General features: G+C 30.0%; 5 protein-coding genes and 3 pseudogenes across 6 annotated transcripts; 6 read left to right on the forward strand and 2 right to left on the reverse strand.

The window, feature by feature from the left end:
• The first annotated feature begins 10,484 nt into the window (after positions 1-10,484).
• LOC111298347 (cationic peroxidase 2-like) lies at positions 10,485-11,999 on the forward strand. Its single transcript, XM_022893098.2, has 3 exons — positions 10,485-11,042; positions 11,143-11,305; positions 11,391-11,999. The coding sequence occupies exons 1-3, from the start codon at positions 10,641-10,643 to the stop codon at positions 11,816-11,818; spliced, it is 993 nt and encodes a 330-aa protein (XP_022748833.2). The 5' UTR covers positions 10,485-10,640; the 3' UTR covers positions 11,819-11,999.
• A 935-nt stretch (positions 12,000-12,934) lies between these two features.
• LOC111298348 (pollen receptor-like kinase 5) lies at positions 12,935-13,764 on the forward strand (annotated as a pseudogene).
• LOC149514422 (putative inactive receptor kinase At2g26730) lies at positions 13,757-14,651 on the forward strand (annotated as a pseudogene).
• An 81-nt stretch (positions 14,652-14,732) lies between these two features.
• On the reverse strand, positions 14,733-17,043 carry LOC111298646 (uncharacterized). The gene is made up of 6 exons (XM_022893371.2): positions 16,913-17,043; positions 16,726-16,788; positions 16,593-16,640; positions 16,404-16,457; positions 15,254-15,311; positions 14,733-15,133 (listed from the first exon to the last, which is right to left on the reverse strand). The coding sequence occupies exons 1-5, from the start codon at positions 17,003-17,005 to the stop codon at positions 15,258-15,260; spliced, it is 312 nt and encodes a 103-aa protein (XP_022749106.1). The 5' UTR covers positions 17,006-17,043; the 3' UTR covers positions 14,733-15,133; positions 15,254-15,257.
• A 67-nt stretch (positions 17,044-17,110) lies between these two features.
• LOC111298349 (uncharacterized) lies at positions 17,111-25,594 on the reverse strand. The gene is made up of 11 exons (XM_089745357.1): positions 25,296-25,594; positions 24,357-24,440; positions 24,138-24,217; positions 22,564-22,648; positions 21,617-21,709; positions 21,244-21,423; positions 21,037-21,104; positions 20,852-20,903; positions 20,449-20,502; positions 20,129-20,221; positions 17,111-17,180 (listed from the first exon to the last, which is right to left on the reverse strand). Exons 3-11 carry the CDS (start codon positions 24,155-24,157, stop codon positions 17,121-17,123), a joined length of 705 nt encoding a protein of 234 aa, XP_089601483.1. The 5' UTR covers positions 24,158-24,217; positions 24,357-24,440; positions 25,296-25,594; the 3' UTR covers positions 17,111-17,120.
• Positions 25,595-44,121: 18,527 nt separating this feature from the next.
• Positions 44,122-47,824, forward strand: LOC111298351 (GDSL esterase/lipase 1-like; annotated as a pseudogene).
• A 10,926-nt stretch (positions 47,825-58,750) lies between these two features.
• LOC111298647 (GDSL esterase/lipase 3-like) lies at positions 58,751-60,880 on the forward strand. The gene is made up of 5 exons (XM_089745014.1): positions 58,751-59,030; positions 59,130-59,251; positions 59,581-59,808; positions 59,903-60,158; positions 60,247-60,880. Exons 2-5 carry the CDS (start codon positions 59,189-59,191, stop codon positions 60,483-60,485), a joined length of 786 nt encoding a protein of 261 aa, XP_089601140.1. The 5' UTR covers positions 58,751-59,030; positions 59,130-59,188; the 3' UTR covers positions 60,486-60,880.
• Positions 60,881-65,380: 4,500 nt separating this feature from the next.
• Positions 65,381-67,575, forward strand: LOC111298648 (GDSL esterase/lipase 1-like). Of its 2 annotated transcripts, XM_022893373.2 has the most exons (5): positions 65,384-65,757; positions 65,854-65,975; positions 66,300-66,530; positions 66,625-66,880; positions 66,969-67,575. In XM_022893373.2, the coding sequence occupies exons 1-5, from the start codon at positions 65,505-65,507 to the stop codon at positions 67,205-67,207; spliced, it is 1,101 nt and encodes a 366-aa protein (XP_022749108.1). In that variant the 5' UTR covers positions 65,384-65,504; the 3' UTR covers positions 67,208-67,575. The 2 variants fall into 2 exon arrangements, with proteins under 2 accessions (XP_022749109.1, XP_022749108.1); XM_022893374.2 differs by lacking the exon at positions 66,300-66,530 and having other exon boundaries at positions 65,381-65,757; positions 66,969-67,335.
• Positions 67,576-72,089: the final 4,514 nt, after the last annotated feature.

The raw sequence follows: 72,089 nt of genomic DNA on the forward strand, positions 1-72,089 counted from the left end.
GAATCTTTTAGAAGTTTTTGGATGTGTAAATCCAAAAGCTTTTAAAAGCACAAAATTTTTAGTGTTTTAATGGTTTATTTGTCACTCCTCATCTCGACCATTGTTTTTATATTCTAGGTATGTATTTTCATGATTTACAAGATAATAACAATAGTTTTAAGGTTAAATGCTCAATTAAATCTAACGTTTGCGTATTTTTTCAATTAAGGATATTATCTTTAATTTGGCTCAATTTAGGATTAAAAGTTTTTGAATGTGTTCAAATAAAGACTTAATTACAGTTGTGGACTGAACGGTATGGCTTACACACATTGTTAAGTCCACTTTCCATTTACATTTATCGTTAAATCCATTAAATATAATAAAAAATGAAATATCCAAATCAAATAAAAAACAAGAAAAAAAAACTCCACACCAAATATGTTGATAGCAAAAAACTCAACAAAAAACTGTTGATAACAAAAAGCTATTAATAACAAAGAATAAAACACAAAATACCCAAAATCAAATTTATTGATAACAAAAAACTAAAAACAAAATGAATTCTTCAAGCATTCTCTTTTCAAGGTTATAAGATTTTTTTCAATTATTTAGTTTAGAATTTAAGATTTCTTTCTTTTTTCTTTTTTTTTTTCTGTCATAGCCTATATATCCATGAACTTGTTGCTAAACATGGTTAAAAGAATCGTCACCAATCTTTTTAATTAAAGATGTGATTAGCTACCTAATGAATCTATTTTTTTAAAAATGCATTAAGCTTGACTAAGGATCCTAAAAAAACAAGTTTTGATTTTTATTTCAAAATTAGATTCAAGAGTTCGATTACATCGAGGAAGATTATAATACCCCCACTACCCATCCTAAGATGGTATCATTTAACCTTAAATTATCCTAAAAAATCTTAGTTTAAATGGTATTTTGTTTTGTTAAATTATGATATTTAAAAATTGGAAACAACTTTTAGAGTGTGTTTGGTTCAGGGAATCCATAAATTTTCCCTTGTAATCTTGATGGTGGATATTTGATTTTCTTGTTTGGTTCAAGATAATTTAATTACGGAGGAAAATGTCAAATTTCCAACGGTATCCAAAGTTTTAGAATTATAAGCCCACCTTTCCTTGTGGTGTTCTAGGATTCCAGAGAAAAAAGTTGCCTTATTTTCAAATTTAACCTAAATAAAAAAAATTAATCACATAGTCGTTTCTTTTTTGAAAAGTAAGTCTAGAAGTGACTGGAATTTAGTTGCAAGGTTTTTTATAAACAATATATTTTTTTTTATTTTATGGAACAATTAAGGCATTTTAAGAAAGAAACGTCGCCTTAATTGATCACCAATTAATATGTTTCAAAGAAAAAATGCCTTAATTGATAATTTATTAAATTTTTTATCTCGAAGACCGTGTTATGACATGAATAATTTTCGGTGAAGTTTGATAAAGATTAAAGTGTTTATCATTTAAGGTGTTTTAATGGTAAAATGCCTTAATTGGTTATTAATTAAAGTGTTTTTTTTCCTACAAACGCCTTAATTGCAGCTTATTAAAATTTTATTTTTCTTTTTGAAGATCATGTTCTGACAATATGAACATTGTAATGTCTAATTGTGAAGTAGAAGAACTTATATTTTATACATTAAATAAGGTGTTTTTATATATAAACGCCTTATTTGATGTCTTTATCATGTTTCAATAACTAATACATTTTTTACTTGTATTTCAACATATCTCAGCTTAAAGCAAATACTTTTCTCTTTAAACCAACTTTAGCTTCAACATCTATCATTTAATATTTGTCTTGTTAAGTTTATCTTCATTTTTTACAAAAAATGGTGTGTATACTTTCTAGTACCTATTTATCTTATTTGCATTATTAGTTGCATTCCGATTTTTTTTTTTCATATTTTTAGATGTCGTTTAGATCTAGATTTTTATTTTTGATATATCAAACTTGTTTTATGGTTTATTTGTTTTAGCTCTTTCATCCAGAAATATTTTGTTGCTAATTTATATTTTCTTTAATGATACTTGATAGATTTTATGTACCATATGCCAAGATTTACTTTCCATTTATGTTTTCAACTTTAACGAGATTTTGTCTTTTAAACAGTTATAACTAGTTTATCACTAAGAACAAAGATACAATTGGTTACAATGCTTATGATGCATTTGAACCAGATCAAGCTTTGCTGCATGTGTTATATTTTATTACTATAACTTTATTACATATGAACGTTAAAAAATAGCATAGTCTATCTTATGATGGAATATCTTATAATATGCTACATATTAGATAGTTAAACTTAAATGCAATAGTTTTTAAGAGCGATAAATAGTGTATAGATAATACTAGAATAAATAGGAAAGCTTTTAAAAAATTATGTCATTTGCTTAAAACATATATGAGATTACAGTTATCTAAACATATGTTAATAGAAGAACTAATTATTAGCTTCCTCTATATCATAGTCCCTCATACAAAAAATAGGGTTATAAAGCATTAAGTGGCATGATCTTGAGAGATAATTAATAAAAAATTTTATTCTATATTGAATTTTGTTTTAAGATTGCATAAGCTGTTGTTTAAAAAACCCGAGCCGATATCAAAAAATTCAACAGATAATAGATGAAAATAATTCAAGGGTTATTTAGGTGCTTTAGATTGGATATAAATCAAAGTCAATGTAAACACAATTGATAAGCCTAGATATAGGGTTAGGAACAATAAAATTGCTACCAATATCATTGGTGTTTACACTTAAAATATGCAATTTATATATGTTTTACTAGGATATAAAGGTTTTGCAACAGATGACAGAGTGCTAAAGGATGTCATTACACGCATGAATGGGTTGAGGATCCCATAAGGTATTATTTTATTATGTTTGTGTTATGTTTATAATGAAACACTTTTTTTCCATATTATTAATATTGTTACACTATAATGATAATTACTGTTTGTGTGATGCCAGATATATAAATGAAAATATTTCTTGGCATCTTATAGAGCTCAATGATACCATTTTAGTGATTGAAAGGCAAAAATCCAATCGACAAGCTTGCAGGAATACTTAAATATGAATCACTCTCAAATAAGAAATTGTATTGAGAGATGTTTTTGATATATTGAAAGCTAGACGAGTAATTTTAAGGGAAAAGTTATTTTATTCAATAAAGATATAGTGTAGAATCATTTATGCTTATTGTTTTCTCTATAATTTTATTAGATCTAAGATGATTTTTGATCCTATTGAAGGTGATGTTATTGAAGGAAGTATTAGCCAACTAGATGAATCTGAACATCAATATTTGATTACGCATATTGAGCTATTTGATTCTTGGACTTATTTTAGAAATAATTTAGCTAATAAGATGTTCATCCATTGGTTGGATAAGAACATTATAAAGATATTTTGTATGTTATAACGTTTGCTTAATTTATTTGATTTATGTGCCATATGGTTGAATGTAGAATTTGCTTTATATCCATGTTAAATATATGTTTAAATGATTTTTTTTTATTCTTGAGTGTCTAATGTATATTATAATTTTGACTACATACCTCTTTATTTTCTTTCCATGTATATTTGTTTCATTCATTTCCTTAAAGGGTTTTTATTTACTATATTGATATTGTTACATAATATCTAACTATGAGATTAGGGATTGAATATTTCTTTAACCAAACAACAAAGAAAATACCATGCATGCAATGCAGGAAAGGTGTGCGACGTTGGTGACGGTGGTAAATACTTATACAAATAAAAATAAAAATATATATAGTAAGAAAGAAAAAAATTACATAAATAGACGAATAAACATTATGCAAAAAGGATTAAATTCGCACATACCAGGTAAAAAAATTATGTGCGATGGCGTTGAGTGGTTCACGATCAGCGGCGATAAGGGAAATGAAAAAACCAAAATGCCAAGTGCATAGTTTGATGTGTTTAGGGAAATACATGCATTACAGCTTTTATCATTCAACTATATTAGCCATTTGATTTTTCAAGGTTCAAGAATGAGGAATCAGTATTTTAAAATCATCAATTAAGATGTATGTAAACAAAAACACCTTAATTGATCAATCATTATAATTTTTAAAATGGATCAATTAATGAGTTTCAGATTACAAAAGAACTTGTTTTATAATATAAAATTATTCAATTAAGGCATTTATGTATAAAAATGCTTTAATTGATCTAAATTATAATTTTTAAAATGTAAGACATTTGTATACAGAAACCCTTAATTGATCTAAAAATAATTTTTTTGATATTAAGAAGTCAAATATCATAACAAATTGAATTTGTTCAAACCATCAATTATAACTATTAAAAAGGATTAATTAAGGTATTTGGTACTTTGAACGCCTTAATTGATTTGTTTTAAATAAAATTTACCCTATCAATTAAGGTGTTCAAAGTACCAAACACCTAAATTGATCCTTTTTCTAAATAAAATTTATCCTATCAATTAAAGCATTCATGTTTATTAACGCTTTAATTGATAATATTTTATAAATTAAAAAAGCAATCAATTAAAATATTTGTTTTTTTTTTTGTTGCTAAAGGCATCATTTGTCATTTGGATATTTATTATTAATAAAACAAAATAAAAAATTACCATCATATATGTCAAGGAGATCATAGTAATTATACAAGAATTAATATACGTAAATTCTCCCCAACCAAACTAGTGAATCTAAATATGGGATTCTCCATAAGTTTTCTCCAACAATCTGATAAAATTTTTAAAAATATTTTCTCACCTTAAAAGTATTCAAGAATCTTATTTATTTTTTTTGAAGAGTCTTCATTATTGGAAAAAAATTTAATCACTTTTTTTTATTATATCTTACTTTATTGAAAATATATCTAAATTTTTCGCCATTCAAATCAAATTTCAAAATATTTTTTCACTTAAAATTTTTTTAGATAATCATTCATTTGCAATTACTAAGAATTTATCTTTGGAATTTATTCTTTATTTTGGTAAGTTTTATTTCTAATTTTGTTGAAAATTTTATCTAAATTCTCCACCATTCTTAAGAAACTTTTTATTAAAAAAATTATAGAAATTCAACCATTATTGATTTTTAAAATTTCATCATTTGGATAATTTTCATTTATTTTAAAAAAAATTCTAAGGTTGTTAATTTTTATTATTAATAAAAAACAAATGACAATTATTATTTTTAAATTTTCATTTATATTAATTTTCACCATTCTGGAAACATTTAAGAGAGAAGTTTTTACTAAAAAATTTCTAAAAATCAACGATTCTTGATTTTTAAACTTTCATCTATTTACTTACTATACTTTTGATTTTTTTAAGTAATACAAAAAAGAATTATACAAAAAAGAATTAAATTTACATTTTAGTTTAATTGACTTGTTTGACAAAACTAACTAGGAATAGTTAATCATATATCTAATTTAAAGAAATATAAACATGAATGTAATAGGTTAAACAAAACCATAAAAGAGATATACCTTGGGCCTTGAATTTTAACCCACCAAGGAAAGATGAAAGACAAAAATGTGGAGTGGGCCTGTAAATATGAGTTGGACTAATAACTGGGTCGGGTCATGGATTTTAAACTAGGTCAAATGACTCGACTAACTTTGCTCCAAAAATAACGTAGTTTTGGTTTTCTATAAAAGTCCCTTTTTTTGCTTTTTTTTTTTTTTCATTTTTATACTTTGCTTCCTCTTTCTAAGAAAAATCAATCCCTTTCTTTCTCTCTTTAGATGATTTTTTGGCAATCATTGTTGTCAAACAGCCCAAAAATCGACAAAACTCCACCACCACCTTAAATTGCCCATTGACGGCCTTCATTAACGCCCAAATTTCACCACGAGCTTCCTCTTGGCCTTTTATTTTTTGTGGTGTCGTTAGTTTTCCATGAAAACATCTTAAACTCCTTAGATCGAGTTTTGAAAACCATGAATCCTAACTCAAGGATATTCTTTCTTGCTACTTTTATTGCCGTTGCTCCAAGGTATGTTGTTTTCCTTCTTGTTAGCTATCTCTTCACTAAATTCAAGGATTCGAAAGCTTTTATAAAAAGGCCTAACTAAAATCCTTGAGACTCTTTTCTTTTTTTTTTTTTTTTTCTTGTTTTTAATTTTTTTTTGTTTTTGACTTGGTTTGTTTTTTTGCTTGGATTTTGTTAATGTACCTTACTGGCAATGGGTATAATTTTTGACAAAAAGTGGATGATAATGGCAATGTGATGTGTGCTTTATGGTCATGGTTTTTACTTGTAGCTATGTTTTGGTTTGGTGGGTTTTGTCTGTATGTGCTTGTTGTGCACTATCTTTGTTTTAAGATGGTAGGTTTGCAAGTGATGTCGGGTTTGGAGAAGGATTCAGTTGCTTTCTATGTGTAGCTATGTGTTTTTGTTGAGTTTGATTTGGTTTTGGGTGTTGGTTGGACAATGGTAATGGCAATAGTGATTTAAGAAAGTAATTTTAGGGCTTTAGTTGTTGGTGATGGCAATGGTGATATGTGGTGTTGTGGTAAAGGTGATAAGTGGTGAAGAGGGTGATCGAGAAATTTGGTGGTGACTTGATTACTTGTTGTAATTGTTTTTCCTTTACACATGTGTAATTAGGGTTCAAGAGGAATCCAAGTGATGTTGGTTCAGTTGATGAGCTCTGATAGTGAAATAGTAGTTGTTGAAAAATTTAGAGATGGCTTAATTGCTATTTATTAAGGTGGTGATGGTTTTCGGCAAATGGTGAAGAAAGTGGTTTTGGTTGATTGTTTTTTTAGGTTCATTCTATTTTTTGTGTAATTTCTTGACTTTTTTTTTTTTTTTTTTGTGTTTTACTATGATTGCTGTGTGTTTATCTTTGTGAATTTAGGTCTATTTATAGTACAAGCTTAAGGAATTTCATATCAACTCAAAGTTAGGATTATCAACTTTAAATTTTCTTGGCTTATAAACAAGCCAACTTTCAATTTTTTTTCATTTTTTTATTTTGAAATAATCAACTATTTTAAGAAGATAATTAAAATTAAAGATTAAAGATAAGATGACAAACCAAATAAAATAAATAAACATAAAATAAAATAAAATAATAAAAATAAAAATAAGTAGAACAAAATAATAAATAAGATAAATACAAATAAAAGATAAATCATGAAATAAAAAAAAAAAATAAATAATAAAAGTAAATAAAAAATTATTGGACTTGAACCAAATTCATCTCGGTTTGGATCTTTGGGCCGAAAAATTAAATTGGGCTCAATTAACTTAAACTTCGGACTAAACGAGGTGCCAACGTTTTCTGGTAACTCTGTTTTTTAGTGTTGCTTTTGAGTTTTCGTTTCTTACATTTCAGTTCGTCAATAGGTGAGTCGAGCCATAAGTATTCGGATTTGAGATCTTATAAGCTTATTACAACTAGTTATCCATTCAAGACACCACCTTCACTGTCGCAACCTCCATTGCTGCCTGAAAATGGCCACCATCGAACCGTCGTTACCAGTAATTTAGTTTGAAAATCACCAAACGGCTCACACTACCATTGTCAAAATAAAAAACACAAACTAGCAGCACAACATAACCCAAAATCAACATCCACAATTGGCAAAGAAAAAAAAAAAGATCTCCAACAACCACCCTCTATTCGTCACACCTATACTCCATTTACACACTGCCGGTATTCCATTATTTTCAATACCTCACCACTGTCACAACCACTTCACCACCATCATATCACCACCACTTCACCACCATCATATCACCACCACCTCTTTAGCAAAAAAAAAAAAAAAACTACAGGAAAACAAATATCCTCATTCCCCATAGGGAAGCCACTCATACAGTAACAAAAATCCACACAAATAATAAAATAAAAAATTAAAAAAACAGAGGTGAGAGAAGCTCTCTCTTTTGGATTTCAGATCAAAGGTGTCTTAGGGAGATTTGGGAACTCAAATTTGGAGAGGAGGGAGACCGAAGGTCACAGCTGAACATATTAGGAGTTGAGGTTGGCATGGGCAACGGAGTTCGAGATTTCTTGGTGCTTTGGCCATTGCTTTAATTGTAGATCTAAGGTTTTAGAGGCAGAGTGAAGAAATTCTGAGTTTGGATCTGAAATGAAGAGGTTGATATGAGTCTTTGGTGAAAATTTGGATGGACACCGACATCGATAAGCCACGACCGATGACGAGGGTGTGGTGGATGGTGTAGCAAGGATACTAGGGTTCTAGGAAGGCTTGTAGCTTCCAGTCGGCCTTTAAAATTGATCTAGATAAAGGGGAGAGGAAATGGGTGCTAAAAGGAGAAACAAATATGTGAAAATTGAAAAAAAAAAGTTTGATTTTTTTTTTTTTTTATGGTAGCATGAGACGTTGTGTTTTGATTAGGAAGGAAAGATTGGCTCTTCATTCCACTTTCGACCCGCGATCTGTCTCTGGGACTTGACTTTGACTCAATAAAAGAGTACTTTAATTGTTTAGATGTATGTAGAACTAATCACTCACGTTATTTTTTTACGTGTGTGTGTCACAACCGCAACCAAACCTTTATTTGAACATATTTAAAAATTTTTAAATTTAAATTGAATTAAATTAAAAATAATATTTTTAATTGAAAAAAAATGTAAACGTTAGATCTTTAAGGTTTTAGCCTAATTTTAATGGTCTAGGGTTTACGATGGAGACGAAAAAGAGAAGAAAAGAAGATAAAAAAAAAAGTTATATGGAAGAATTAAAATATAATTTAATAAAAATTAATTAAATAATTTTATTTAAATATATTTTATAATTAAAAAATTGGACGTATAGAGTAATTTTATGAGTACAAATAGAGGTTCCTGTCAGATAGGAATTCTAGCATCATGGAAGATTACTAAACTGAGGCCCGACGAATTTCACAATATATACTCACGTGATTGTGGAAGAGCGCCAACAATTCAAACACCAAGCGTCTTCCAACACTTTTGTCTTGCATGTGCCCGGCTCAATGAAAGATTAACATTTATGGACCGAAAAGATTGCTATATATATATAACACATAAATTGCAAGAGCAACATTAAAACAAAAGTATAGATATTAGGTGTTCGAATGTAATTAGATGTGTGAAATGCATAGTTTCTATTTTAGCAATAATGAAATTTAAATATAGGTTTTTTTTATGAAATTATAAATAAAATAAAAGTTATAATTATAATTAAGTATCATATCTAAATATAAAAAATTATTAAATAATCAAATAAACAAATCAACTAATAAATTAAAAAAATTTAACATAAAATTAAATTAAACTCGTATATATAACAAGACTTGAACTTAATACCTAAATATTCTAAAACTTTTTTACCACCAAGATCAAGATGATACTTAAAAACTTTGAATAGTTACAATTGTAACATCAGTAATATTAAAGTTCACCTTTAGGCCTTCAACCTTGGCGTTCTGTCGTACTAGAAGAGGGTAAGGGGTAATGGATAGGGTCAAAATTTGTGTGGATTGTTAGTAGGATATTAAAATTTAATTTTAATGAATAGATTCAAATTTCTGATAATTGTAAATAGAAAAAAAATAGGCAATGTCAAGCCTTGACTGAAGAAGTCTTCAACTGTTCTATTCTACTCTATGCCATAGTACTTATACTACTCTAAGCCTCACTCATGGGTGGAGCCGGCATCAATGAGCGGCAGGCGTCTCCATGACCCAACTCCTCAATGTTGACTCCATAATTCCTGTCAGTGGACCCATGGCCCGAGCTATCTATCAAGGGACAAATTGATTTTTTTTTTTTTTCCTAAAGTGCATTTTCACCTTCAAACTTATAATATATAATATAAATGGACATATATATATATATATATATATAGCCAAAAATTTAAAATTAATTAGCAATACAATAAATTCTATTGTAATAACAAATAATTGCTTAAAACGCTTAACTTGAGCTATTTCAACTTCCTGTAACAAAAGAAAATTGTAAATTTTAAAATATGGTTGGATGATAAAAAGTGAAAAAAATTAAAATTAAAACCACACATTTTTACCTTTAAAGTTGAAAAATGAAAACGAGCCATTCAAGATGAAAATCTCAAGTTGGGACCCTCCATTTAATTTATCTCAATTTTACCATAAAGAAAATGAGAAATAAATAAAATTCAAGAAGAGAAAAATTAAAAGCAGACTTTGATACTCAAATTGAGCTAAAATTTAAAACACAAAGAGGAAATTAGATTCAACCTAAACTTGCAAGACTGTCGTTTAATTTGATCAAATTTGCATTTATGAACCCACCCACTTTTGTTATCCCAATAATTTTGGTCAAGAAACATAAAGGAGAATGAGATCATGTGTGCTTATATTCATTAAACAGTGAACATCAAAATTTTTTTTTTTAAATTTGAATGGTTAATCAAATAAATCATTCATTTTGGCTGCAACAGCTTTTCTTCTTGTTTATCTAGCCTTCTCATAAATTTGTACTTCTATCATTCAGCTTTTGATTTTCTGACCCTATATATAAATGCATCACATTGGCCAACCTCACCAAGACCACAAGCTAGCCAAAGCAACAAACATAAGTGTTTCTTATCGAAAGCAAATTTCAAAGTATATATACTGCATTTCTCTTTTCTTTGTTTTTGTTCTTTCTTACAGGGATGGAGGGTAGTTACTCCAAACAGAAGTTTTTGTTAGTGTTTGTTTTGTTGAACATGGCTGCCACATTGGTAAAAGGTCAAGGCACCCGTGTTGGGTTCTATTCAAGCTCATGTCCTTTAGCTGAATCCATTATTAGTTCTACAGTTGAATCTCATTTGCAATCTGATCCTTCAGTTGGTCCTGCCATACTGAGGATGCACTTCCATGACTGCTTTGTCCATGGCTGCGATGCTTCTATCCTCCTTGACGGCCCTGACTCTGAGAAACAAGCTCCTCCGAACCTTGGAGTGAGAGGATATGAAGTTATTGATGATGCCAAGGCACAACTTGAAGCGACTTGTCCTGGAGTTGTCTCATGTGCTGATATCCTTGCCCTTGCCGCCCGTGATGCTGTTGTTCTGGTAATCAACTAATCAATCAACGAGCTCGATCGGCATTGAAACAAATCTTCTGTTTTTTGTTGTTGAAGTCTCTAAGCATTTTTCCTGACATCTAATGCAGGCAAAAGGACCCAAGTGGGATGTGCCAACGGGACGCAGAGATGGAAGGGTTTCCTTGGCATCAGATGTTGACAACTTACCTGGCTTCTCTGAGTCAATAGAAGAACAAAAGAGAAAGTTTGCTGCATTTGGTCTAAACACTCAGGATCTTGTCACCCTTGTTGGTAAGCCTGGTTTCTCCATTTTCCTATTGATGGACTGACTTGAATTGCCCGGCCTACCTTTGTTGAATTGCTTCTCTGTTAACAGGGGCACACACCATAGGAACCACAGGGTGCCAATTTTTCAGTTACAGATTATTCAACTTCACTGATACCGGCAATCGCGCTGACCCATCAATCAACCATGCATTTGTATCTCAACTACAAAACCTCTGTCCACCAACTAGCGACGGCACGGGACGAGTTGCATTAGACATGGATAGTGTTGATACATTCGATACATCGTTCTTTGAAAATTTGAGGAATGGCCGAGGAATACTAGAGTCTGATCAAATGTTGTGGGCCGATGCTTCTACAAAATCCATTGTTCAAAGCTATTTGGGTGTTAGAAACCTGCAATCATTGAAATTCAACGTAGAATTTGGCAGGTCAATGGTAAAGATGAGCAACATTTACGTGAAAACAGGAACTAACGGTGAAATACGCAAAATTTGTTCTGCAATAAACTCAAATTAATTTCACATTGGAGTTGAATAATACTATATTGTATTAATTCTTATAAATATAGTCATTTAGCGTAAGCTGGTTAAATGTAAACATCTTGTTACGTTTGACTATTTCGAATTAATTATTCAAAGTTTAAATCTTTTTCCAATTTAAATGAAGGTTTTGATTTTGTTTTATTACATGTTATTTGGGAACGATCCACTAGCTAAAAATTTCTTAAATTTGTGTTTTTTATTTTTTTTCATAAATGAATTGAATCCACATTATGTATTGATAGTACCCTTCGTGTTGTTAAATTGTGTGAAGCATAATTACTGTAGGAATTTTATATATAATTATATTAAGCAAAGGTATTTTGTATTTTTTGCATATATTATGTTGGAAGCAGGATTTATTCAAAGCGACAAAAGATATTACTCTACCCCCGAAAAATGTGTTTTGCTCTTGCAGTAATAGTGGTAATGTTCATAAACCTTTCCCTGTGCTTTCAGCATTGTTTATTTCAGTTTCCTTATATCAATATTTTTTTTTCTTTATCTGCAACAAAAAAGAGTTACATATAAGGAAGGGAGGAAATGTATTTCATTTAGATAGTATTTGATGAGAGATGATCTCTCTAAAAAATATAATAATTTGAACATGGTAAACTTGTCTGGTATGAGTCGGATACAACAAGGATAGCATTGTGGCAAACTTGGGAAAGGATTGAAAGAAAATTGAACACAGAAACAGGTTGGTTATCTTGGAAAATCCGATAGCTGGTGGTGGAAATAAGGCAATTAAACCCCATTTGGGGAGCTGAGGGATGTTAAAGTTAGGAAATATGTAGGGCTTGTTCCTTTAGTTGAATTAAGAAAGATCTACAATTTCAAAAGTCTAGAAGTACATAGAATTCATCTCTCTCTCTCTCTCTCTCTATATATATATATATATATATCTTTTCATTTGTTTATAGTCTACCATTTTAAACATTTGCATTTAGCAGTTTTGATATGTACTCACTTAGAATATAAGATAACAACAAATCTAATAATAACACCATTTTAATATTTATGTTATGTGTATGTCCAAGCAGGAAATATGTAATTAGATTTCAGGGTGTGAGTTCCGGGGATTGGACCGCTGATGTGTGATGCTTCATACTCTAGCAATGGCCCCAATATGTGTGATGCATCAAATTCTGGTACCTGCTATTTTAATGAAAATGACACATGAGGAGATTCCAGAAAGAAATCCGTTGCAACTATATTATTTGTTTTCGATATTATTGGTCTACTTACTGTGATCTTGCTCCTAATTCTTTGCTATAAGAAATCTAGGAAGTTTAAAAGGATGATGACCAGATACAATCTTGAAGACAAAGATGGTGAGCATTTAGAGTTGAAGGAGGGGGGCAATTATTACAAGGAAAGTAAAGATGAAAGCATTATTCATGCAGAACCGAAGCGAGTCATTGAAAACGAAGAGAAGGGGAATCTCGTATTCATAGTGGATGAAGCAGGTTTTGACATAAAAGATCTGAGAAGGGCTTCTGCAGAAGGGTTAGGTTGTGGGCTTTGGGCATTAGTTTTAAAGCAAAATTGGAAGGCATGCCAGCTGTTGTTGTAAAACGTCCGATATGTTTGAAATCATTAAGCAAAGAAGAATTCACGAAGCTGCTACAAGTAATTGCAGATCAAAAGCATCCAAATTTGCTTTCGTTACTTGGTTACTACTATTCCAAGGATGAGAAGTAATTCTTCTACAGATATGCCATGAATGGAAACCTCTTCAACTGCCTTCATGCTCAGATGGTTACCAATTACATCTTCCATTTTTCTTTTTCAAATATTTTAAAATTTGAAGGTTGTAGTTATCTCCATTTGTTCAAAATTCTGAAAAAAAAAAAAAAAAAAAACCATACTAATGAATATGGATCAAGGAGTGTATTTCTCTCCCTGGCCCTCTTGAACTAATGGTATTGTGAATCGATGGATATCGCAGGAGGGAGAGGTACCATGGAACCGATTCGTTTCAGATGGAGCTCTAGATTATTTGTTGCTCGAGGCGTGGCACGAGCCCTGGAATATCTTCACCAAAATCCCAACTCTTCCCAATGCCTAATTCCCCACGGCAACCTGAAATTGTCAAACATTCTCCTTGACGAGAATGACACGGTTCTCGTTTCCGATTATAGTCTCACTTCCCTCATTCCCCTGCCCATCACAGCTCAACGTATGGTCTCATTCAAGTCACCAGAATACCAGAACTCGAAAAGGGTTTCAAGGAAGTCCGACGTCTGGAGCTACAGTAGCATTCTTCTGGAACTATTAACAGGAAGATTCTCAGTTCACTCTGCTCCTACAGGCATCAATGGGGTGGATCTTTGTAGCTGGGCTAACCGAGCAGTTAGAGAAGAAAGGACAGCTGAGATATTTGATATGGAGATACCTGAAGCTGCTACAGATTGCTATCCGTTGCTGTGATAAGTCCCCGGATAAACGGCCTGAAATAACGGAAATTGTAAGGGAGATAGATAGCATAAACGCTGTTGAATCAGATGATGAAGATGAAGTGTCTGTAGATGGCTCATTAACAGACAAGTCTTTCTCCACAAATGCTTAGTCACTAATAGAAGCTGGCGATGGAAGAAGTTAGTGAGTCTAAGAAATAGTGGATTTTCAATCCGTTTTAATCTGGAAAAAAAAAAATGGGTCGAACATCGACTGCGGATTCCAATCATTCAATTAGAATCGAGCTTGGAAATCTTTATTGCAATTTTTGACATTCCACTTTGTACTTATTCGGCCTTTTGGCTAACCTCAAGAATTAGTTGTTGGAACGGGAAAAGTGTATCTTATATGCCTGGTGATCTTTGTGTCCATTGTCCATTTTCAATGAACTTTAAGTTGTTCGAAACTGGCGAGTGGGTAAATTCAAAGTATTACTGGGAAAATATTGTACCTTTCAATTACCATGTAAACATGAAATAACTGGAACAATGAAGCAAATCCAACACATAGAAGAAAGCAATGAGAATAAACAGGGAAAATTCGTTTTACAAGTGGTTTTACGAAGAATAATGTTCCACATCAGAAAAACCTTGGAACAATAGTCATTTTCAGTTCCCACGATTCTCAACTGCATCTGCATAAATGTTGTAACTTGTCGAATTTAACTAATACCGAAACATCTTCACCAAGTTTATTCACGGGAAGAATTGAAAATTACTCATTACCTATCTAGGTATTAGAATAATAATCAATAGTCCCCACAAGATCAGAAGATTAAGGGCAGTTTCTCATTCATTGGCAGTCCCATCTTCTGGTTGAGCACTCCCTCCATCTACATAATGGCATGATGAATGGAATTGATTAAGCACCATTTTCCCACCAAAAAAGAGAATGTCAATGCGAAAAAGAACATTTATTGCTACGAGTTTGCTATGTCAATAACTAGGCATACCTTCTCAATCTGATGGGGCATAGGGGGACTTCCTATATCGTGTTTGTTGTTGTGTGGGCTGAAAACAAAGAGTAAAAGTAACAAAATCATAAGCATCATAAGACTACTAAATACACGTGTGAAAAGTGACTAACTCACAGAAAACAAAAATAGGAAGTAAGAACTATATGATTCATCACTATGATCCTAGCATCTAGACCATGTCGATGCGATGCTGATTCTGAGCTTTATCAAAATCAGAAAAAGCTCATGATATATTAATAAACAGATCGGAAAAATATGGGAGCTGGATGAACAGATCATTCTCAAACCCTTTTTCTCTATTTTATGAAAGTAAAGGGTTTGAAATTAAAACACAAACTGAATAAAAATTTCACTACAAGATTCTTGACACAGCTTGTATCAAAAGCCATACATTTTGCTCTCCATAGAAACCCTCAGACAGACGCTCAGCAAGTCATACAAGTCAAATTAATCATGTAGAAACATCCAAAAGCATCATGTCAATACAATACCAAAATAAAATATGTACTTAAGGTAGTTGCTGTATGTTAAAATTTAGGTATTCGTAATGCAAATGCCAGATTACAAGAGTTTTTTCACGTTGTCTTCCCTTTCCCAACATAAAGATAAAGCAAGTAAATCCAATAGCACAATTGTTTGTGAACTTTTTATCAACATGATGTTTGAAGACCTAGCCCATGCAAAACCTTGACTAAAGTAGGCCATTTTGCTCCACTAGTTAAAACGACTTAGAGGATCTACATGTTGCAATCCCTTTTGCTCCTACTGACAGGTAAAAGTTCTAGTAAAGCCTGTTCACTACCCTTTGAACCAATTAAGAGGCCAATGTATGACCAAATTAAAGAGTCTGAATAAAGTAGACCAGATTGATTTGAACCAATTATGAGGCCTATGTGTGACCAAGTTAAAGAGTCTGAATAAAGTAGACTAGATTGATTTAAACTTTTGACTATAAGCAACAGACTAGCTACTCTGTTGCTATGACTAATCAGAGGAATTTACTAGTATTCTTAAAATACATAGTCACAGACAAATTTCTCACATGTTATCCAACAGATCTGCTTAAATCTCATTATGCAAGAAGGGAGCATTAAAGAAAATAATTTTACAAGCATTGAAGTAATACCTGCAATTTGGGCCGAAGGGCTTCAAGTGGTCCTTTGGGCTTCTCAACACCTTGCTGTTAGTATCCAAGAAAAGATATTGGAAAACTTCAGCTTAATCTTGATTCATTAGCATTACCAAGCTAAAATAACAAAAACATAAAAAATTAAGATTGGTTGGGTGGTGGGGGTGAGGGGAATCTTTAAAGTACCTTTCCAAGTGCCCAATCAGCAGAGTCAAAGTAGGCACGTACATGGTCCTGACATCAAAATGTAAAACTTAATTAGATGAGAATCAGCACCATGCCGGAAACCAAACATTTACAATTTTCCCACAGAAATTACCTTCGAAATCAGTGGTGGTTTCTTGGGCATAATCCCTCCATATTTTTTCTTTATAGCTGCCTCCTAAAAATAGACATAAAATGATTAAGTCACCACAACTGTAGAACTCCTGAGAAAAACTTTTAATCCAATACACAAGATCTTTAATCAATCAACATTCCACAATGAAACAAGATAAGAACACAACCTCCTCTTGAGATGACAGCATGGATTTTTCAGACTCCTGTGCTACATTTCCATCTACTTGTTCTTGCTCTTTGACACCCTCCATGCCTGACATTAGTTCGTTGCAACCGCCCGACTAAAAGGAGTTAGGATAGCACACAAGTGATATGCATAAAACTTCAGAAATGCTACAATTTTACAGATCATAGGAACCATAAAAAAAACTTCACTTACTCCCATATAAAAATGAGATTGGCGATGCAGAATAAAAATATAAAATCTTGGTAAACCTGCGGGAAAATATCAGCCAAAAGGCTATGACGCAAGTACATCTCTCATTAAATGCATACTCTACCCAATACCAATTGTTAGCATAGCCAAAAAAGTATCAGGCAACTCTTAGTGAACGAGCACTTGATGAAGATTAAAGGAGTTCATTAAACAATTCATATTAAAAAAAAGATTCAAATTCAAGAAAAAAAGAAGAGAACAACTGTATTCATTCAGCATATTACTAACTTTCCAGGCTCAAAAACCAAGTATCCCTAAATATTACTTCTTGATGCATATGTGTTAGACATCAAAACCAATTATATAGTTGCAATAATAATGAAAAAACCCAAATGCCACAGATTTTACAATTCATAATACATGCCAAAAATTCGCAGTGAAAAAAGAATTAAATTGAAATCCATATATATATATATATATATGTATACTCTGATATAAAAAAACTAACCATTCAATTTAATTAATATGACACAAAAGAAATGAGATCCTCACTTAAGCTAGAAAATTGAGTTAAAACCTATGCAGATACTGCCACTCAAACCAAAATTTATTTTCGAACTAATATAAAAGGCTACATCAAAAGCCAAAACCCTAGTGCTAGTAATTTGTTTACAAATTTAAAAGTAAATAAATGAGCATGTAATGGAGTTAAATTTAAAGATCAGGGAAAAAAATAGGAAATGAGGAAGATCGTTGTCATTTTGAATTTTATAAAATTACACCATGTCATTTGAATCGTTGTCCTTTTAATTTTTTTTTTTTTCATATTTCACTTTATTTAATATGTTTCATTTTTATTTTTTCTATTTCTTTTTAATTAGCTAATGTGTTGGAATAATTTTTTTTTTTTAGTATTTATTATTATGTTGTTGTTAATTTTTTTTTTATTATATCATGAAGGTAAAGTCTTATTACAAGTAAAAAGAAAGAGAGAGACTTGACTTGAAATTAGACCTTTGATGTTCTCTCAAACACCTTTAACTATTAGACTAAAGGTTCGAAGTCGTTGTTGTTAACTTATTCCTTATGTTAAAATTTTTGAACTCTTTAAACATAAAAAAATTAAAGTATTTTGTATCTAAAAATTTGTGTGGAATTTATTATTATTATAATTATTATTTGTGTTTATTGATTTTGTAGCTAGTGGTTTGTTTTTCTTAAACAAATAAAAATTTTAAATTTGAAACTTGTGACATTAAAAAAAAAGTCCAAATCTCTATTTTTTTTTATTGATGTTTTTTTATTTTCTTATTTTTTAAAGTTATTTTTATCCATTTTTTAATTTATATTTTTTGTTTTTATTTTATTTTTCATTTGATTTTCATTTTTATTAATTTTAATTTTACAAATAGTGCACACTCTTGCCAAACTAACTTAAAGAAACAAAATAAATCAAACCAAATCAAAACTATCAAAAATATCAAAATTATAATTGGATCTTGAAACTGAATTCAGGTTAAAGTGTGAATCTTTAAAATTCAAAACGATGCTATTTTGTTTTAATATAAAAGGGTCCCTTCTTTACATTTATCATTTTATTTTCTTTATCTAGTCTCTCTTTAACTTAATCTTTCCATCCCCTCTCTTCAAGAACACCACGGTCGAAAATCCAAAATCCCAAAAATATATCATTTTTTATCGCCATCGTTGTCGTCCACCACCGCTGGCCTTTGTTCACCTTCATCGAAAAAATCTTTAAAAAATCTTAAAAATTCCTTCTGACCTTTCCAATTTTTTCTATTCACTTAAAATTTTCAAAAACTTTACCAAATCAAGTAGATCTATCATTATAGGTCACAACTTCAAAACAAAAAAATAAAAATAAAAAATAAAAACAAATAAAATAAAAAATCTAATAAATTTATCATCGTAGGTCGCGGCTTCAAATCAAAAAAATAAAAAATAAAACAAATAAAAAATAAACAAACGGAATGAAAATAACCGAGGCTTGATTATTAATATTTTGCATTAAGATAGAGAAAAGAAATAAAAAAAAAAAACAATTTACAGTAACATGAAAATATCCACACATATATATATGTATGCATGTTAATAATTAGGGTGATTTGTTAAAAAAAAAAAAGTTTAGGATGATTATTTCCTTTAAACTTTAAAATATGTCTTGATAGTTTAAAGGATAAAAGAAATCTTTGAATAAAAATTCAATAATCATTAAAATTTTTATCATTTTATTACCATCAATTATGTTTTTAAATATTTATTTTCATCAATTAAGATTTTATTAGATAAAAATTGATTAGTCATCAACATCGATTTTTGTTTAGTCAAAAATTCAATTGAGATGAAAATAAATATTTAAGGGTTGAACTTATTTGAAATAAAAAATTCAGAGTTTACTCGATTGCAATAAAATGTTAAACATTTAAATAATTATTAAATTTTTATTCAAAAACTTTTTTACCTTTTTTACCGTAACTAAATAATAATAAGTCTTAATTTTGAAACTAGAAATGGATTTAATTTTTTATATCAATCACGCATGAAAACACTTACTAACAATGAGGTCTAAAAAGAAGAATGCATGGTTTATTTACATTTTTTTTGAAGTTTTATACAAGTTTTGATTTGGGGTAAATATTATAAATGATAGTCTGCATAAGAATCACATTCCTAGGCTTTGCTTTGAGTTCCTGGGAGAATTTCCAAATTCAAACATTTACAGACTTAGAATAAACTAGATCCAATTAATTCCTCTTTTTTTTTTTACAAATAACAATTCAAATATAATAAACTCATTAACAATGAATAAGAAATAAAAACTACTTATAACAAACCAAACATCCAACAGGGAGAGAAATGCAAAGCAATACGGGAAACAAAAAAAAGAAAGGGTTCTACTGAGAGCAGAAGTACCTATATTATCATGACACTACAAAAAAAAAAAAAATCTGATAAGATTGGAAGATTGTGCATAAAAGGGACCCACCTTGATTGGAGAAAAGTCATAGAAGAAGAAAACTCCAGGATGAGAATTAGGGTGAATGAACTCCAAATTCTTGAAATGCTGCGTCACAGAATACTGTGCAATAGAAATGCTGGCAAATTTTAGAACATGGTCCAATAAATATGATAAAACAATGTGATTCTTAGGCTTTGCTAAATAGGAAGGATGAAAAACTTGATAATCCAATGATTAAAATTTATAACCACTTTCTAACATTATAACTTAACCATTAAATTAACAAATTTTCTCTCGTTTTTACAAAGCAAAGCCTTATCCTCAATATGTCAACTGTCAAGCAATACCTGATTAGAGTGAACAGTGTGGCCTCTGATGTCAGTATATATTGTGGGGACCACCTGTAAAATTAAACAAGATATCTGTTCAGAAGTCCACATAGGCGGTTAGGCACTCATGCAAAACTCAAACCACATGGCTTTAGCTGTGTACTCAGAGAGAGAGAGAGAGAGAGAGAGAGAGAGAGGGTGGTCCACATAATCCATCTATTTTTTTTCTTTTTCAAAGAAAAAAATGAGAGCAGTTAAAATATGTTCTAGGTAGAGTCCACCATTTTTTGTGCACATCAAAATAAACTATCCCAACCCACCACCACAGCTAAGAAAAAAGCTAAAACCACAGGAACATTTATCTGTCACTTAAAAGAGTTCAAAGACAAGGAACATTGGTAGATACTTATACAATACCAACCTTGATGAAATACTGGTACATACCATTTGAGGTTTCATGTATCCGCTGTGCCCTGAAAATAGCAATATGAAACAACCATAAAAATTTTCAGTACTTGGATCCTGTTTCACTTCCAGTTTGAAAATAAACAAGAGCCTTTAAAAGGTGTGAGTAATCATGTCGAAGAAAAAGACGGAACAAATTACCCATCAAGAGGATTTGCCACACCAGGGAAGTATTCACCAAAAGCTAACCTATTAATTCTGTGACTTATCTGTACCGAACACCAGAAATATAAACCATCATTATCATTTGAAATTCAAATCAAAAGTAAAGCACAAAAAAATATATACAAATATTAACATATAATAGTTTAATCACAGAAAGAACTTGGATACAATGATATGCCTCACGTTATAACTGTCCTTCTGGAAAGCTAGCAAGTCATCAAGAAAGATATTTGAATGATGAAAGCTTTTCCCTGGTGCAAAATGAAAATTTCCAGCAACCCTATTAACTTCAAGAGATCCATGAATATTGCATCCTTCACCATCCTCATCTTTTATCCTTTGGATAAAGCCTTCTCTTTTGCACTGGAAAACTAAAAAAGAATGTAAAAAGAGCAGAGACAATATAAAGCAAAAAAGTAGGATTTGCCTTCCAAGTTAGGCAGCAAGGGATGAAAATTTTACAGAATATAAAGATCCCATTAAATCTCAGCACATGCAGCATATAAATATCCAGCAGTGCCAAGAAAATACTTGAGAAAAGAACATGCAAAGAAACCTGGTCAATCAAGTCTGTATTAGTCATTGCCCACCCTTTTCGCCGATATGCCTCACAAACCTCTTCACATGAGTTACAACAGTCATTATCTGACTGCAACATAGAGAGGGAAAAGAGAAAACCTTTCATAAGTGGCATACACAAACAATCAAATAATTAGCTAAGATGCTACATATAAGATAAGCATTCCAATTAAGTTTGCATACCATCATTGACATTATTTAATCAGTCAATTCCACAATAAACCAATGGTAAAATTTTCAAATTGCTTAGTCACATAACTAGAATTTATTTCTTTATCAATTTTGTTGAGAGCACTAATATGTCTTCAAGCATCATACTTTCTTAAGGCATAAGCAATCTATTGGAGCAATTTTGGTTGCAATTCAAATTTCTTTAAGAGGATTGAGCCACTCTCTACTGCCAACATTTTAAATTCCAATGCTGCCAAGCTAAAAATTTAGAACCAAGATCTTATAATTTAATCAAGTAATCTAGATCATTTGGAGCATTCACCAACTAGAGCCCATTAATCACTACTACACATGACAACTCTGACCTGGGAACTTGCTTTGCTTTACTATTAGCCACTTGCATATTGCAGGACAGAAGATTAACTCAGGAGGCATTCAAGCACCGCAAAGGGCGAAAAAACCCGTATCCTGAGTACACTTTTCCTTGCTATGGTCTGTTGTATTCACCCACTTTGTTAGCAAAACACTAGTTTGTTCCCAGAAAGAGTCAAGGTCATATTTGACATAGAATGTTGTAGTTTTTCCAAGATTTTTAATTTAGAAATATATTGTTTCTCAAATATTTCAGGAAAAATTTCCCAGCCATTTACTAGTCAACAACTTTAACATCCTTGCTAGCACCTAAAAGATGTTATAACATGCATCAAAAATCAAATTAAAAACATATTGAAAAAAGGGTTCCAGATATCAAACATGCTTGTTCTGCACCAAAACACGAACCGCAATATGTCTCATTGTGTTCCAGCCTGCCACCATGCCTCTGTAGAGGTTTCTCAATCTAGGGAAAAGAAAGAAAGAAAATTAAGGCAAAAACGAACTAAATAGGGGTAGCAACATAGGCAAGTAAAAAAAACATGATTGAAGACTATTTACTCAAGCATTGATACCATCTATCAAATACCAATATGTCAAGGACTTATTGTAAAAAGAGGTTACAACATATCAATAATCAGACAATACTGCTATTGGACATCTGTACCAGGATCCTTGATGAAAAAGTACAGCCATGACAAGTTGCAACTCCAGTTATTACCAATTAAACACTCAATTATGGTTATGGAGCCTAGAGGCTGAGCTATCTTCCCCAACTGGTTAAACTGATTAACCCACAGAATTAGTCTTGAAACCTTTTTATTTTCCTCGCAGTGTTTACTTTCATTTCTTTTATCCACTTTTACCTTTAACCTTAAGGAAAACCAAAAGTTCTGAACACCATCTTCTTAATTGGAAACTGTGTACCATTATTTTCAAATTTGCACTCACCAAAGAAACAGCTGTTGGTACAACTTCACTAAAGCTGCCCTCCACAAGAGATGCGTTAGGTTTTAAAAACTTATTAAACAATAACCACTGATGATACCATTAACAAATCCTCTCGTATCACAAGTAGAAATATAATAGAACTAAAATAATATCGACAATAGAGGATTTTTTTCCCCTTTCACATCTTATCATCTCTAATAAAGTTGAATGGCACCAAAGATTAACAGATGCCCTTTCATGGGGGAATGTAGGTGCTAATCAACATGAATCATACTTTCATGAGGATAAAATATGAAATTAGTTGAAAAGGAAATAAAAAAGATAAGGAGAAAAAAATTCGTATGGTATTCAACTGAAAAGGTTACTAATCCAAAAAAAAAAAAAAAGAGAATGTAAAGTTGCTAATTACTGTATCTTCTTTAAAGTAAGACTTCATCAACTCAGAAAAAGCCAACACGGCTCTAGGAAGATTATCAAGTCTAGAATTTTTTGACATCTCCAACTTTCCTTATAAGCTATATAGCCTATAGGTGCACTATGTTCAGCAAAAGTCAATTATGTTTGCCCTGCCGAAGAATTTCATATCATTTGCATCATATGGCTTACCTACAATTTTATTAGTAAGCATGACATCTTTCCTTCACCTACATCCTTAGATCTTTCTTATCCTCATTAATAACAGATTAAATCTAGGGATACTTTCTTCCTCATTCCGGCTAAATTTTCCTTACCCTTCTCACCTTCATTCTCAATTGCAGAAAAGATGATTCAAAATTGGCCCTACTCTCTTGACTTCCCTTCTAAATACTTTATCTCTTTTAACTGTTCTTATCCAGCATAATGCCAACCTTAACGTCCTAATAAATTACATATGCCATTTCTTAAGTGCATAGTTTGTATAGGCCTCATTAAAACAGTTTATGAAAGGGAGATCATCTTGCGAAACCAAGAAGTGCAAAAAATGCAGGTGAACAACAAGGGATAGAAAACTATCTTTCAACTACCTTCGGTGCTCCAATACCATCCTGCCGAGATTCTATCACATAACCATGAGCATTGATTCTTTTCTTAATTATATCTGTTTCTGCACAAAAAAAGTTGTGAGGTTACAAATACAAGCACACACCATTTGTGAAAAGCTGACTGAAGGTATGAAATTAATAAAAGTGAACAGTAAAAAGAGTGAGCAATGTTCATCCAAGCATCTGCTGCACTGAACATACTATGTCAAGATGTTGCTCTCCACTGATAACCATAGCATCGACACTGAGTAGAGTACATGGAATAGCAGGAAAAGTGACATCAAACTGCAAATCCAAACAGAAATGGGTGTCAACAAATAAAGCTTGACTGATTATTTTATTAATAGTGTAAAGCAACAACAAAAACAACAACCACCATACAGGTTTTTTTTATTTTTTATATTTTATTTTAACATAAATGGCTCTAGCACTTGTTCAAAGCTTGAGCTTTAACGTTATGCATCAGTAGAAGAACAAGAAGAAAGTTACTTTAAAAATATTAACAAAACCTGAACACAAGTCGCAACCTTGAAGCACTGCATAGCACTAATATTTAAAGGTCAACAACTTTGGAATATGAGTCTAGGTAACTCCTTTAACAATAAGAGGAAAGAGAGATCATTACGTTTATGCGTAGGGTTTCTCCCCTTGAAGTATCCACCAATAGCCTTGTCTCAGTAACAGTATGCAGGTATAATCCCGCAAAAAAAAGCACACATCATAATAATAACAATAACAATGATTCAAGAATTAAACATTACCAGGTTCCAACAACAAAATTATATTAAAAGGCAAAAAAATATAGTCCTAATATCATTATAGCCTAAGTTGCTTAACTACCAGCCAGCTACTTATAGCATTAACACCTTCCCTCCACTTTTGGTTCTCTTGTAAGTGAAAGGCCAAAATAAAATCCAACGCAATGTAGTTTCTAAAAATATCTCTATCTACCAAAGTACAACAATGGCTACCATATTAGAAGAACGTGATCATCCAATACTCAAACTTTTCCTCAAAGATTTTACCTTTCAAGCGGATTATATATTGGGTTCATAATTTACAAAAAAGCCAATTCTCTAAAATTAATATACATACAAAAATCCGCAGAAATAAACAAAAAAGGGTCGAGAGAGGAATAACTGAATTTGGAGAAGAAGAGGAAGAGTGCGGCAAGAGAGGAGACGAGAGTGATAATGCCACCGGAGAATGTGCGGCTGTAGAAATCTTCATTCACTTTTGGGTATACGTCCAAATTCCGTAGCTTGCTAAATATTTTCTCCATAGCCATCCACTTTCACCGGCGCAATAAAAATTAACATAAACAAGAAAAAAAAAAGCAGCAAGTTCTTAAAACCCACTGAACAAAACAAAAAAAGGAAAAACCTTCCTTGGGTTATCTTTGTTTTTAAATATAAATGTTCATTTACAAAGAAAGGTGTATTTTTTAAAGACGGCGATTACGAGGAGAAAAGGAGAAGACAGAGAAGAAGAATGCCGGAGAATGAGGGCAATAAAAGCTACCCTCTGGTCTCTCTCAATTTACATAAATGGACGTGATGTTCTGTTCAATGCATGACATGGGTCTAAGTCAAACATACTGTCTTAAAATGTCATACTCGCACATTTAATTCTCTTTCTTTCTTTTCACTTTCTTACCTCTTGCGCTTGTGGATTTTTCTTACCCTTTTTCTTTTCACATTTTTGTACGTCAAAATCATAGGAATTACGTTGTTTAAGAAACCGATCATAGCATAAGCTTGAAGTGCACAATCAACTTCTTAAAATAGGAGGTTCTGAATTCGTAGAACGAGAAATTAAAGGTGCAAAACAGAGTAAAAAAGGAGATAAAGTGTTGCAGTTCAAAATTTAAGAAGAGAAATTGAAGCAATTTTTAGAAGAGTTACAAAGTAAGAAGAGGGAGAGGAGAGAAAATTCACAGAGAAAAGAACGATATATTTCGCATAACAGAATACCTTACAATAACACATCATAGCTCCTATTTTGTATATAGACTAACAACCCTCCAGCTGCAATCTAAGATTCTTGGATAGCAGCAATTCATCTGTCTTCCCCTGAATGATACTAACAGATGCTAACAAAAGAATTAAGGGCCCCCGAAACACATAGGGCTTAACAAGCAAAACAAAATAACAAGTCCAAAAGAAACAACATCCGATCCAGTTAATCAATTAGTACTCAAATAATTGAGCCCATAACAATACCCCCTCCTTGAAATGATCCTTGTTCTCAAGGATCAATTGCAGAAAACTATTGCTGCAGATCAGACAATTTCTCTAAGTCGAACCTTCTACCTTACACTCCTGGCTAACCACTCCAGAGGCTTCAATTGCTTGGTTTATCAGGGTAATCACAATTATTGAACCTCTTAGCAAGGAAGTTGCAGTATTTGCAATTGCTGCAGTCTCCAACGTAATATCCAGTTGGTTTGCTACCAATAAGAACATCACCCATGTTGAACTGCCAGTAGTCTTTTTGTGTTATAGGAAGGCATGTTTGCTTGCTCTTGTAGCGGTTTGAATCAAACCCATCAAACACAATTCCGTCACCATATTTCACCTGCTCATAGAAGACATATAGAGGCTTTTCATCTAATCTTGAATTTTCAACCGTGACCACATCAACATCCATTTTTATAATTGAATGAATGATGTCATTTGCGAAACCAAGTGCCCGCAACATCAATCCTACTTCATAAGTAGGGATAGCAACGAGTTGAGTTAAGGTGAGTTTTTACTTTTTTCGAATTCGACCCGATTTTATATCCATAATATCCGAACTTGATCCAAATCGATGAGACAAATTTTTTTTTTTTTTAATATTTGAATCCGACTTGAATAGAAATTAATAAAATATTATTTTTTAATATAAATATAAAATTTAATAAATATATAATTAAATATGTAATTAAAAAATAATTATATATATATATATATATATATCGGGTTAAGTAGGATTTGTTTAAAACCCAACCTCTCAACTTTTTTTACCTTATTATCAGACCCAATTTGACTCAAAACTTAATTTAAAAAAAAAAATCTACTTTAAAAGGTCGAATCAAATCGAAACGAGTCAGTTTAGGCTGCCATCTCTATTCATAAGCAGTAAGTGGACATTTACCTCGCCTGTTTTCTCCATCAGCATCCCACTGTAGCACTGTCTCTCAAAGATTTTGTATCTCCCCAAGCTCATACCTCTCATTGTTCTCAACTATCTCATTAAACACCTCAGTGCACTTATTCACAAAGTTCTTCCTAATCACCATTAAAATCTTATTCGGTTGTAGCATCTCGCGAAAGAAGTTGCGAGGCAAGTCATTAGAGTCAACAACACCTTTCACAAATCCTAGGCACCCAAAAATAAGCTCCTTACAATGGTCCATAGTGAATACCCTCTTAACATAGAGCATGAAGTTCAACTTCTTCCTGGTGTCAAAAAGATCAAATTGAGCACTTTTTGGCAAATATAAAATAGCCTTTAACTCAAGCTGTTCTTTAATAGAGAAGTTCCTATCAGGGAATTGCTCCCTACGGGTTTCATTCTTACCAAGGTTCTTCTATTTCAATGTACCTTTTCTGATCAAACCATCAATTTGAGACTTAATAGGCATTAGATCAATGTTGTTCTGAAACCAATCGGCAACAAAGGTTGTACATGCATTTCCACTAGCTGGTTGCTTGCTCCATTGATCACTAAAACAAAGAAGACCTGCGCTTGAAGCTTCATGTGACCCTCACTGCTTACCACTTTTTTTTGTTCCCTACTATCAATAGCAAAATTATCATCTCCAAATTCAGAAACTGATGAACAATTTGCAAATTAATCTTCATTTGTCTTATGCCACCCAAGCTCATACGTTTCATCAGAGCTAAACTGACGATGGTCAAAATTAATGTCATCCCTATCTTCTTCATAGGATCTTTTCAACAATGATTCTTTTTTCGCTTTAGAAGACCTGAAGCTTGGCTTTCTTTTTTTCCATGACAAAATGTTGCGCCTCGAATTGTGGCAGGGATGGTTCTGACATTGGTGCAACAGAATCCTCAACATTTGAACAGCGAACATTTGATTTATGATTGCAGTAGTATACCCAATCCTCACCTTTCCCATTGATCCACATGCTATAGTAAAATGCTCTTCCAACATTGTCATGGAAAAGTGGCTTCAATCTAGGTTCCCATTACTTTCTTTCAAGGCTCTCCAAAAATGCTATTTCTTCACCACAACTATAAACACCAGCACCACAATGGTTGTGAGCATAAAAATTATAACCAAAACCATATGCAACCTTGCCTAGCAGTCCAACTTCAGTCTTCCCAATACCATCCAAGTTGTTTGTCCAAAGCTCCATATAATTAACACATACAAGAAACACTTGGAATGCATTCTTTGTTGAATCTTCCACAGGCCAATGTAAGAATGTTTTCAGTAAAGACCTATACAGTGACCTTTGTATCCATGAGTTCCAAAAGCCAATAGAACACGCATAAAAAAAAACAACATTTCCCAATTGCTCACTATCAGAACTATCGAAATACACATCCTTCTCATATGTTGTCTTAATTAAATCAAGAGCACAAATATCAAGGACAAACACTGCCACATCACCGTCACTCATCCTTCCCATTCCCAAAAGTCGAAATTTATAAGGATCACATAGAATAACACGTCTACTCCCAATCACTACTATTATTGAATAAGCCTTCTCACTCACATCAACAGCCTTCAAAAAGAAAAGCTTAGCCACATTTCTGGTGTGTACAACCCAAATAGACCTAAAACTATTCCATTCAACCAAATGTTGCACGGTCTGTAACATAAAAGAGCCGTCAATTGAAGATCTAGCATGCTTAATACCCCATTTGCTACATATTTCATCAACCTTAGACTTATTGAAAATTTTAGGGACTATCATGTCTAAGATAGGTTTTTGTGGCAGTGGATGTAAAGGAAAAGAAAGATTTATAGAGGTTACTTTAGAAGTGTAGTATTCAGCTTGTTGGTTCGCATGCACGATCATGTCTGAGTCATTAGCTTTTTCATCATCAATTCCTTCATTGATTATTGCATTCATTCGGTCGATTGCTTCAATAAATTTAATGTCAACACTTTTCATGTCAAATCGAATCCTTTCCTTAAGCCGTTCGAAGGCGTGGTCCAAACGCTCCATTATTTCCCGCAGCAGAGTCTTGTCGTCTTGAAATCTGGTCTTCACCCCCTCATCCATGGCCAAGATCGAAGCTCTGATACCAATGTTGCAGTTCAAAATTTAAAGAAAGAAATTGAAGTAATTTTAAGAAGAGTTAGAGAGTAAAAGAAGAAGAGAAGTGAGAAAATTCGGAAAGAGAAAAGACAAATTATATTTTGCATAACAGAATGCCTTACAATACACTATAGCTCCCCTTTTGTACTGGACTAACCACCCTTCAGCTACAATCCGAGATTCTTGGACTGCAGCAGCAATTCATCTGTCTTCCTCTGTAATGATATTAACAAAGGTTAACAAAGGAATCAAAGAGCCTTGGAACATACAGGCCTTAACAAGCAAAATAAGAGAAAGAGCCGAATAATAAGGAAATAGCATCCGGTCCAATTAATCAATTAGTACTTAAATAATTGAGCCCATAATAGAAGGTTAATGATATGGGGATGGCATCGGTATCGCCTGGTTATTATTTAACTTTTCCTAGTAGAGATCATCAGCCTTTTAATAATATTTTCAGAAAAGTAAATGCACTTCAACTATTTCTCTTTATATTTTAGCTTTTTTAAAAAAAAAAAATTTATAAGTAAAATTACTTAATTTTCCTCATACTTTTAACACCTAATTTTTTACTCAATACACCCTATACCCAAAACACAAATTTACCAAAAAACCCAAACATCCAATCTCTTTTTGTCTTACACCTCATCTTTTTTCTTTCTTTCTAACTGAAAATTTTTAAGGATTTTAAACCCAATCAAGCCAAATTCAAAAGAAATTTCACCCATTTAAAGTAAAAAAAAAAAGCATAAAATCAAAGATAAATCATTTGTTCTTTCTTTCTTTTTTATTTGATTTTATATTTAATTTTGTAAGATTTTATGTTGAAATATTTTAGTGCAATTCAAAACTTTTGAAAATAAATTTTCAAAAAATCTTAAAGGTTTCCAAAAATAGATGTTTAGAAACCTTTAAGAACTTTCGAAAATTCAAGATTTCTAGAAATGGATGTTCAAATCTAAAAGTTCTTAAAGACTTTCAAAATTTTATTTTTAAAAAGTTATATGATGTTTTGAAAATCCATTTTTAGAAAGGTTTATGACCTTTCAGAAATAAAAAGTAATTAAGTAATTTTATTTATTAAAAAATTTTGAAAAATAAAAAGTTGGGGTGTGAAGATAAAAAGCTGGAGTGCATTTAGCAGCATTTTTTTTTTTTAGAATTATGATGCCAAAGATGTAGCATACACGTGGGAAGACTAAGAGCGCTAATGCGAAGCAAAGGTTTTTGCATGGATGAAGCAACCAAGCTAGCACAATTGCAAAATAAAACACTACTCAACGCCGGCCAGAATCCGAAAAACCAATTTAGGAAGCGTTCAAATATTAATGTCACGACTTTTACAAATTTGTTAGTAAACAAATGGACAAACCTTCAAATTTTGGTACGTATAGCAATCTTCTTACCATTGTTATTGGCATAAGTATCAGATTATATTTAATAGTTTTATTACTTCGTGCCTCATGATGTGAAGGTTTCAAGGAAGGTAAGATTGTGTGTTGTAGTTGTTGTAACAGTTTTGGAGATCGCTAAACGAATTTGAAATAAAAAAGAATCATCACTAATCTATTTTAATTATGTATGATTGGTCACTTATTAAAATTTATCTTTTTAATAAAATCTTAAAATTAATTAATATTTATTAAAAAAAAATTTTGAGTTTACGAAAATAATTTACGCATGAAAATGATTGACACCTCAATAATGCTTGTAAAAAAAAGTACCAATTAATTATGTGGCATCTTTTAACTTGGACAAAAATGTTTTAATTTTGGTATTTAAAATTTAATTTTCTTATCTTTCTTTATTGTAAAAAAACATAATTTTATTTTTAGTTGTTTGCTTGAGAAATAAATAAGAACTTTGCATATTGAAAAATTCTTAAAAATATTTTATTACTCTCGTAATATTAAGAAAAACTTTTTTAGCTAAGAAATTTTTAAGAATCACTACTTGGAATTTAAAAAAATCCTATCATTGGTAGTTCATATTTATCTTTAATATTTATATTTAGCAAGAAAATTATAAAATATGATATCTAATTGAAATTCAAATAATATTATCTAAAAATTCATTTCTTATTTTATTTAAAAAATAAGAAAATTTTATTGAAAATTATTCTAAATGTTTTGGTACATTGGTGGTATTTTAGATAAATTTTTTCACATAAAAATTCCTAAAGAATCATACTAAAAATTCTTTAAGGCTTCATTCTCAAAAATTTTGTTTATTTTTATAATATGATGCATATTGATTAATTCGTGATACTATTGCATGAAAGTTCGTTTTTAGAAACAAGAATTTTTTGTATTGGGAATCATTCTAAATATTTCAATACTTTAACAATATTTTAAAAAAAAATTCTTTCACCCAAGGAATTTTGAGAATTACTACTCGAATTTTTTGGAATCCCATTATCGAAAACTCGTATTATTTTCATGATTATTTAATGTTAATGACAAGTGCAATATGGGTGCAAAAGGTTCTTTTATTATTATTATTATTATTATTATTATTATTATTATTATTATTATTATTACTACTACTACTACATATTATATATATTTTAAAAGACATATTGCTTTTTTTTTCTTATGTTATATTTTTTCATTATTCATTTAATTTTGTTTTAATCACCTAATTTTTTCATAATCATTATTATTAAAATTTTTGAAGGAAACATGGCAAAGAAAATCTTTTTATTGAAAATTTTTCTAGATACCCCAATTTTTAGCAATATTTTTAGAAAAATTTTTTCACTTAAGGATTTCTTAGGAATCTTTACTCGACTTTCTTAAAATCATATTCTTTAAAAAAATTTTCTTTAATTCATTTTTTTTTTCACATTTAACAGTACAAGTTTTCACACAAAAATAAAAATAAAAATAAAAATAAACAAATAAATACTAATAATAGTTTTTTAAATATTTATTTTCATTGCATGCATGTGTTATAAAAATTAATAATGTAAGACATGCAAATAAAGAGTAAAAAATGTCTAGAAATTGTACTCAAATAGAGATTTTGTGTTTAAGCCTAAAGCTTTATATATACCAAGCCCAAGAATTTAAAGTCCAACAAAAACTGAAAATGGGCCTAGGAGGATTGGGTTATTGAAGTAGGTTAACTAACGGGCGAGTCGAGTCACAAGCGTGGATCAGGTCAGATCAAGTTGGTTTGATCTTTTTTTTTTACCTATAAATGCTAAACATTTTTTTCATTCATTTCAAACTTTTTTTCTAAAATAAAAAACTTTTAAAGGCTCTCAAAAGCTAATGATGCCAGTCACCCAAAAACTGGCTAATCACCTCAATCAGTAGTCGTTCATCACCGGTTACTGGTGAAAAAAATTTCCTAAAATCACCCAAAAGATCTTTTTGACCACCTTTTCCTTGTTTTAGCTTTAGTTTTTCTAGAAAATCCACCAAAATCCCTGAATCCAAGTCAAAAGTCATAGGTTCAATACCTTAAAAAATCTTTTTTGCCACTTAGTTTGCCATCAATTTTTCCTAGGTTTCCCTCATTTTCGTACTTGTCGTTCCCACTAAAAATCCTAGTTTGAATCTTCTTGGAATCCTAAAACCCAAATGGCACAATTTCAACGTTTGTGATTTTTTTGTATGTTATTGCTAGGTCCTTTACTAAGCGAGGACTATGGTTTTTTTTTTTTTTTATCTTTATGTGTGATTTTGGTTGCTTATTTTTTATTTTAGGAAAGGCGTCTGGTAACAAGATAGTGGCCTGTTAGTTGGTAGGCAGTTTGAATAGGCGGTGGGGCTTGGGAAATGGGTTATGGAAGGGATGTTTTTGGTTTTTCTAGTGGCTGCTCGTGGGGGTTTTTTTAGGGGTGGTACAAAAGCCATTCTTGATGTGGTCACAGTAGAAGGTGACTGTGGTTTTTTAGGTTATTTCTGATGAGTGGAATGAAAAAGTCATTGGGGTGGTGAGGATGGGGATAGGTGCATGTAAGGGTTAGTGCGTATAAGGGTTAGTGTAGGTTGGAGATAATGCTAGCTATTTGGTGTTATGGATAACAGTTGTGGAGGGGGGCACAGGCTTAGTACTAGTTCTAAGAAGGGTCAAAGTTGGGTGTAAATGATGCAGCTAGTTGTGGTGAAATCTTAACCTTTGATAGTGCTAAGGTGGTTGATTGTATGGATTCGAGAGGTTGTAAATAGGGGTTTGTTAATGAATGATCTTTTTTGGTTTTGGATAATTTTTTGGTTAGGGTGAGTATTTGATGGTTTTGTAGAAGCTGGGAAAAGCTGATGAGGCTTAGGTGTGGTACGAGTAAAGACGATGATGAGGTGGTTTTGGTAAAGGTCATTTTTTAGTGTGGTATGCAAGGACTAGAGCTGAGTTTAGTGATGGGCATAGGCGAAGGTGGCTTGGTGGTCATGTGTAGAGGCTAAAGCTCGTAGTCTTAGTTCAGGGCTTAGGAAATGATGTTAAGGTTTTTAGAATTTTTCCTTCCTTCCCTCTCTTTGGTCTTTTTATCTAGCCATTTGTAAAATCGTCCAATTTTTTTCAGTATAATAGGGTAGTGGAACTAAAGCTCTTGAGAATATTTTTTGGCTTATTATGAATTGCTCCCCTTTGGTATGGTAGTGGCTGTTGGCCATTCCAATTTTCTTAAAGCTTTTTTTTAATTAATTTGATTAATTCTAAATGAAAATAAAAATTAGATTGGGCTTTTAGAAAATGAATGTAGGCTCATTGGGTTTTGGGTTTCTAGGCCTATATCATGATTTAATCAAAGGCTGAATTGGACTGGGTTTTGATCCATGCAAAATGAAAAATAAAATGAAATAAAAAATAATAGCAATAAAATAAAATAAAATAAAAAAGACTAATCCGAAACAAGCTCGAACGAATCTAATTCGATTTAACATTTAAGTTAGCTCAAATAAGAATTTGCAAATTAAGTGTAAAAATTTAACAAATTCAAATTGACTCAAACAAAATTGGGTGTCTATAGCTACCCCTCTTTGCACATTATTGAAAATTAGGAATAAGGTAAAGACATAGATAATAATTTTGTCCAAAGTTAACAGTTCAAAATTTTTCAAAATTTTTTTTTTTTTAGTTTTTAGGTTTTTTCTTGATTTTTTTTTTACTTTTTTAATTAATAAGTTTGACCATTTGAAAACAAATTTGAAAACTCTATTAAACAAAAACTCAATAACTTTTGAAAATAAAACAAGAGATGATGCTTGGAAGTCTTATAAATTTCGAAACTAAAATAAATTTAGCTCGAAAGACTTACAAATCCTACCCAAAGGATTAAGAGATTATGCTTGGAGGTCTTACAAATCTCGATATTTTTGAATATTTCTCTAATAAAAGGTATTGAAACTTTGAAAATTTAAAATGTTTTGCCAAATGTTTTAGAGATTATACCCAGAGGTCTTCGAGATTGTGCTCGAAAGTTTTAGAGATTATGTTCGAAGGTCTTATAAACTTATCATTTACGAAAGCCCCTCTAATTAGAGGCACTAATGCTCCTCTAATTAGAGGCATTAAAACTTAAAAAAATAAAATAAAATGTTTTATCCAAAAGTCTTAGAGATTATGCTTGAAAGTTTTAAAGATTATGCCCGAAAGTCTTAGAAATTATGCTTGAAGGTCATATAAATCTTATCATTTACGAAAAATCCTCTAATCTAAGGCATTGAAACTTTAAAATTTAAACATTTTGCCTGAAGGTTTTACGAATAGTTCAAATCTTTGCCCAAAGGTCTTAGAAATCATGTAAAAGATCTGAGGTTTTGCTTGGAGGTATTTGAAAATCATTCAAAAATTTAAGATTTAGCCCATAAGTTTTGGAAATCATTCAAAGATTTAAGATTTTAACCAAAGGTCTTGCCAATCATGTGTTCATTCTTCTTTAAAGTTTAAAATCTTTTCACTTGAAAATTTTCACTTTGTGCTTCAAAAGTTTTTTGTTTTTTGTTTTAAAATATCTTATCTTTTAGATTTAAAAATACCAAATATTTCAATTTTGTCTTTTCGAAGTGTTCCACATTATTTCTTAAGTGTTTTTAAATTTTAAAAGAACAAATTTTTTTTCTTGCTTTATTACCCAAAATTTGACAAACATAATTATGATACAAAAAGATTAATCATGCAGATGCAAACTTTATTTCATAGAGATATGCAGATGAATGCTCTATGTGAATATATAAATGTCTCATTTCAAATGCAAATGCAAATGTCATTTCCCTGATGCAATGTTCCATACAAATGCAAATGTTTGTCCTAGTTATGCAAATGTATTGCAATAATGCGAGTGTGAAGACTGTTTTCATGGTGCAAATATAAGGATGCAGATGTTAAACTCACCATGATGGAAATATGTATTCTTTTTTCATAATGCGTGTGTCTACATAAAAATATAAATGCCAAAGTTTTTTCATTTTTTTTAATTCCATTTTTGCTGATTTCTTTTAAGCACTTTAATTTCCACTAAAAGAGGTGTCTTTTTCTGTTTTCTCATGTCTTTTTCTTTGTTCCTCCAACCATCTTTCTCATGATCTCTTTACCAATTTCTACTTCATTATTTTTCCAACATGTTTTTCTTGATTTTCCTTTCATTTTCAGCAAGCTTTCATATAATTATGTAGCATTCAATATGCCACATGTGTTTGCACTTAACAAAAAGACACAACATCATTATAAAACATTTTTCTTCCTTTCTTCTCTTTTTTTCCTTTTCAACAACATCAATTATTCCATGGCAAAATATTTTTCTTTCTTGAATACAAACTGGTCTAAAAATTCTCACATTTCAATAATTTTTTCAAATGCGATTTTCTTGTTTTCACAAAGAAAGTGACTAGTTATTCAAAATTTTCTAAAAAATGATTAACATAATTTGCCCCACATAATTAATTTTTTTTGTCAAAAAAGATAAAATATCTAAACAAATGTGACTTTGGGAGTCTTTTAGAATTGGCGTTGCTTGTTAGAAATGAAAAAAGTGACAATTTTCTTTTTAAATGGATTGAAAAGTCTGAACATATGGAGATTTTAGTTCACTCAAAAAGATTTCACTACTTGAAGAAAGTAAAAAAGGGTGTATACTTTTTCACGTAGGCTCACAAATGAGACATAAATTTGTCTTAAACATAAATCACTTGAAAATTCAACATATTATGGCATTTCAATATATGGTAAAGCTAGTTGTGAGAGGTTAAAAATTTTGGAAAGGTCATTTAGTGATGAGGAAAGAAGGCTCAAATTTTCAAAATCAATTCTTTTTTATGCATTTCAAGCTTTTGAGGTTTTGATATTTTTGGATCTTTTGAAGGGTATGGGTTATCTTTGGTTGGCAACTAATCTTAACATTAGAAGTGACTTTAAGACATTCCAAGTTTGCTTTAGATTATCCCTAGATTATTCTGTTGTAAGGTTTTCACCCTAGAGCCACATTCATATTTTCTTTTCTATCTTTTTTTTTTTTAATTTCTGCATCATGTACTCAAAAATTTAAACTTATCTAAAATGAGATAATGGTCTAAACGAGTAATTAAGTAATAATGAAAGACAAACAAGGATGTTGAATTTTATGGTCATTCCATAAAGAGAAGTTTCTCAATTTTAAGCAACCATGTTTGATCCAATATAGACTTTTATTGAAACATAACACAGGCTAAGGTTTTGGGTTATAAAAAAAGAGGATAGATATGCCTAAAATAACTGTTTAAAGAGAATTTAAACTAAGGATCATTTTTTGAATAATTCATTTTAGGGCATTTATCTTTTTGTTTTCACATGCTTTCCACTCAATCATTATTTTCTTTCCCCTTTTCCTTTTTCTTTTCTTTTGTTCTTCCTCTTTTTTTTTCTTTATTCCTCTTCTTTTTTTTTCTTTCTTTGTTTTTTTTCTTTTATCAAGATTATGCAATATTAATGACAAATGCAATATGGATGCGAAAGGTTCTTTTATTATTATTATTATTATTATTATTATTATTATTATTATTATTACATATTATATATATATATTTTAAAAGACATATTACTTATTTCTCTTATGTTATATTTTTTTCATTATTCATTTTAATTTTATCTTAATTATCTAATTATTTTATAATCATTATGATTAAAATTTTTTAAGGAAACATGGCAAAGAAAATCTTTTTATTGAAGAATTTTCTCACCTAAGAATTTATTAGAAATCTCTACTTTGACTTTTTTAAAATCTTATCCTTGAAAAAATTTTCATCATTTCATTTTTTTTTTTTTTTTGCATTTAATAGTAAAAGTTTCCACACAAAATAAAAATAAAAATAAAAATAAATACTAATAAAAATAATCTTTTTAGGAATATTTAGTTCTATAAGCATCATAATTTATTTCAATTGCATGCATGTGTTATGAAAATTAATAATGTAAGACATGCAAATAAAGAGTCCAAAATGTGTAAAAATTATACCCAAATAGAGTTTTGGTGTTGAAGCCCGAAGCTTTATATCTACCAAGCCCAAGAATTTGAAGTCTAACAATAACCGAAAATGGGCCTAGTGGATTGGGCTATTGAAGCAAGTCAGGTAACGAGTGGGTCAAGTCACAGGCACGGACCGGGCTAGATCGAGTTGGTTTGGTCTTTTTTTCTTTTTACCTATAAATGCTGAACATTTTTTTCATTCATTTCAAACCTTTCTTCTAAAAAAAAAAAAAACCTTCAAAGGCTCTAAAAAACCAAGAACATAGATCATTCAGAAACAAGCCAATCACCTAAATCGGTCACTGTTTGTCGTCATTCATTGCTAGTCGTCGACATCAAAAGTTTCAAAATCACCAAAAAAATTCTTTTGATCACTTCTTCCCTATTTTAGCATTAGTTTTGCTAGAAAATTCACCAAAATCCCTAAATCCAAGTCAAAAGTTAAGCTTCAATACTTTGAAAAAAAAATTTTATATTTAAGTTTACTGTTAGTTTCTCCTAGGTTTTTCTCATTTCTTTACTTGTCATTCTCACTAAAAATCATAATTTGAAACCTCTTGGAATCGCAAAACCCAAATGAACAAATTTCAACATTTGTGATTATTTTTATGCTATTGGTGGGTTCCTCACTAAGAAAGGATTGTGATTTTTTGTGTGTCTTTGTGTGTGATTTTGGTTGCTTTATTTTTATTTTAAGAAAAGCATCTGGTAACAAGGGCCAGTGTAGGTTGGCGATAGTTCTAGCTATTTAGTGTTGTGGATGGGGGCTGTGCAAGGCAATGAGGCTTGGTACTAGTTTTAGGAAGGGCTAGAGTTGATTATAGATGCTGAAGCTGGTTGTGGTAAAATCTCAGCCTTTAACGATGCTGTGGTAGTTGATTGTATGGATTAGGGAGGTTGATAGTTGATTGTATGGATTAGGGAGGTTGATAGTTGATTGTATGGTTAGGGAAGTTGTAAATAGGGGTTGATTAGTGGATGATTTTTTTGGTTATGGGTAATTTTTTTATTGGGGTGGGTATTGGATGGTTTTGTAGAAGTCAGAACTTGAAGACTGATAAGGTTCGAGTTTGATACGGGCAAGAACGGTGATGATGTGGTTTTGGTAGAAGGTTTTTCTTGGGCATGGTGCTCAAAGACTAGAGCTAGAGTTGTTGATAGGTATAGGCTAGGGTGGAGCCAAGGTTGGTGATGGGTACAGGTGATGGCGGCTGGGTAGTCGTGTGTAGGGGCTAAATCTCATGGTCTCGGTTCAAGTTTTGGGAAAAAATGCTGAAGTTTTTAGAATTTTTCCTTTATCTTACCTTTCTAGTCATTTTATTTGGCAATTTGTAAAATCATCCGATCTTTATCAAAATGGCAGAGTAGTGGAGTTGAAGCTTTTAGGAATTTTCTTTTAGTTTGTTATGAACTGCTCCCCCTAGTATAACAGTGGCTGTCGGTCACTTTAATTTTTTTGTTATTTTATATTTCTTTAATTAATTTGATTAATTCTAAATGAAAATAAAAATTAGATTGGGCTTTTAGAAAATGAATACGGGCTCACTGGGTTTTAGGTTTCTAGGCCTATATCATGATTTAATCAAAGGTTGAATTGGATTGGGTTTTGATCCATGCAAAATGAAATATATAACGAAATGAAAAATAATAGCAATAAAATTAAATAAAAAAATGACTAATTCGATACAAGCTCGAACAAATCTAATTCGGTTTAACACTTAAGTTAGCTCAAATAAGAGCATGCAAATTAAATATAAAATTTAACAAATTCGAATTGACTTAGGTGTCTACAGTAGCAATGGTCCGAATAGAGGAATTTTGAGCTATGGTGGGAAGATGGAGGTTAAAGAATACCAATTATGTGAAAATGTCAGTGAACATTTGTTCTTTGATTCTGTTCATCCCATAGAAAAGGCCAGCTAGCAAATTGTAGAGCTAATGTGGACTAGAATTGCCAAAATCACAAGGCCTTAAAATCTCAAAGCACTATTTATAGCATTACGAATAGCTTTTCGTTTATGGTGAACAACGATAGTTATTATAGCCAACATTTGACCATTTTGATATAACATTGAGATTTTCATAGTGTAATAGAAGAGATGCAAATTCCATTTCAAGACCCTATATTTCTACAAGAAAAATGTCATCTCCATTGTATCATCTAGTTGTATTGCATGGTTAAATTTTGTCTTATAATCCTTTTGGCTATGGCAATGACTCTACACAATCAATGGTGGATCTCAACATTTAGTTTTGGAGGGGCGACTAATGATAATATTCTTCTTTTTTTCAAAAGTTGTATTCTATCATACTTATTAATGCAAATAATATAATAATAATAAAAACATGATTAGTTCGTAAAATTATAACACAAAAAATATTATTGTGACAATATTATATTTTTAACAATAATAAGATTTACAATTATCAGTAGAATTACTAATTACATGATTTATCAATGAATTATGGGAACTTTTTTTTATTTTTTGGTAATTTAAAATTGAAATAAAAAAGAAATACGAATAAATCAATCATTAAACATCTTATCAAAACAAACAAATTAAATATAATCTTAAAAGAATAATGATGAAATTTTGAGATTAAAAGTTATAGTATTTTTTTATTCTTTTATAAAGTAGTTCCAATGTAATTTTTTTTTTGGTAAAAAGAAAATAACAACATGAGATATAGATCTAAAGTAAAAATAAAAGTGGAAAATGATATGGAGGAAAAGTTGAAGTAAGCTGAAAAGAATGTTAAAATTCAATTCTTAAAACCTGCAATTTCCTTTTCTTTAAATCTCATAGGTTTGGTTTTTCTTGTACTAAAAAATAAAAAGAAAAGGAAAAATACATTTGATATTTATCGAAAATTTAAAGTTTTATTAAAAAAATTAAAATTTTAATTTGACTTATTTAAGTTTATATAATTGTGATTTAAAACTTATGACAAGCTTCCTAATTTTAAAAAGAGTTAACTTTATAAATATACCTTATAGTTAAAGCCGAAATGAAAATGACCTTTTAGATTTAAAACGTGACACTTAACTATCTTATGATTTTTTTTTTTTACCAAAAATCGTTACTTTTTATTTTTTTTATTTTTTCCTTCTTCTTCATTTGAATTCATATTCTTTTTCTAAAAATTCATACTCTCTCTTTTTAAAAAATCATTCTTTCCTTCTAAAACCAAATCAATTCTCTCTAAACTCAAGCCAACCTTCAAACCACCATAACATATCCATTTTACTACCAACAAACAGAAAGCTACCAGAAATTGAATCAATCCAAAAAGCCAAATTCCACAACACAAGTAGTAAATCATTCACCAACGAAGCCTTAAAAGAACAACTCATAAACAAAACCAAAATTCTAACAAACAGCCTTAAAGAAAAATCCATAATCAAAATTTTAGGCACAGAAACCAAAAATTACCACCAAAGTAAGAAAATTCTAAAATGGTAACAATTTTTATTTAGTGCTTTAATCTAGGGTTGTGTTGGAGATTTAGGAAATTCTAAAGGAAAAATAAAAAGAAAAGATAAAAAAAGGATTTGTTTAGGGTTTTCAAAAATTGCTGAATAACATACAGTGGGTGGATAATAGGAGGCAAGTAGTAAATCAACACCAATTTCTACGTTGTTAATTTTTTTTTTGTTTAAGATTTGGAAGCTTAAAGATAAGGGAATATAAAAAGTTTTCGATGATGTAAAAGGTGACCAGTGGCAATAGATGACGACTGACGGCGTCATACAAAGGTGACAAGGGCAAAAGGCTACTAGTTGTTAGGTTTTGTTCTTATCTATTGAAAGTTGAGAATTAGAAAGAAGTTGTAATGTTGACTGTAGAGAAAAAGCTTAGAATAGAAGGTTGTGGATTTTAAAGCTTTAAATTTTCATAAAACAATGCCACTTTAGGGTTAAAGAAGAAGAAAAATTGGAGTGATCACTTGCGTGAAGTCTAGTAATGATGTGAACTTGTAATGGTGGTAGTGTTGTAGAGATTTTAATGATTTGAAGGTTGTTCTTTATGGATTGATCTGGGTTTAGAGAGAGAATTGGTTTGGTTTTCAAGAAAGAGTATGGATTTTTAGAGAAAGAGTATGAATTTAGATAAAAAAAAAAGAAAAAGAATGAAAAAAAAGAAACAAAAAAAGTGTCTATTTTGGATAAAAATAATAAAACAAATAATAGGATAGTTAAATATCACGTGTTAAATCTCAAGGGTCACTTTCATTTTGGCCTTAACTATAATGTATATTTATGAAGTTTACTTTTTTAAAAATTTGCAAGTAATAATATTTGGGTTCAATAAACATACAAATACCAATGTGATTTAAATACCTCTTAAATTTAAATGCATATATTAAGTAATGAAAGCATAAAAAAATTCATAATTTTAATTTAAAGATTAATTTAAATATATTTAATACAAGTATAAATAGGAGTAAGGTGGTTTTAGAAATGTTGGGGTGGCCAAGGCCTATTCTGACTCCTATTATCCACCATCACTACACACAACGGAGTCAAAACCTAATCAAAATTGAAATGATTAAACATATATTTGACACCTAAACTTTAAAATTTTTGTTACATTAGTACCTAAAACAATTTTGTCACATTACTACCTGAATTTTCAAATCCATCATCACATAAGAACCTTTGACTAACATCGGCAGTGAACTTTGTTGATGTAGCATGAACATCCAATAAGATGTTGACACGTGTCAAAAAGTTCAGTCAATGTCACTCGTCAATGCCACATCATCTTTAATAGAAAAATTCAAAAAAAATTTAAAAAAAACACTAAAAAAATTTTAATTTCTTTAAATTATAAAAAATTCAAAAATTTTTAAAAAGTTCAAAATATCTAAAAAATTCAAAAAAATTTTAAAAAATATAAAAAATTTTTTAAATTGTAAAATAATTCTAAAAATTAAAAAAATTCTAATTGTCTTTTAAAAAATTATAATAATTTTTCCAAAATTTTCAAAAATTAGAAAATAATTTCAAAAAAATTTTCAAAAATTCAAAAAAAATTCAAAATTCAAAATTCAAAAATTTTTTTAAAAAAAATCTAAACACTTTTTAAAAATTCTAGGAAATTTTAAAAAATTCAAAAATGATTAAGTAAACTTGAAATATTCAAAAAAATTTTATAAACTTTCTTCACATGTTTGCATAATTTTCTTTTTTTGCAAAATTTAATTTCTTAATTTTTTAAAATTTTCAGAATTTTTGTAAATTTTCAAATTATGATAGTTTTTAAAGTTTATAAAAATCTTTCTAATTTTTAATTTTCCATAAATTTAAAAAAATTTAAACTTTTTTGTAATTTTCCAAAAATTGTTAGAATTTTTTAGAATTCTTTTGAATGTTTTACATTTTTTAAAATTTTAGAGAAATTTTTTTAAAAATTCAATATTTAAATTTTTTAAAAATTTTTTCATATTTTTAAAAATTTTTAGAATTTTTCTCAAAATTTTTAAAAAGTTTTATAATTGTTTTGAATTTTTTATGTTTTGATTTTTTTTTTTGAAAATTTTGAATTTATAGAAATTTTGAAAATTTTTAGAATTTTCAAAAAATTTTAAAAAACTTTTAGAATTTTTTTAAAAAATTTTAATTTTTTAAATTTTTTTAATATTTTAAAAGTTTTAGAATTCCTATAATTTTTTAAAATTAAAATTTTTTTGTAAATGTTAAAAAAATTTTAAATTATTTTAGAATTTTTTAAAAAATTTTAGAATTGTTTTGAAATTTTTGAAATTTTTTGAAATTTTTTGAAAATTTTTGAAAAATTTTTAAATTGTAGTAAAATTTTTTAAAGTTTTTTAATTTTTTAGAACTTGTTGAATTGTTTTTGAAATTTTCTTTTTTATGTTGATGTAATAATATGATGTGACATTGATTAGAAATTTTTTTTACATATATAAGTATACCGTTGAATGTTAATGCTATGCTAGCAAAATTAACTAACGGCGTTATATAAAATTATTAATGTGATAATAGATTTTAAAGTTAAAGTATCAATGTAATAGAAAATATTATAGATATCAATATGAAAAAAATTTTAAAATTTAAGGACCAAATATATATTTAACTTAAATTAAAAACTACTAACCAGCAAATGTACAAATTCAAAAATTACAGTCCAATAAACATTCATTTGAATCTAATCAGATAATATAAAGGCCAAGTAGTTATATATGCAATGAACCTGGTTGCCCAAGTTTAAATAAAATCTTAGTATACTGTAACCACGTTTGCCTTGGGCACTACGAAGGCTTACTGATTGGAATATCCGTTTTATTATTCTGATATTAGGTGGAGTCGTAGACCAACGTCTCCAAGCCAACGCAACCCACAATTCCGACTGTATTTTATCTGTTTCTGCAGCACAGCAACAAAAAAAATAAAAAAAGAACGCTACAAGTATGTGATATTGAACTATAAGGGAAAAGCATAACATAAAGCAAACCAGTGTTCGGTTTTCACATGGCAACTTTAAGGACCCATATCTGTTCCTTGCTTTGCTATACAACCTTTCTCAGCTTAATCAGCTGCTATATTCTGCCAGAATACCATGTTGCTTTGTTCATCTTTGGTGACTCACTTTTTGATGCTAACAACAACTATATCAACACCACTGTTAATTATCAGGCAAACTTTTGGCCATATGGTGAAACCTTCCTTAAGTACCCCACTGGACAATTTTCTGATGGGCGTCTTATTCCAGATTTCATTGGAAAAGCACTTCAATTGTTTTTCTGTTTGTTATAGCAACTTCAATAAAAATAAAATAAATAAATAAATAAATAAATAAAAACTCTTCTGATTCTCAAAATGATGTTGCAGCGGAGTATGCAGGGCTACATTTAATCCCACCATACTTACAACCTGGTAACAATAAATTTATGGATGGGGTGAACATTGCTTCTGCAGGAGCTGGTGCTCTGGTTGAAACTAATCAAGGATTTGCATGTGATGTTTTTTCATTAGCTTATTTATTGATTGAAGTCACTTTAGATGACACAAACATACCCATACATAGTGATTTTAGTTATATTCTAGCATTTAGAATGAAAAGTATATTGCTATGACTTTTTCTCTTTTATTTTTTATTTCTTTTTTATAAAAAAGGTCGCAAGACAGAGAAAAGAATTGCAAATACAGAGATTTAAACCTAGATCTGCTAGATGCTGCTTTGACGGTACCATTGCTAATTCTAACCATTGTTTACTTTTTCATTTTCTTTCCCTTTCTCCTCTTTTTTTTTTTTTTTTTTGGGGTTAATCCAGGTTATAGACCTAAATACTCAATTAAGTTATTTCAAGAATATTGAGAAATTGTTGCAACAAGAATTAGGTGATGCAGAAGCCAAGAGATTGCTGGGTAGAGCCTTATATATAATTAGCATAGGAAGCCGGGGATTTAAATTGTGGTAACGGTTACGTTTTTGATCGCATTGCGTTTATCACAATTACGGATATAACGAAAACCTTCGCGGTCATTGTGGCTATTGCGGTCGTGAATTTTGTTAAATTTTGCTGAATTGGCTATAAAATATAATAATTTTATTTATTAATCATAAAACTTTTTATTTTATGATTTTTAAAGTAATTTATATCATATCATGTATTTTATTTATTTAAGAAAAAATATTTATAGTAAAATATTCATATTTAAAAAATTATTTATATGATAATTAAAAAATAAAAAGAGATAAATAAATATGTGAAAAATAAATAATTATAACGAATAATATATTTAATTATTTAATTACCGTACTCATCAAATTATTACCGAACTATATTATGCATAAATCAAATAATAAGTGATTAGGTATTCATAAATTAAGTAAGAGCATTATTATTTATGAGTCAAAAGAATTGGTTTTTTATGAACACGGGTCGAGACTCAAGCTCCGAACCCGCGCGGCTCCGGAACCCGGGCATTCACCCTTCCGGCGTCCCGAATCAGCCTGACCGCCACGGTTCACACCCTTGTGAGGTATTGTCCGCTCTGGCCCCCTGGCCTCACGATTTTGTCCTACAAAAGGCGCCTCACAAGGCGGAGATGGTGTGAACCCTTTTATACCCTAGGGACCTTCCTATTATGTTCGATGTGGGATTCAGGACTCCCCCTTAGGTCCGTGACATTCTCTCGCACCCAACCTCGTGACGCCCTCGTCACGGAGGCCGGCCACCCTGCCTACCTCCCTCGAGGCGCTCGGCGTGGATCGAACGGTTTAGGGCTGGCTCTGATACCACTTGTCACGGGTCGAGACTCAAGCTCCGAACCCGCGCGGCTCCGGAACCCGGGCATTCACCCTTCCGGCGTCCCGAATCAGCCTGACCGCCACGGTTCACACCCTTGTGAGGTATTGTCCGCTCTGGCCCCCTTGGCCTCACGGTTTTGTCCTACAAAAGGCGCCTCACAAGGCGGAGATGGTGTGAACCCTTTTATACCCCAGGGACCTTCCTATTATGTTCGATGTGGGATTCAGGACTCCCCCTTAGGTCCGTGACATTGTCTCTTGACTAAATTGCACAGACCCACACAACTTCTTATCCCTTCACCTTGCATTCAATAATTTTTTTTCTCCAAACCTTCATCCTCATCCCCATCTCTCAGTTCTCTTTTTATTTGGTGCGTGCTATCTGCTTGCTTCTGTAAACTTCAAGTTTCACTCTCATCTCTTATCTCTTATTTTGAGTCCCAGCAACTCTTGCCTCATTCTATCAATGTAACATAGCCCAATCTAATCCCAAACACACAAAATCATGGCAAATTTGAAAATTAAAAAAAAAGATAATTTGAGTGTTGAATTAATTGTTTACTTTAAATTGCATATACTTGATTTTGATTGAAGTTGAACTTGAGAGAATTGATTTTTTTTGAAAGTTTAAGTTTTGTGGGTTTTTTTTTCTGAATTTGTAAATTGATGTTTATTTTTTTTCTTGTTGTTTTTATTTTAAATTTTTAAAAAAAATTAAATGAATTTTTTTTTGAATGTTTGAATGAAAATAGGAATAGCGGTAATAACGGGCAATAGCGGATCGCTATTGTCGCTATTCACCATTATACCATAATTCACGATCGCGATTCATCCGTTACAGACGAGATTCAAATTCTCTCTCGTTTTTTCTCCAATAACAGTGGGGAATAGTGGCGCGATCGCGAAATAGCGACCGCGACACCGCTATCCGACCGCTATTTGAATCCTTGTAAGAAGCAACGATTACTTTGTCTCGATTGTTCAAAACTCAAGCATGCTTCAATCCTACTCCAAAGAAGAATATGTTGCAATGGTGATTGGCAACCTCACTGCTTCAATCAAAGTAATTATACTTAAATACAGAAATATGATTCTACCCTTTGTTTTTCTCTCTTACATCAGTTGCTCATAATTTGCGTTTACTTAAAATGTGTCAGGAAATATATAAGAAAGGAGGAAAGAAATTTGGGTTTCTGAGCTTGGGGCCATTGGTATGTGTACTAGGCATGAAACTACTTGTGCCAAGAAACACCAGTTCTTGCCTTGACAAAGTAACAACACTAGCACATCTGCACAATAAAACACTTTCCATAGCCTTCCAAAGCTAGAGAAACAATTAGAAGGATTCAAATTCGCAAATTATGATTGCTATACTTCTTTAAGTGAAAGAATGAACAACCCTTTAAAATATGGTAAGTCTCATGACTATAAGACTTCGTTGTAAAATTAAATAGGAACACTATATTTTAAGTTACATTTTGAGGTTTATTTTTGTGAAGGTTTCAAGGTGGGAAACATGGCATGCTGTGGCAGTGGTCCTTACAGAGGACAATCAAGTTGTGGGGGGAAGAGGCAGATAAAAGAGTATCAATTATGTGAAAATGCTAGTGAATATTTGTTCTTTGACTTTGGTCATCCCACTAAAAGGGCCAATCAGTAATTTGTAGAGCTGTTGAGGCATGGAACTCCCAAAATGACATGGCTTTACAATCTCAAAGCACTATTTAATCTTCGTTGATGATAAAACATAGTAATATTTTTTCAAGGCCAGTTGGCTAAATCTTTGCTTAAGGATATGATTTGTTTAGCTTGGTGTTCCTACATCTATCTGACTTGGACATAGAAAGGAATACTAGGCTTCATGGTGGTAAGTCAAAGATCAATTTCAGAACTCTTGAATTACATTGCAGAATTGAAGGGGCTTAATTGTTGGGAATAATGACTCCAATCCCATAAGAAATTTGTTTGGGATTGACCAGATATTGCTTGATGGACAAGAAAACTTGTAAAAGAAGAATTCTAAAAGGAAAAGAATTCTTAATAGGCAAGTTTGACTTGTAGAAAAAGAATTCTAAAAGAAAAAAATTTTTAATAAGTAGGTTTGTATGATTATAAATAAGTGAAGTCTTTATAAGGTTAGGTATGAGAAAATGATGTAAGAGAGTTGTAGGATTTTACGAGTAGATACTCTATAAGACTACTGAAGATTTACATCTTATGGGTGTGTATGTTTATTTTTGAATGGACTAGAGGAGCCTAAGAGGGTCCACATAGGTATGATGTATAATTGTATATGGGTATGTGTTTGGTTGTGTTAAAATGGTACACATAGGTATATGTTTGTTTGGGTTAAAAATACTCCATAGAACTAGAAGAGATTGAAAGGCTCTATGAGTATTGATTATTAAATGGTTCATACATTTTGATGTATGTTTGTAATTCTCTACAACTATAGATCTTATTTTTCATCCGTGGACTAGGTCAATTGGATCGAACCACATTAAATTGTTGTCTCTTGTGTGATTAATTAATTGTTTAATTTCATTTTCACTGTTGTGATTGGATTGGGGCTTTTAGCCTAACAAGTGATATTAGAGCAAGGTTCGAGGTTTGAGGTTAGTGGGAAGAAAAGATAGGCCTAAGAGATTGTGAAGCAAGTATTTCAATATGTCTAAAAAAGGTATATCTAGTATGCCTATGCCTAAGTTTGAATGAAAATAGTTATTTTATGTTATGGCAAAGTACGATTCAAGATTTGTTCATACAACAAGGGTTGGATTAAGCATTAGAGAGTAGTAAGCCTGAGGGAATGGTTAACGGTAATTGGAATAGAATTTAGAAGAAAGCTGTTAGTACTATAAGATTAGCGCTAGCCTTAAAGGTAAAATATAATGTGTTGACTGAAAGTACTCTGAAAAGTTTGTAGGATAAGCTTGAGGGTATTTATGCTTCGAAGTCATTGACTAACAGATTATATTTAAAGATGGATCTATATTTTTTAAATATAAAAGAAGGTACAAGTCTTCATAATCGCCTAAATGAGTTTAATAGATTGGTTTCTCAATTGCTGATGATTTTTATTGATAAGTTAGAAGATGAAGAGAAGGCTTTAATTTTGCTATCATCTTTGCCCAAGTCTTATAGGCCTTTAGTTCAGATTTTATTAATGGATAGGTCTACTTTAAAGTTGGATGATGTGATTATCCTATTGTGTGAGAACAAAAAGTTTATAGGAACACAAAACTCATCACCTATGGGGAAAACACTAGTTGTAAAGGGGTTTTGATCGAGAGAAGACTCAAAAGAAGATTTATGGATCAAAATGGAGATCCAAGTCAAGAAACAAAGATTACAGTGCTATAGAATGCTATTATTACGATGAAAAAAGACATATCAGGTACGTAGTAAGAAGCTAAAAAGAGATATAGCTACTTTCAAAAGGGCAAATGATGAAAAAATTTTGGATGAAAGAAAGAGTGATACTGTTGTTATTATGTTTAATGATGATGATGTCATTTTAATGATTTCTATGGATGAGACTCAAACTTTGAAAAGTGATAAAAGTTGGATTTTAGATTCGACTGCTACAGTCCATGTTTGCAATGATAAGAGTTACTTTATAAAATTGGATGAGAATGAAAAGTATGAGGATATTATGGTTGCTAACAACGAAAAATTATAGATTCAAGGCATTGGGAATGTTCGCCTTAGATCTCACAATGATGTTGTTAAGATGCTTCATCATGTAAGATATATATCGAGTTATAGCTACAATTTAATTGTTTTGGGTGAGTTAGCTTCTCGATGGTACACATACTATGGTAGTAATGATTCGTTGAAAGTGTAAAAGAAAGGTAGTGTAATTCTATAAGGGAATAAGGTTAAAGTCACTTATACATGTTTGATGGAGACTCGGTAGCTGGGATCTCTGTGATGAAAAAAAGAAGAAAGGTAAGTGTGTTACCTTTGCAAATATTGTTAAAGTGTTTAGAGATTCAAGTCAAGTGAGGATTTGTTGAGATTTACCTTGAATCTCATAGTCCCACATTGAAAGTTATAAGAGTTTTAAGTTTATCTTGTATCTTACATCGAGAGTTTAGTAAAAGTATAAGGGGCTTTACCCTTATAAATAAGATGTTTTGGTTTTGATTTGGTAATCCCGGATAGTTAGACACCAAGAGAATAGCTAGGTGAGTAGGCTATTAAAAAGGTGTAATTGGGTTTTGGGTTAAATTTTGAGTAAAAAAATTTTGATGACTTTTCTTATTCCAAAAGTCTCATGTTATAAAAATTATTTTATTAGTGGATTGAGTTTGGAGTAGGCTATTTTTAATTAGCCTGAAATAAATATATTTGTATGTTCTTATTATTAATTTAAGCTTGCTATTTTGCACGTGAGTACTACGTGTGCATGTTGATTTCTCAACATTAATCATAATTTGGAATACTACCATTTTATGAAAGATTTTTTTTTACTTTGGTCACTAGCGTACTCAAAAACCTATTGAATAATATCATACAAGTTTTAACACTTAATAATAAGATATTTTGTATATTAAAAAATATAAATAGTTACTAAATATAATACCTGAGTTAGTGGACTACTTAGATTAGTTCTTGAAAATTATTGTTGCATAAAATTCATAAAAATATCGAATCGATTATGCAACTACTAAAATTTTGCACGCTCTTGATCCATTCTAGCATGTTCTTCTTCAATTTTAGCACACCATGTTCTTTTTTTGCTTCCATTTGCTGAAAATGTTGTTACATACTTTGCAACTCTTCTTTCAATATGTAAATGTCTCGCAAAGATTAACTTGCTGAGAGCTATATCCATAGTAACTAAATGGTGTTAGATCCAATCCAAGGCCTTGAACTTGTCTTCTTCCATGTCTTTCTTTTCTAGCAATTTCTGTGAAAATTTGATTTTTCAATTCTTGCATGTTGACAAAACCATCAGATGCTACTTCAATCTCAGCATCAATTTTTTCTTTCATTTTCTCATATAAATTAATTAGATAAAACTATCAATTTAATGATTAATTCATAATATGTTTAAAATAGTAAATATTTACTCTCTGTTTAAAACAAATGTAACAAATTATCACAATTTCTTATGTTTCGACATTCAAGTAAGATCTGTCTTTTTTTATGTGGGTTAATCGAAAAAGTTTCACATGTCTAATTTTTTCACCCATCTCAATCTCCTATATAAAAACATATATTATTGTTAAATACATATCAACCGTAACTTATTCATGTATATTAAGCCTATTAATCAAGTTCAAAAATTCGAATAAATTTAATATCATGTATTTAATCTACCTAAATTGTTAAAATATAAATATAACTGTAAAATTATATTTTTACCTTTTAACAGCATAAAAGTTGTAAACAAATGTAAACAATAACAGCATTTTAACCTTTCACACATATCAATCATGGAAATCAAATTCAATCATTTGGACAAATTTAATATCATGTATTGAAGCTATCTAAAATGTTAAAACAAAACAATAACGACAATTTTGTATTTTTACCTTTTAACCGCAAAAAAAGTCCTAAACAGAAGTAAACAATAATTATTTCACATATATCAACTGTGAAAATCAAGTTCAATCATTTAAAAAAGTTTAATATCATGTATTGAAACTATCCAAACTGTTAAAATAGAACAATAACAGTAAATTTGTATTTTTATCTTTCAATAGCATGAAAAATCCTAAACAAAGGTAAACAGTAACTTTTTCATATATATTAACTACGAAAACCAAGTTCAATGATTCCAAAAAGTTTAATATCATGTATTAAAGCCATCCAAACTGTTAAAATAAAATAACAACAGTAAATTTGTATATTTGCCTTTTAATGGTAAAAATAGTCCTAAATAGACATAAATGATAACTTTTTCACACATATCAACCGTAGAAACCAAGCTCAATCATTCAAACAAGTTTAATATCATGTATTGAAACTATCCAAACTATTAAAACAGAACAATATTATAAATTTGCATTTTGCCTTTTAACGGTATAAAAAAATCCTAAACAGACGTAAATGTTAGATTTTTCATACATATCAACTATGAAAACCAAGTTCAATTATTCCGACAAGTTTAATACCATATATTGAAGCTATGCAAACTGTTAAAATAAAACAATAACAATTGCCTCTTAATAGCACAAAAAGTCTTAAACATATGTAAATGATAACTTTTCACACATATCAACTGTTAAAACTAAGTTCAATCATTTGGACAAGTTTAATATCATATATTGAAGCTATCTAAACTGTTAAAATAGAACATTAACAGTAAATTTATATTTTTACCTATTAATGACATAAAAAGTCCTAAATAGACGTAAATAATAACTTTTTCATATATATCAACCATAAAAACTAAGTTCAATAATTAGGATAAGTTTAATTTCATGCATTGAAACTATCAAAACTATTAAAACTAAATAATAACTGTAAATTTACATTTTTACCTTTTAACGGCACAAAAATTTGTAAACAGACATAAATTGTAAATTACGACACATATATCAACAATGGAAACGAAGTCATTCATTCATATAAGTTTAATATCATAAACTTACTATTTCTTTTTGCTTTCTGGCAAAATTTTTTGATCCACTTATGTGGCTATATTTCTGTTGCTTTCTGCTACCAATCCTAATCTGTTCTCTTTCCTGTCATAAAAAATAATTACGTATATGGTAGAAAAACAAATATTTTCAACTTAAATCATAAAACACCTTCTATATTAAAACTAATATTAAAAGTTATAAATTAGTACATCTCCTTTTCTTGAGAATCAAAATCTAACTAATCATTCATATTACCACCTAATCACATTACGAGGTAGATTTTTCATTGTGGCTTCTATAGTAATATTTCGATCGAAATACTTTTTCTCTAAATTATGCTTATAGTCTTTCCATTTCTTTCCCAATGACCAAATAAAGTTAGTATTTCAAGTATAAATCTTGACTTAATAATACAAAAAGAAAAGTTTTAATCAATAAACTAAATTTAAAATAATTAATATTTTATATGTAATTAATTATACTAGTACCTCAATAAAGTCTAAAGCATCGGCCTTAACTTTTACTAAAACTTTATGCCATGTTTCGTAATGAATAGGCTATTTCATTCCATTATAGGCAATCATGCTTAGAAATCCAGCTAACAGTTGAGACTCTTCATCAATTGGTTGCCTATCAAAATTTGCAGATACTATAATATGCTCTTTTAGAGGTAGTGCAAATAATTCTTTTAAAATTGCCCAGCCTCTGATCCTCTGTTGACCATTGTTATCAATTACAAAAAATAAAAAATCAATTTGCAAATTACCAATACTTTAATCATTATAATCAAAATCTAAATATGAGGTTTATGATATCTGTATTCAAATTAATCGCATAATCAATTGACGAGATACTATCTGAACCTGGACTTTCTATATTGCCAGATCCAATATTAGTTGAAGAGTTAGCAATAACTGAGTTAGAATTGACAGTACGTATATTTCCTTCCAAAGGATTCAATCCATAGCCAATAATAACAGGTACCACAAACGGTTTTGAACTAATATCTCTTATATATTTTTTTTTCAATCTACTCCTCTACATTGTAGTTTAGTTGCATCATAAAAGCAAATATATAAAAAACATATGTAAAGAACATATATAAAGACATTGAGAAGTTAAGAAATCATAACCAACGATATATAAAAGACATATCAATATAATTAAATTAAAAGATAATGTATGATTTACAATACAATAAATATACAAAAAGCGAATGCGACATAAATTACATACAAGTATTTATTATATTATGTTTTAAACACTCGAATTATAAAATATGGATGATCTATCATGGTTCATAAATGTCTTCATTAACATCTTCGTGGACCCACTAAGCAGAAGTACTTGAGATATTTTCTTCCAAATTTTGTTCAACAAAAGAAAAATATTCATTTTCATATTTAATTTCATCTCTGGTATCTGATCCCATATCAAATAAGTCTCTAGGTGTGTTCGAAGAACAACAAACTAACCCAATTCTTTGGAGTCTTCAGAATAAAAAACTTGTTTGACTTGAGAGGAAAAAAATAAAGTTCATCGATAAGTTGTTGTCTGGTGTGAATTCATTGAGAAAAATCCACAATTGTAAATCCAAATTGATCTTTCTTAATATTTCTCGCACTATTCACATCAGCCCAATCACACCAAAATAAAATAACTTTTCACTTGTTATAATAATCCAACTTAATGATGTCATTAATCATGCCATAATAGTCAACATTTCCCTCTAAAGGGTTTGTGTCTCTAGCACTAGCATAGCTAGTAGTTGATGAAGTAACAATAACTCTTGAATTTTGTGTACTTCTAAATCACTCATGGGATTTAGTATGAAATCTAAATCCATTGATAATGAAATCTTTGTATCGTTTCACAATCTTGTTCAGATCTTATGAAAGATACTTCACCTCTTTTTTAAACAAGCTTTCCACTCCAAACCTATAAAAGTGGAATAAATATGTATATGTTATTAATTTTATTTATACCCTAAGCATTCTATGTACATTTCTCATAATGAGAAGTATGGCATTACTTACAGTTGCTCTTAACCGTTCATGAAAGTTTTTGGTAAATAACTTATCAAGCTCTCAAAGGTTTGATCATCGATAATATGCACGAGCTCTTAAATTATTTCTATACTCACTATAAAGCATCATGATAAAATATTAACAATAAGAAAATACGATAAATTATGCTTAATGGAATGAATTATTTCCTTGTAAGAAAATTTACATGCGAAACAATTCAATTGAGTCATGATGGAAAAGAATATATCGATGTGCTTATACCCAAGATTTATCATCTAACTTCACCATTTCAACTTTGTCTATTGGTTGTCCAAAACTTTCAAAAAGAAAACCATAAGCAAAGTTAGTACACTGCATACCAACATTTCTTGATGGTCTATTAAATCTTGTTTCAACATCTTTCAAATAATGAGAATAAAATGTCATAAATATCCTTTAGCAATAAACCTTGCGAATAACGTTTATTATGACAATAAGACTTTACCTGCTTAAAAACCTAAGGCATAAAATATATGTCATATATCTTTTTAACTAGAGTGATATGATCAACACTAACAACATAATCAAGCTATTAACAAATAATATCTTTCGATAGGATAAATCCATTGATAATAAATTGATCCATCGACTTTTTCTTCATATGGAATATGGATAACCAAATGCATCATAATAGTAAAGAAGTTTGAAAGGAAAATCTTATCTAAATGGCATAAAGTAATCACGGCTCGATCTTCAAGTTTGTCAAGCTCTTCCATATTCAGAACTTTCCCACAGAGAGCTTTAAATATGTTATTCAATTCAATTATCACTGAAGTGACTTGCTTTGACATTGATGAATGCAAAGCAATGGGAAGTAAGTCTTGCATCAAAATATGATAATCATGTGACTTCAATAAAGAAGGTTTTCGCTCCTTTAGATTCACACATTTCGATATAATTGACATATAGCCATCTAGAACTTTCACATTTTTCAAAACCTTACAAAACACATCTTTCTCATCTTTAGAAATCTCAAAACAAGCAAGAGGCAATCAAATATCTGTCATTAAGAAGCAACTTTGGATGAAGGTCAGGGTGAATCCCCATATCAACTAGGTCAAGCCGACTCTTTAAGTCATCTTTTGATCCATTATTCACATTAAGAATTGTCCTAATAAAAAATTTTCATTCTTTTCTATATGCATCACATCAAGATTATGACGTAATAAATTATATTTTCAATAAGGCAACTTAAAAAAAATGCTTCTTTTTTTTTTCACAATTCAAACTCATTGGGGTCTTTTTTCCGTCTTCCTCCTCATCACTTTGAACATTAAGATTATCAAGTTGAGTATCAGTATCATCAACTTAAGTAATAAGAGCTAGATACCTTCAAAGATTTTCTTCACTCTTTTCTTTGATTAAGTCATTTTTTTATAAATAAAATTGATATCTTTTAACTTTGATAAAATATTAGATATAGTAAAAATGATCTATTTAACTCTTCAATTCTATCAAAGAGATGTTTTGAAATTTAAATCGATAATTATTATATAACCATCAATAATGTGCTATATAACTGAATCTTTTATCGTTATGTAACTACTTCAAATATGTCTACGTAGTACAACATAAACAAATATAACAACTTTTTATGTTCTAATTAAATAAATTCATATAAGTAAAAAATTATTGATAATTTATAATAAAGCAGTATGTATATTAAAAATTTTGTTTTATGCATCATAACTGCTTCTCATAATTGTTTTTTTTTTTTCTGTTCTTCTTGTTGGATTTGTGAAGTGTTACAGGGGTTGGAGCTGTGGTGTTTCACGAGATCTAGTAAGAGGGGGCGGGTTTGATCAGGAGCTCAAGTCAGTTGGGGTCCACTGCCAATTATTGAGCAATCGGAGCCGTTCAAATTTGTTCGAGGCAGGTTCTAGTTGAAAAAGAATCGGTAATAATCTGATCCGGGTTGTTTTTAGAGGAAGAGGTTATGGTTTGTGATGCTTTTTACTGACAATGACGAGCTCCAATCCAAGTGGGCATTGTCGCATAATCTGACAAAATTCTTCCAATTATTATTTAGAAAACAAACAAAAAAAAAAGGGAAACAATATCCTGGGATTGTTACACGGTTCTTTTCAATTTGATTCTGTCACGGATTGCATTCCACAATTTGTGGTTCAATATTTTTCATGGATTGTGATTTTCCAACAATTCTTCTTAATTTGTAGTATATACTAATTAACATATATGTATAAGGGTTTCTTTTTATACCTCAAAGTAGATCTTAGATGAAGTTTGAATGGCTATTAGAAAAGCTTTGATGATCCAAATAACACACTTGAAATTGAGCTGTGAAACAAGAAAGAAATAAAAACACTCTTCCCTCCCCCAACCCAGATGCCAAAATATTTAAATTAAACTGTAAAGGAAGGAAGCGAGTGAGAAGCTGTAATTTTTAGTATATTCTAATTGGCGTATCGGGTGAAGGAAAAGGGTAGCTGACAAATAAGATCAAAAATTGAAGCCAAAGACAAGGCGCCAAATTATCACCAACCCATCAGACGGTAATCGAAGGTGCGTCACAGCTTGAGTGCAACCACCTGACAGTATCGTTTTTTTACCAATTTTTTGGTGCTCTCAAACTCCAAACTCTAAAAATTCTAAAATTTCTCGGTAATTTTAAAGAATTCAAAAATAATTAAGTAAACTTGAAATTTTCAAAAATTTTTTATACATTTTCTTTATTGATTTGTATAATTTTATTATTTTAGAAAATTTTATTATTTTATTTTTTAAAAAAATATTCAGAATTTTTGTAAATTTTCAAATTATGATAGTTTTTATAATTTATAAAAATCATCTTATTTTTAATTTTCTATAAATTTAAAAAAATTTAAACTTTTTTATAATTTTCCAAAATTTGTTAGAATTTGTTAGAATTTTTTTAATGTTTTAGAATTTTTTTAATTTTTTGAGTAATTTTTTGATAAGTTTAAAAAAATTTTAAAATATTTTTAGAATTTTTATTAGAATTTTTAAAATTTTTTTGAATTTTTTTATATGTTAAAATTTTTTTGAAATTTTTGATTTTTTAGAAATTTTAAAAGTTTTTAAATTTTCACAAAACTTTTAGAATTTTTTAAAAATTTTTAATATTTTAAAATATTTATAATTCTTATAATTTTTTAAAATAAAATTTTTTAATAAATGATAAAATATTTTAGAATTTTTAAAAATTTTTAGAATTGTTTTGAAACTTTGAAATTTTGAAATTTTAAAATTTTTTTTCAAGTTTTAAAAATTTTAGTAAAATTTTTAAAGTTTTTTAAAACTTTTTAATTTTTTAAAACTTTTTGAAATTTTGAATTTTTTATACTGATGTAATGCTAAGACATTGATTGGATTTTTTCTACACATATCAATATAATGTTGGATATTAATAATACCATGTTAGTAAATTTGACTAATAGTATTATACAAAAGTACTAATGTGATAATATATTTGAAAATTAAAATATTAATTTGACAGAAAATTTTTTTAAATACTAATATGACAAAGATTTTAAAATTTAGAGATCAAATATGTATTTAACTTAAATTAAAAACTACTAACCAGAAAATATAAAAAATTTAAAAATTGCTGTCCGGTAAACATTCATTTGAATCTTATCAGATAATATAAAGGCCAAGTAGTCATATATGCAATGAACCTGGTTGCCCAAGTTTAAATAAAATCTTAGTAAACTTTAACCACGTTTCCCTTGGGCGCTGCGAAGGCTTACTGATCGGAATATCTGTTTCATTATTCTGATATTAAGTAGAGTCATAGACCAACGTCTCCAAGCCAACGCAACCCACAATTCAGACTGTATTTTATACCTGTTTCTGCAGCACAGTCAACAAAAAAATAATATAATAAATAAAAATAAAAAAAGAACGCTACAAGTATGTGATATTGAACTATAAGGGAAAAGCATAACATAAAGCAAACCAGTGTTCGGTTTTCACATGGCAAGTTTAAGGACCCATATCTGTTCCTTGCTTACAACCTTTCTTAGCTTAATCAGCTGCTACAATCTGCCAGAAAACCATGTTGCTTTGTTCATCTTTGGTGACTGACTTTATGATGCTGGAAACAACAACTATATCAACACCACTGTTCATTATCAGGCAAACTTTTGGCCATATGGAGAAACCTTCTTTAAGTACCCCACTGGACGATTTTCTGATGGGCGTCTTATTCCAGATTTCATTGGTAAAGCACTTCAATTGTTTTTCTCTTTGTTATAGCAACTTCAATAAAAATAAAAAAATAAAAATAAAAACTCTTCTGATTCTCAAAATTATGTTGCAGCTGAGTATGCAGGGTTAACTTTAATCCCACCATACTTACAACCTGGTAACAATAAATTTATGGATGGGGTGAACTTTGCTTCTGCAGGAGCTGGTGCTCTGGTTGAAACTCATCAAGGATTTGTATGTGATGTTTTTTCATTAGCTTATTTATTGATTGAAGTCACTTTAGATGACACAAACATAGCCATACATAGTAATTATAGTTATATTCTAGCATTTAGAATGAAAAGTATATTGCTATATGACTTTTTCTCTTCTTTTTTTTTTTTTTTATAAAAGAGGTTACAGGATAGAGAAAAGAATTGCAAATACAGAGATTTAAACCTAGATCTGCTAGATGCAGCTTTGAGGGTAGCATTTCTAATTCTAACCATTGTTTACTTTTTCATTTTCTTTCCCTTCCTCCTTTCTTTTCTTTTTTTTTTTTTTTTTCTTTTGGGTTAATCCAGGTTATAGACCTAAACACTCAAGTAAGTAATTTCAAGAATATTGAGAAATTGTTGCGACAAGAATTAGGTGATGCAGAAGCCAAGAGATTGCTGGGTAGAGCCCTATATATGATTAGCATAGGAAGCAACGATTACTTTGTCTCTATTCAAAACTCAAGCATGCTTCAATCCTACTCCAAAGAAGAATATGTTGCAATGGTGATTGGCAACCTCACTGCTTCAATCAAAGTAATTATACTTAAATACAGAAATATGATTCTACCCTTTGTTTTTCTCTCTTATATCAGTTGCTCATAATCTGCATTTACTTAAAATGTGTCAGGAAATATATAAGAAAGGAGGAAGGAAATTTGGGTTTCTGAGCTTGGGGCCATTGGGATGTTTTCCAGGCATGAAACTACGTGTGCCAGGAAACACCAGTTCTTGCCTTGACAAAGTAACAACACTAGCACATCTGCACAATAAAGCACTTCCCATAGCGCTCCAGAAGCTGGAGAACCAATTAGAAGGATTCAAATTCGCAAATCATGATTTCTATACTTCTTTAAGTGAAAGAATGAACAACCCTTCAAAATATGGTAAGTCTCATGACTATAATACTTCGTTGTAAAAATAAAAAGGAACACTATATTTTTAAGTTACATTTTGAGGTTTATTTTTGTGAAGGTTTCAAGGTGGGGAATATGGCATGCTGTGGCAGTGGTCCATACAGAGGACAATCAAGCTGTGGGGGGAAGAGGCAGATAAAAGAGTATCAATTATGTGAAAAGGCTAGTGAATATTTGTTCTTTGACTCTGGTCACCCCACTGAAAGGGCCAACCGGCAATTTGCAGAGCTGTTGTGGCATGGAACTCCCAAAATGACATGGCCTTACAATCTCAAAGCACTATTTAATCTTCTTTAATAATAAAACATAGCAATATTTTTCCAAGACCAGTTGGCTAAATCCTTGCTCGAGGGTATGCTTTGCTTGGCTTGGTGCGCCTACATCTATCTGAGTTGGACATAGAAAGGAATATCAGGCTTCTTGGTGGTAAGTCAAAGATCAATTTCAGAACTCTTGAACTGCATTGCGGAATTGAAGGGGCTTAATCACATTGCAGCTGATGACATTAATAAGGTTCTTCTCACCAACTGGGAGCTTAGTGGAAATCTGTTTGAATTTTGTTGTTTGTAGCTCTGTTTATAATTTCTTCACTGCTTTGTAGTTTAGTTCCGTTCTTCTAGCAGGCTTCCCCTGCTTCATTTGAATAAATGAAATTCCAAATATCCAACGAGAAAAAGAAGATTTTCCTATAATCCTTTAGTTGGTGTGTGCTGGTCAACATCACAACCCTATCCCAAACAGAAGCAAAATGCTATTCCAATGTTATCAACATATAAGTACAAACAAAAAAAAAATTGAGGGTTGGCGACAAAAAGAGTGTGCTTTTATCTTTATTTTTTAGGGTTCAAATCTGTTGAAAAGTTGTGTGAAAATAGTTTTTTATTAATTCATTAGACTCGGCATAAAAGCTTACTTGGATCAGCACTTAGAAAAGATGTACGGTATAAGATCCAAAAATCTCTCAAATCACAAGAAAAAAATTTTGAAAATTGTGAACTGTACCAGAAGTAGTATAAAAGTTATATGAGGAAATCAAGAAATTTAAGTTGAATGAACTTGAATTCAGAAAGTAAATTGATCAAAGTAAATTTCCATCTTTTTCTTTTTGTTAGGCATTAGGAGGACTTTGGATTGAAAGGTTATATTCCTAGTCACAAAACAAAATAAAATACTGTAATAAATACCTTATTAGGATCCGGGTTGCATCAGCAGCTAAAAATTTGCTCAATTATTGTCAGTTATCCTAAACATTTTGTTATGGAAAATTAATTAATTGAACATAAAGATCAGGTTGTGAGCCAAACATTTTAAAGTTTAAAACCCATGCTTCTACATGCACTTCCAAGTTCAGATATTTCAAATCCTGTTTTATATACACAAGAACATTTTTTGATACGTAAAAGTTTGTAACTTAATATATAAAAAAAATAAATTATAAGTGCAAAAATTTAAATCTTAAATTTATTAAATACTATTTCTTAAAAATAGTTACGTGAATCAAACTACACCACACCCCCTCCGCATTCCCATTGAAAGTGATCCTATGACTTAAAATGCTGTAGAAGACTACTTTTCAGAGTATGTATATTAGTTGTAAGGCAAAATGACTTAAAATCCATGAACCACTCTTCACTGAAAATGGACGGATCTTCGCAAGAAAATCACGCCCGCGTCCACATGCGAGGAAACATCATCCGTTTTGTTATTTTGTGTTCTGCTATTGGCTTAAACGGATCGTGGCCAAAACGGTAGTCAAGAAAAACTTGTCATTTCTGAAGGACATGTTGGCTCCATAGCGGGGAGAAGAAGACTTCCATGAAACCAAAAGGAAACTACATTAATGCTCATACTAAAGTTGTACTAAATTCTTACATTATTCAACTATCCAAGTCTTAGGTGAAATCGGCAAACTTAAAGTTCCTCAACTTAAAGTTCCTCATGTGAAAATATAATTGTTTGATGTTTTATTGAAAAATTTGGATCTTGAAATGAACTTTCAAACTTGAAAATTTGTGTATATACACCACAGGAGTTTATGTTTTTAATAACATTTTTTTTAACGTTTAGCGGTGTTTATACACATCACTAAAAGATTTAAAGCGTTTGTCAAAAACGCCACTAAGAGCGTTAGCTATACTATTATTGGGAAAAATAACATCGTTTATAAGAAATGTAGTTAATTTAACTACATTTGTAAGCACAATCGTCGTTAATTTAGTGATGTTTATATAAAAAAAATGCTGTTAATTTAATATTTAGTGGTATTTTTTAATACAAACGCAGTGAAATTAAGAAATTTACTTTTTTAAAAAAATTTCTTTTAATATTTATTATTATCATTAAATAAAAATATTAAAAGAAATAAAAATGAACTTAAATTCATAAACTGAATATTATAAATACATAATTTTATTCAAATATGCATGTAACACAAAGTTTATTAATACATGCAATAACATTCAAATTATTTTAGTACATTAACAAAAAAATTTTAAATATATGAAATTAATGACTACATAAATTTGAAAAACTACCATTTGATGAAGGATTTTTTTCACATTTGTCACTAGTGTGCTCAATAACCTACTGAATAATATTATACAAATTTTAACACTTAATAATAAGCTATTTTTATATTAAAAAATATAAATAGTTACTAAATATAATACCTGAGTTGATAGAACATTTAGATTAGTTCCTGAAAATTATTGTTGCATAAAATTCATAAGAATATCAAATTGATTATGCAATTGCTAAAATTTTGCATGTTCTTGGTTCATTTTTGCACATTCTTCTTCAATTTTAGCACACTCATGTTCTCTTTCTGCTTCCATTTGCTGGAAACGTTGTTGCATAATTTGCAACTCCTCTCTCAATATAAAAATGTCTTGTGAAGATTGACTTGCTGAGAATGTAAATTGCTGAGAGCTACGTACATAGTAGCTAGATGGTGTTAAACCTAATTCAAGGCCTCGAACCTGTCCATGTCTTTCTTTTCTAGCAACTTCTGTGAAAGTATGATTTTTCAATTCTTGCATTTTGACAGAACCATCATATGCTACTTCAATCTCAGCAACCATTTTTTTTTCGCTTTCTCATGTAAATTAATCAGATAAAATATCAAACTTAATGATTAATTCATAATATGTTTTAAATAGTAAATATTTACTTTTTGTATAAAACAAATGTAACAAATTACCACAATTTTTTATGTTTCAACATTCAAGTAAGATTCGTCTTTTTTGTGTAAGTTAATCGAAAAAGTTTCACACATCCAATTTTTTCACTCATCTCAAACTTCTATATAAGAACATATGTTATTATTAAATACATATCAACTGCAACTTATTCATGCATATTAAACATGTCAATCAAGTTCAAAAATTTAAATAAGTTTAATATCATATATTTAATCTATCTAAATTGTTAAAATAGAAATATAACTGTAAAATTATATTTTTGCCTTTTAACAATACAAAAGTCTTAAACAAACGTAAACAATTAAAACATTTTAGCCTTTCACACATATTAATCATGGAAACCAAATTCAATCATTTGAACAAGTTAAATATCATGTATTGAAACTATCCAAACTGTTAAAACAGAACAATAATAGCAACTTTGTATTTTTGCCTTTTAACAGCAAAAAAAATTTTAAACAGAGGTAAACAAAAACTTTTTCATATATATCAACTGTGAAAATCAAGTTCAATCATTCGAAAAAGTTTAATATCACGTATTGAAGCTATGCAAACTGTTAAAACAGAACAATAATAACAATTTTATATTTTTACCTTTTAATGGCACGAAAAATCTTAAACAAAGGTAAACAGTAACTTTTTCACATAAACTATTTGAAAAAATTTAATATCATGTATTAAAGCCATCTAAACTGTTAAAATAAAATAATAACAGCAAATGTGTATTTTTGCCTTTTTAACAACAAAAATAGTCCTAAATAGACGTAAACGATAATTTTTTTATACATATCAACCGTAGAAATCAAGTTCAATAATTCGGACAAGTTTAATATCATGTATTAAAACTATCCAAACTATTAAAATAGAATAATATTATTAATTTTGCAATTTACCTTTTAACGACATAAAAAGTCCTAAATAAACGTAAATGTTAGCTTTTTCACCCATATCAACTGTACTAAGTTTAATTATTCTGATAAGTTTAATACCATGTATTGAAGCTATGCAAATTGTTAAAATAGAACAAAAATAACAATTTTACATTTTTACCTCTTAACAGCATCAAAAGTTTTAAACAGATGTAAACGATAACTTTTTCACACATATTTTAAAAATTTTATCAAAATTTTTAAATATTTTTATAATTGTTTTGAATTTTTTTTATCTTTTAAAAAAATTTTTGAATTTTTCAAATTTTTTGAAATTTTAAAAATTTTTAGAATTTTCAAAAAACTTTTAGAATTTTTTAAAAATTTTTAATATTCTTAATATTTTAAAATTAAAATTTTTTTTATAAATGTTAAAAAATTTTAAAATGTTTTAGATTTTTTAAAAAATGTTTAGAATTGTTTTGATATTTTGAAATTTTTAAATTTTTTTCAAGTTTTAAAAATTTTAATAAACTTTTTAAAAATCTTTTTAAGTTCTTTAAAACTTTTTTAAATTTTTAATTTTTTAGAGCTTTTTAAATTTTTTTTTGAATTTTTTTGTGCTAATGTAATAATGATGTTATAATATTGATTGAACTTTTTTTTACGCATATCAGTATAATGTTAAATGTTAATGTCACGTTAGCAAAATTGACTAACGACATTATACAAAAGTACTAACGTGATAATAGATTTCAAAATTAAAATACTAATGTGATAAAAAAAAATTAAAATACTAATATGACAAAAATTTTAAAATTTAGGGACCAAATATGTATTTAACTGATCAAATTAAAAACTACTAACCAGCAAATATAAAAAAATTCAAAAATTGCAGTCCAATAAACATTCATTTGAATCTTATCAGATAATATAAAGGCCAAGTAGTTATATATGCAATGAACCTGGTTGCCCAAGTTTAAATAAAATCTTGGTAAACTCTATCTACGTTTTCCTTGGGCACTACGAAGGCTTACTGATTGGAATATCTGTTTTATTATTCTGATATTAGGTCGAGTCGTGGACCAACGTCTCCAAGCCAACGCAACCCACAATCCAGACTGTATTTTATATCTGTTTCTGCAGCACAGTCAACAAAGAAAAATAAAAAAAGAACCCTACAAGTATGTGACATTGAACTATAAGGGAAATGCATAACATAAAGCAAACCAGTGTTCGGTTTTCACATGGCAAGTTTAAGGACCCATATCTGTTCCTTGCTTTGCTATACAACCTTTCTCAGCTTAATCAGCTGCTACAATCTGCCAGAAAACCATGTTGCTTTGTTCATCTTTGGTGACTCACTTTTTGATGCTGGAAACAACAACTATATCAACACCACTGTTAATTATCAGGCAAACTTTTGGCCATATGGAGAAACCTTCTTTAAGTACCCCACTGGACGATTTTCTGATGGGCGTCTTATTCCAGATTTCATTGGTAAAGCACTTCAATTGTTTTTCTCTTTGTTATAGCAACTTCAATAAAAATAATAAACAAATAAAAACTCTTCTGATTCTCAAAATTATGTTGCAGCGGAGTATGCAGGGTTACCTTTAATCCCACCATACTTACAACCTGGTAACAATAAATTTATGGATGGGGTGAACTTTGCTTCTGCAGGAGCTGGTGCTCTGGTTGAAACTCATCAAGGATTTGTATGTGATGTTTTTTCATTAGCTTATTTATTGATTGAAGTCACTTTAGATGACACAAACATAGCCATACATAGTAATTATAGTTATATTCTAGCATTTAGAATGAAAAGTATATTGCTATGACTTTTTCTCTTCTATTTTTTTTATTTTTATTTTTATAAAAAAGTTCGCAGGATAGAGAAAAGAATTGCATGTACAGAGATTTAAACCGAGATCTGCTAGATGCAGCTTTAACGGTAGCATTTCTAATTCTAACCACTGTTTACTTTTTCATTTTCTTTCCCTTCCTACTTTTTTTCTTTTTTTCCTTTTGGGTTAATCCAGGTTATAGACCTAAATACTCAAGTAAGTTATTTCAAGAATATTGAGAAATTGTTGCGACAAGAATTAGGTGATGCAGAAGCCAAGAGATTGCTGGGTAGAGCCCTATATATAATTAGCATAGGAAGCAACGATTACTTTGTCTCTATTGTTCAAAACTCAAGCATGCTTCAATCCTACTCCAAAGAAGAATATGTTGCAATGGTGATTGGCAACATTACTGCTTCAATCAAAGTAATCATATTTAAATATAGAAATATGATTCTACCCTTTGTTTTTCTCTCTTATATCAGTTGCTCATAATCTGCATTTACTTAAAATGTGTCAGGAAATATATAAGAAAGGAGGAAGGAAATTTGGGTTTCTGAGCTTGGGGCCATTGGGATGTATACCAGGCATGAAACTGCTTGTGGCAAGAAACACTAGTTCTTGCCTCGAAAAAGTAACAACACTAGCACATCTGCACAATAAAGCACTTTCCATAGCCCTCCAGAAGCTGGAGAACCAATTAGAAGGATTCAAATTCGCAAATCATAATTTCTATACTTCTTCAAGTGAAAGAATAAACAACCCTTCAAAATATGGTAAGTCTCATGACTATAATACTTCGTTGTAAGAAAAAAAAGGAACACTATATTTTTAAGTTACATTTTGAGGTTTATTTTTGTGAAGGTTTCAAGGTGGGGAATATGGCATGCTGTGGCAGTGGTCCATACAGAGGACAATCAAGCTGTGGGGGGAAGAGGCAGATAAAAGAGTATCAATTATGTGAAAAGGCTAGTGAATATATGTTCTTTGACTCTGGTCACCCCACTGAAAGGGCCAACCGGCAATTTGCAGAGCTGTTGTGGCATGGAACCCCCAAAATGACATGGCCTTACAATCTCAAAGCACTATTTAATTTTCTTTAATAATAATACATAGCAATATTTTTCCAAGACCAGTTGGCTAAATCCTTGCTCAAGGGTATGCTTTGTTTGGCTTGGTGTGCCTACATCTATCTGAGTTGGACATAGAAAGGAATATCAGGCTTCATGGTGGTAAGTCAAAGATCAATTTCAAAACTCTTGAACTGCATTGCGGAATTGAAGGGGCTTAATCACATTGCAGATGATGACATTAATAAGGTTCTTCTCACCAACTGGGAGCTTAGTGGAAATCTGTTTGAATTTTGTTGTTTGTAGCTCTGTTTATACTTCCTTCACTGCTTTGTAGTTTAGTTCCGTTCTCCTGGCAGGCTTCCCCTGCTTCATTTGAATAAATGAAATTCCAAATATCCTACAAAAAAAAGAAGATTTTCCTATAATCCTTTAGTTGGGGTCCACTGGTCAACATCACTACCGTATCCCAAACAGAAACAAAATACTATTCCAATGTTATCAACATACAAGTACAAACTTGAAAATTTTGAGGGTTGGCAACAAAAAGAGTGTGCTTTTATCTTTATTTTTTAGGGTTCAAATCTGTTGAAAAATTGTGTGAAAATAACATTTTATTGATTCATTAGACTCGGCATAAAAGCTTACTCGGATCAGCACTTAGAAAAGATGTACGGTATAAGATCCAAAAATCTCCCAAATCACAAGAAAAAAATTTTGAAAATTGTGAACTGTACCAGAAGTAGTATAAAAGATATACGAGGAAATCAAGAAATTTAAGTTGAATGAATTTGAATTCAGAGAGTAAATTGATCGAAGTAAATTTCCATCTTTTTCTTTTTGTTAGGCATTAGGAGGACTTTGGATTGAAAGGTTATATTCCTAGTCCCAAAACAAAATAAAATACTGTAATAAATACCTTATTAGGATCCGGGTTGTATGATTAGCTAAAAATTTGCTCAATAATTGTCAGTTACCCTAAACATTTTTTTATGGAAAATTAATTAATTGAACATAACGATCAGGTTTAAAGTTTAAAACCCAGGCTTCTACATGCACTTCCAAGTTCAGATATTGCAGATCCTATTTTATATGAACAAGAACTTTTTTTTATACGTAAAGTTTGATACTTAATATATAAAAAAAATTATAATTGTCAAAAATTAAATCTTAAATTTATTAAATATTATTTTTAAAATTAAATATTATTTCTTAAAAATAATTACGTTAATTAAACTACACCACACCCAGGAACGGATGCATAATGGGGTCATTGGGGCAATTGCCCACACTGAGATCTATATCCCTTCAAAAATACATTATAAAAATATTTAAAAAGTTTAATTTTTTTATAATGTCCCCACTCAATATATATATATATATATATATATATATATATATATAATATGAAAAAGTGAAACTTAAAATAATTGGAAGTGATAGATTTGTAAATAAAAAAATATTTTAAGGTCATTATAAAAAAATAGAATTGATTGTAAATAAAAGTAATCAGTCTTTCATTTTCGTCCATCTTCCCTATTTTTGCTACTTTCAAGTTTTTAAACAAAAACAGAGAGAACCAGAGAAGAAAATTAAAGAAGTAAAGAGAGAAAAAAAAAAAGTCTTTTAATTGAAGAAACAAATTACAAGTTGGTTATATTCTTACTCTAACAAGATGTTCAAGTTATTTTTTTATATATTTTTACAATTAGTCAATCAGTTTTTTTATATATTTTTATATATAGTGTTTATTTATTATTTGAAATTTGTTACATTGATGAAATAATTTGATCATGAATTCATGTTATTGATAGCATTTATATTTTTTTATCATGTTTGAATTTTTTATGTTCTATATTTTTCTTTATTTTTTTAATTATTACTCATTCAACTAATAACTTTAAATTTGGTAAAAAATAATTTATATGGAAATTATAAAATTAGTTAGAAATTCTATCCAATTTTTTACATAGCAGTATAGTTACAGTATGTGAATTGCATTTCTATTCATATATTTCAAATATAGGGCCAATTGATCTTCATTAACACGCATAATTGTATTTGGAATATGTGTGTCATAACTTTAGATCCGGGGATTTATCGCTAGATTTAATAAATAAATAGAATCGTCATCAATCTTTTTTATTAGGTGTGATTGGTCATTTAAGGAATCTATCCTTTTAAAGAACTCCTAAGCCTGACTAAGGATCTCTAAAAGAATAGGTTCGGGTCTACTAACCAGAACAGGGTTCAGGAGTCGTTTACATGTGGAGAAGATTATAGCACCCCTAAATGCCCATTCGAAATATGATACCATATTATTTCAAATTTATCCTAAGATCTTGAGTCTAATGACTTCAAAATTTATGTTGAAATATTAGAAATAATTTATAATATTCTCCATCAATTTGGTAGAATTTTAAAAAATATTTTCTCACATCAAGAGTATTCAAGAATCCAATTTGATTTCTTGAAGAGGCTCCGTCATCGAAAAAAGATTTATTTATTATTTTTAGTCAAAAACATATCTAATTATTTCACCATTTGGGCCAAATTAAAAATATTTTTTCTTTTTGAATTTCTAAAATTTTTTACCATTTGAGCCTATTTAGAATTCTTTTTATTTTTTTTGGAAAGAAAATAATATGACAATTACTTTTATTGAAATTTTTCATCAAATTATTCCATAATTTGGGTCAAATTTAGAGAAAATTTTTCACCTAGAGATTTCTTAAAAATTTACCATTTTAAATTTTTAAGAATCTTATCCTCGAATAATTATCACATATTTTCAATCAAAATTTTATTTGGAAAAGAATACAATTATTTATATTGAAATTTCATATAAATTATTCTACCATTTAGGCCAAATTTAAAAGAAATTTCTCACCTAGAGAATTCTTAGAAAATTCATCATTTGAAATTTTTAAAAATTTCATCATTAGATAATTTGTATTTAATTTCAAAATTTTATATTTTTTAATTTTTTTGGATTGAAAATAAATATTAATTATTGTTATTGAAACCTTGTCTAAATTATTCCACCATTTGGGTCAAATTTAGACAAAATTTCTCACCTAGGAATTTTATAAAAATTTACCATTTGAAATTTTTATAAATTCCATCATTGGATAATTAATATTTATTCCCAAAATTTTATTTTTTTATTTTATTTAATATCAAATAATGAAAATCATAAAATAAAGTGAATAAATAAACAATTATGCATAAAACAAAAAAAATGAATAAACAATCGATTAAAGAAAAAAATAAATACCAAACAATTAAAAAAATAAAAATAAGAAAAACTATCAAAATTGACATAAGCCTTTGAAATTCTACCGAATCAATGTGCTAGCCTATCACATGACACTAAGGCATCAAAGCACATTAAGGCACCTGCTTCACACACACATGGTTCCCCTTCGCTATTGCCTTCCACTATTTTTCGATTCCTGCTAGCTTCTTCCGTTCTTGTTGCTCAATCTTCTTTTTCATTTTTTTTTTTTTTGCCAGCAGCTTCACGTTCCTTTGCCTGTCGTCAATATTTTATTTCTCTCCCTAATTTTTTTTGTGTGTGTTTGTGTGATATGTGTAGGCATGTATTTATAGGGTTCTGAATCTGAGAACTCAAATCCAGAAAGGAATCCTAATTTCTTTTGAATTCTAAACTTAAACTCAACTCTAACTTTACAAATCAGTTCCAACAATTTCACACAAACTCAACCATCTATTTTTTCACTTTTTTAATTTTTAATTTTTTTCATTATTTTTATTCACAAAAATCACAAGTAGACCCTGGACAAATTGGGTGTCTACAGCAATCCTTCTTTGCACATTTTCTATGAAACAAAAATTGTGCAAAAACGTAGACACCTATTTAAGACTCAACTCAACATCCTTTCTTTTTTCTATGTTTTTTTCCTTTTTTTTTTGAAAAGAAAGTAAGCAAAGCTCTTCTAAACAGAGGCAACAAACTTTGAGAAATGAATGACTCCTCTGAATAGAGGCAACAGACTTTTGAGAAAATAAATGGCTCCTCTGAATAGAGGCAACGAACTTTGAGATGAAATTTGAGAAAATAAATGTCTCCTCTGAATAGAGGTAACAAACTTTTGAGAAAATAAATGGCTCCTCTAAATAGAGGCAACAAACTTTGAGAACATAAATGGCTCCTCTGAATAAAGGCAACGAACTTTTGAGAAAATAAATAGCTCATCTAAATAGAGGCAATGAACTTTTGAGAAAATAAATGGCTCTTTTGAATAGAGGCAACAAACTTCTAGAAAATAAATGGCTCATTGACAATCATATCCAATAGAGTTGTAGCTCAAATATGATAAAATTTGTAATGGAAACTCAAAGATTTGTAATTTGAGTCGAAAATCAAAGGTTCAGATATGCAAGAACCTTTCAACTTCGTAAAAATTCACTAAAATTTAATTCTCAAAATTTTAGCTTCATAAGAATTCAAATTTGCAAGATCTTAAGATTCGCATTTGCAAATTATAAGACTCACATCCACATTTTAAAGATTCTTATTTGAATTTTAAAGATTTACATCCAAAAATTCAAAGCTTCTCATTAAGGCTCAAAAGTTCTTATTCAATAAATCTCAAAGTTTCATATATCAAAGATTCTCATTTGAAACTTAAAACTCCAAGATTTTTCTTTGAAACTCAAAGATTCTCAATTGAAATTCAAATATTTTCATTAAAAGGTTCACAATTTCCTTTCAGGTGACCCAAAATTTTGCATGAATGAATGTCATAATCAAAGATGCAAATGCCTTCTTAATGATGCAAATGCAACAATCGAATTATGTGCATGTGTTATTCAAACAACAATGCTTACGTGATGCATAGAATGTAGACGTCAATAATGTCATGAAATTTTAAATAATTACGGTAATATG

Source organism: Durio zibethinus, chromosome 16 (genome assembly GCF_047325235.1).
Source record: "Durio zibethinus cultivar Kanyao isolate XHJ-2024 chromosome 16, ASM4732523v1, whole genome shotgun sequence".
Classification (NCBI taxonomy): Eukaryota; Viridiplantae; Streptophyta; class Magnoliopsida; order Malvales; family Malvaceae; genus Durio; species Durio zibethinus.

Bases quoted from the DNA above. Each gene is read 5' to 3' on its own strand.
- LOC111298349 (XM_089745357.1), bottom strand. From the start codon at position 24,157: ATGGTATTGGAGCACCGAAG. The intron at 21,105-21,243 runs GTGAGGCATATC...TGTTCGGTACAG, and splicing joins TCCAGAAGGACAGTTATAAC to ATAAGTCACAGAATTAATAG. The intron at 20,222-20,448 runs GTATTGCTTGAC...TCTATTGCACAG, and splicing joins ACACTGTTCACTCTAATCAG to TATTCTGTGACGCAGCATTT.
- LOC111298646 (XM_022893371.2), bottom strand. From the start codon at position 17,005: ATGTCAGGCATGGAGGGTGTCAAAGAGCAAGAACAAGTAGATGGAAAT. The intron at 16,789-16,912 runs GTTGTGTTCTTA...GTCTATTTTTAG, and splicing joins TGCTGTCATCTCAAGAGGAG to GAGGCAGCTATAAAGAAAAA. The intron at 15,312-16,403 runs GTATTACTTCAA...CTTTGTTTTCAG, and splicing joins CCCTTCGGCCCAAATTGCAG to CCCACACAACAACAAACACG.
- LOC111298347 (XM_022893098.2), top strand. From the start codon at position 10,641: ATGGAGGGTAGTTACTCCAAACAGAAGTTTTTGTTAGTGTTTGTTTTG. The intron at 11,043-11,142 runs GTAATCAACTAA...CATCTAATGCAG, and splicing joins CCCGTGATGCTGTTGTTCTG to GCAAAAGGACCCAAGTGGGA. The intron at 11,306-11,390 runs GTAAGCCTGGTT...CTCTGTTAACAG, and splicing joins GGATCTTGTCACCCTTGTTG to GGGCACACACCATAGGAACC.
- LOC111298647 (XM_089745014.1), top strand. From the start codon at position 59,189: ATGGATGGGGTGAACTTTGCTTCTGCAGGAGCTGGTGCTCTGGTTGAA. The intron at 59,252-59,580 runs GTATGTGATGTT...GGGTTAATCCAG, and splicing joins TTGAAACTCATCAAGGATTT to GTTATAGACCTAAACACTCA. The intron at 59,809-59,902 runs GTAATTATACTT...AAAATGTGTCAG, and splicing joins ACCTCACTGCTTCAATCAAA to GAAATATATAAGAAAGGAGG.
- LOC111298648 (XM_022893373.2), top strand. From the start codon at position 65,505: ATGGCAAGTTTAAGGACCCATATCTGTTCCTTGCTTTGCTATACAACC. The intron at 65,976-66,299 runs GTATGTGATGTT...GGGTTAATCCAG, and splicing joins TTGAAACTCATCAAGGATTT to GTTATAGACCTAAATACTCA. The intron at 66,881-66,968 runs GTAAGTCTCATG...ATTTTTGTGAAG, and splicing joins AAACAACCCTTCAAAATATG to GTTTCAAGGTGGGGAATATG.